The sequence below is a fragment of the Typopeltis vanoorti genome, chromosome 25 (assembly GCF_054136105.1).
Source record: "Typopeltis vanoorti isolate ZY-2024b chromosome 25, IOZ_Tvanoo_1.0, whole genome shotgun sequence".
Taxonomy (NCBI): Eukaryota; Metazoa; Arthropoda; class Arachnida; order Uropygi; family Thelyphonidae; genus Typopeltis; species Typopeltis vanoorti.
Window position 1 is genome coordinate 59,918,095 of NC_143573.1, and position 72,089 is coordinate 59,990,183.

The 72,089-nt window shown below is 36.8% G+C and overlaps 1 long non-coding RNA gene across 1 annotated transcript; it reads right to left on the reverse strand.

The window, feature by feature from the left end:
• Nucleotides 1–464: 464 nt before the first annotated feature.
• Nucleotides 465–33,926, reverse strand: LOC150092775 (uncharacterized). Its single transcript, XR_016550531.1, has 2 exons — nucleotides 33,681–33,926; nucleotides 465–636 (listed from the first exon to the last, which is right to left on the reverse strand). It is a non-coding gene; the product is annotated as an uncharacterized LOC150092775 (long non-coding RNA).
• Nucleotides 33,927–72,089: the final 38,163 nt, after the last annotated feature.

The window sequence follows — 72,089 nt, forward strand, 5'->3', positions numbered from 1 at the left end:
TGGATATACAGTGCATAAGACTAGAATGAATCCAGGTTTGTTTGCTATGATAATGGAGAACGCCACTGTATGAAAGAATTCTATTGCGAATTGTCTTTCTTATGATTATTTGTAATCCTTTCCATACTTTGGATGACTGTGTAAGGTTGTGTGCTTACAAAAACTCGATTTTTAACTTCGCATCTCAGAAAAGTCGGTCAAAGAACTCGCACCATTTTCGAACAATGTTAGTTAGGGTTTAGGATCATGAGATGGTGGCATTTATTTGTTTGTAACTGTCAGTAACAGATGTCATGTACATTTCATGGGTAAGAGTAAAATAATGGGTTTTCTCTGATCAGTGGAATTTTTTCCTACTGGGTTTGATAAAAACACTTCGCTTGAAAAGGATGTACAGGGTTCGTATTCAAAATAGGAATCAAAGTTTCTCACTACTTGACTACTTCCAAAATAAGAACATTGCATACAGGTTATTTCCTTGATAATTTAATATTCTTGTCTAATTTCATCTTTACATTTTTTCGACGTTTATGAATATATCCTATTTATTATGCGTCGCAGTTCGTATTTATCAATTCGCATTCCTATCTGATAACACCTGAAGAAAATATTCCCATCATTTGGCTCTTTTCAAAACTATCGGAAAGAAAATTACAAAAAAATTAAAAGTTATTGTAATTAACAATTTTTTAAAAATCAATAATAAATCAAAACCTTGATTTGACATTTTTAGTTTTAAATATAAATTGAAAAAAAAAATTCAGCTCCTTAAAAAATATTTGTATTGTTCTAAGAACAAAAATAAAAACATTAATTTACTCACCCAATCTCTCTCATTATCGATAAAGAAAGAATTACAGTAACATCTTTGTTCGTCATGCAAGGAGAATTGAGACAAGTTTAGAATACAACCTAAGTGGCGCAGTCGGTAGCCATGACGCCTTTTGGTGCAAAGACCTGGGTTCGAATCTCATACGGAAGTGGCAGGACTATCCCTCTAGTAGTCGTCTACAGATATAAAGAGGTTTTGTAGTGTCGTCATAAAATAAACAACTAACCTTGGGGGGGGGGGACTTTATCGGTAAAAAACTTTCATCGTTGCCTAGGCATCCCGATAATTTTGATTCAAGTCGTGTCGTTTCCTTTTCACATTTTCTTTAAATTTACTTCGAAGCTGTACTATTTGTTTATTACTCTAGTCTTTTAATTATTATGTTTTTTTCTTGCTTGCTCCTTATTTATCATTTCATTTTTTTGTTCATTCCTTTATGTCGACTTGTATCTTGTTTTCTCTTTAGTGGGCCATCTTCAGGTCATTAGGACGAGCAGTAGTCCAATATAAAAGAGCGTGTAATGAAAAACGAATCCCACAGTAACACCTCATCACGTGACCAAGAAAAAATAAATAAACCCGGTAACTTCAACAACCGAAAGCACTTCCTGACTCATTACACTTTCCCTGTTTGCAAAACTAGGACTTGTTAGATTCTAAATATAAACTTTGTTCGCATGCAACCCAAGGAGTATCCGAACTGTTTAAGAAGTTGCTGGAACACACAAAGAGGAAGGAGACAACAAAACGAATGGTAGAGGCTACAATATGAATAACTAAAAGAAAAAACCCACTATCGATGTTCTTATTGGAGCTTAGTTTTAATGGTCCCTTGGAGCAATTTCCTTTACATAAGGGATTTAAGGCTCTTGCATTGATAGTAGTTGGGAACGGTGAGGTTGATAACCGTTTGATCACACATAGTTCATCAACGAAACCTCATTAGACACAGTAATAGATCAAAAAAAGTCTCAATTATATTCCCCCCCCCCCTCTGAACACTTAACGATATTTTTATACTGTTCGTAACGCCGTCTGACTAACGTATTTGGACTAAAGACATTCGTGTTAACATATGTAGAAATTGGGCGGTATTGAGATTCATTTATCATTTACAATAGTCATAAAAGGAGTCACTTTGGCATTTCAACTCCATTAAAAAGATAGAAATTTGACAGGATTACTCATGACTTTCCCATGGAGCTCGTATGTAAGAAGTAGAAGCTAATTGTATCCTTAAGCTGGGGGGGAGGGACAAGGGAATGGAAGGTTACGTAGATAAGAATTCAGTCGACATCCTGGTGGTGAAATGGGGAACGTCATTACGAACAACTGACAAAAACATCTTAGTGGTGTTTATGAACTAGAACGAATTCTCCTGAAAAATGTGGGATGAGTTTGGAGTTTTCTTGAAGTACAAATAAAAGAAACGCTTAGGTAGGAAAATTTATGACTAAATCCATTAATTTAAAATTAATTTCTTTAATCTGAAACAAGTTATGAAGTCAACTTTGGTGTAATGTGTCTATTCTTTGTTGTATTAAATACAAAGGTGTCTACGTGACGGAGATTATCCCCTCCACCGACATTTATCCTTCAAGACACTTGAGATTTCATCGTTCTTTACACAGCAGAACTGAAATATGGCCAGACTAAGTTTCTAATTCCAATTGCCTAACTCAATCTTAATGTGCTCCAACTTGTTGTCCAAGTTGAACTCAAAATAGTGAGTAGAATCAAGTAGTGTTCCAACTGGTCTCGTTATGTGACTTCCACCCATCAAACGTTGCACTCCTAGAGTACTTTAATCCACCTGCGTTGGGCTAAGATTTTTTTTTATCTTTTATTTTATTTTTTATTCGTATTTGGGAAAATCTGATCTAGAGACAGAACATGGAACTTTTTTGCCACTTCAACTTCCAATAAGCGGGGAGATGGTTTCACACCTGGCGATGAAATGACAATCACAAACATCCATGCCCACGGTGGGATAAGACCCCGCAGCTTGTGGTTAGAGCCCTCTGTTACCCTAGAAACATTATGTCACATTCACTTTACTTAATGTATGGAGACAAAGGTAGATATATAACTCCAGTTTTCTTTGGATATCGAAGTGTTTCAGCTTAATAGTGAACAACAAAGCTTCACTTGAGTGATAGCTAATTGTGAACCCAATAAATGCGATTTTTTTATTCGAATAATCAACTTGAAACTTCAATTCATTTATAAAGTTACTCGTCAACATATGTGCTGATGACAAATAGGTACAACTAAAAACTAACCATCAATTTGTAAGACCGAATGATGCACGAACAAAATGAAGGTTATTTAAATAACTGCTCTTTTTTTCATTAAGTGTTGTTGGATGGGAACCAGTCGATGACGAGCAAGCAAAGTTGCTATTTATCATCTAGTCACATTAACTGTCTTGATTATGACAAATCCTCAACAAAGCCATTAGCTTTTATACAGAATGAGAAGGATGCAAATTGGAATTTATGATTTTCAAGAAATAATTCAGTGAAATAATACGCTGTAAACGCTAAAATAAGTAAATCATGTTCCTCAGTAGAGGAACATGATTTACTTATTGTAATAACTTATAATAATTTATAATAATTTACTTCGCGTTCCTCAACGCGAAGATATCGAAGTGTTTCAGCTTAATAGTGAACAACAAAGCTTCACTTGAGTGATAGCTAATTGTGAACCCAATAAATGCGATTTTTTTATTCGAATAATCAACTTGAAACTTCAATTCATTTATAAAGTTACTCGTCAACATATGTGCTGATGACAAATAGGTACAACTAAAAACTAACCATCAATTTGTAAGACCGAATGATGCACGAACAAAATGAAGGTTATTTAAATAACTGCTCTTTTTTTCATTAAGTGTTGTTGGATGGGAACCAGTCGATGACGAGCAAGCAAAGTTGCTATTTATCATCTAGTCACATTAACTGTCTTGATTATGACAAATCCTCAACAAAGCCATTAGCTTTTATACAGAATGAGAAGGATGCAAATTGGAATTTATGATTTTCAAGAAATAATTCAGTGAAATAATACGCTGTAAACGCTAAAATAAGTAAATCATGTTCCTCAGTAGTATAGATAGTTAGTATCCCTGCCTATCACGTTGGGGACCAAGGTTCGGTTATCCAACGCGAAGAGTATCTTCCGCTGGCATAGTATTATTATGGCGAAGTGGATAGCATGCCAGCGCTCTCCAACCAACAAGTTGTGGTGGAAGAGCTGGCATGTTGGAGAATTGTGGTTAATCTCAAGGACTATACAAGCTTGAACTGGTGTCGTCCTTGAGATTATAACGCTTTTCGTCCCCCCCCCCAAACAACATACGAAATTTATAGACATGCTTCGGATTAGCTTTGATTTAAAACAACCAGCAACCACCGTTACACTAACTATGTCTGTACGTATTTCATCTGAAGGTGGGATGCCTCAATATTTACAATTGGAACTGTAGGACTAACTTCAGGATGAAATTCACACGTGTTACTGTGGAAGGAGTGCTCAATCAGATAACGTCTGCAATGTCATTTATTTAAGACCTCGCATTACATAACCTCAAGATATAGAATATCCATACGCAAGTTAATTACTAGTCTTATTTTTCTTACCCTTGTTTGTGCTGATAAGGAATTTTTCATTTCAAGACCTTGGATCAAACTAGTTATCTGCGGTTTGGGATTGGTTGCTATGCTTTGTTATTGAATTAGAAATTATAATTTTTTTTTTAAATTTCATTTGTTTATTTTAACTAACTCCTTCCTAAAATTAAATTTTGGTCTAAAAATAAAATATATCAGAGTTTTAATCTCCGCGATCCAAGATAGCTGGCTCTGTTAAGATCACCAGAGCTGTTATGCAAATTATTTAAGGCTAAGTGAAAATTTCTTCAATCATATCACGAACTGTGTTCAAACAGTCTCATTTTTCAACGAATGGGTGATCATCTGTGAAGTGTGATACTTGATATCCGTTTACTCACACTTTAGGGTATTGAAATATCATTTCCGGTAGATGGCGGCCATGGTTCTGGTAATTAGTTACGAGAAGTTACACGTGTTTCAGATAATATGGAGATTATTTATTCATTCATTCTCTTTTATGTCCGATTTTACACATTCCTCATAATTTTCTCATTTTTTTATTCATTTTATATTTTCTCTTTCTTGAATTTTGCTTCTTTTTGTTCTGTCATTTCAAGCGATTTTTCTTTTTGCCTTTTTTTTTTTTTTAAGGACAGTTCCCCCAAATTGGTCAGCAGCTTTTCATTGGATGCCTACATAAATGGCAAAAACAAAATTGTAAAAAATAAAAATAAAAATAAAATAAAAAAGCTCGGAGAACGTCAGTAATTAACAGACGTACTACACCGGCTTCATAACTTTAGTTGCTTTGGACACAAATCTTTCTCGTCATCCTGCCATCTTACAAGTGAAAGCATAGATGCCACACCCCTGTACTGTGTGCACCATCTGGTGGCTGTAAGAAGAAATAAATGTATTTCATTTATTCATCTCCTCTGCCAAAATATTTTTTAAAACACATTCGCATTTTCTATGTTACACTCTTTGAAGTATGCGTAAATCTGGTAATAAAATATGGGATGTGCTGCATGTTTTGCACTGTACTCGATGTCAAGATGCCACGTTCAGCTGAACTAACAGACTTCCAACGTGGGATGGTTGTTGAGTATCACATTAGTAGTTTTTCTGTCCATGTTGCTACTGTCTCAGTATACCCAAACCCAGTTGTTTATATCGTTCATAGTTGATATTACTACCACAGCAAGAAAACTCCATGGAAGGCCATCGACACTCACTGACCGAGATCGACGAGCTCTGTCTCATAATGTTCGAGCGTCCCGTAAGCCATCAACGGCGGACCTCGCAGTCAACCTGGAAAATGATGCATAGACATCTGTCAGCAATAGAACTGTCCGCAGAGAGTTGCATGCCATAGGTTACCACGGCAGAGCTGCTACGAACAAGTATCCCCCGTCCGTCTCAACGTCAAACGATGTTTGGACTGGTATCTTTCATACTGTTCCTAGACCGTGGATGACTGGAGCGACAAATCACGCTTCCACATATTCCATTCTGGTGGTGGTGTTTCGATCTGGACTACTACCCCGTGCATGGTTCCAGCAGGACTGCATCATTCCAAATGTCAAGTTTGGTGGATGCTCGGCAATTGTATGGGAGTGTTTCCGTTGAATGGGACTTGTTCCATTGATGGACGTGTCCAAAACCATGACGTCTGATAGTTACCTGGACAACTTCATGCTTCCGACACTGTGGAAGTACTTGGGAGGTGACCCTTGCATGTTTCTGCACGATAATGCTCCATGCCATGCTGCACTGCGTATCCGAGACCGATTTCCACAAAACAACGTTGAAGTGTTGACCTGGCCTGCTCAGAGTCCAGACTTCAACCCCCATCGAACATCTTTGGGACGAATTAGAAACGAATTCGCTCCAGACCGCAGCGGCCGTCACCCACATCCGCTTTGCGCGAGGAATGGAAGAATATTCCTGCTGTAAATATTCTTGCTGTAAAAAGGATGCTTCTTTTAAGGTAAAATGATGAAAGTGAGTTATTATTCGCCATAGTAAACAAATCTTTTACGATTCTAATATAACAACATCCTTTTATCTGTCAGTATCTCATTGACGTCATTGAGATCTGATAACGATTGATGAATAATTTACTTTGCTTTTCAAGTGAATAAATCGTTCAATACTTCTTCCAATTAGGCATAGTTTAGGGAACTTAAACACCTTTTTACTCTCGTTAACCTCTGGATTTGTTTTGCAGTTTATCTGTGCTATTTTACGAGTGAATAAACTGGGAAGTGCATTAACAACACCCTTGTCTAATACGAAAAATGGGGTTTATATTGAATTAGCCGCCCCTTTGCATTGGGAAGCATTTATCAAGGGATCTGTCGAAACTAGAATAGCAAATATTAAGCAGGGAAAAGGGCAGGTCAGTTGCACGCTGAACTACAGGCAAAGGGTTCATTTAGTTCCACAACACGCGCTTTCTAATAGGGAGCTTGGTTGGCGCTGACATCTTTATGAAGTATGCGAAGGCGTCTAGAAGAGGTCGCGAAATAGTTTTCCACCCAATGGACCTTCTAGTAGCAGTCGAGTAACCCGGAACTTAAGGGTGATAATTTGTATCTTAAGTTATTCTACACTGTATCGTCTTTATTTCTTACTTTCCGTCAGTAATTAATTTTCCAGTCACCAATTCATATCGAAACTGCAGGATACTTCTTAGTCTATAGGAGCACCGTAAACCCAGTCAAAGAAATGGACACTGAAGTCGTTTTAACCTTGATGTTTCAGGAATTAATCCTTGGCGATATACACGGCTCTTTGTCGTGTATATCACGTATAAAAGAGAAATAATTATCCTTTGAAAATTACACGGCCGTTTTATACTTTAACTCACGTGACTGCCAGTGTTTCGAAATTCCCTATTTCTACGAATACATAGAAATAGGGCATTTCAAAAATAGATCAGAGAACTTATGAGAATACAATCTTTGGTATTCAGTACTCAAAAGACACGAGCTCTGCCTAAGAACTAGTATAATTGTGTTTTATTAGTGCGTTTTAGATTTTTTTGGTTTGATAGCTATTTCGAACTGTTAATTCAAAATTATAAATTTATTTCTATGAAATCGAAGATAATTTAAAATACTCCTTATAAATATTTATTTAATAACTAAATTAAAATCATTTATGGCTCTTATTCAATAATTAAAGTTACACACCAATTAATAATTTATTTAAGAAAAATATAAGTTTCTGATATATGATTGTTATGTTAAATCTAAATTTTTTTTAGATTTGCAGAATCAATTTAATGTTCATTGCAGAGGTGGTGTCTGATGCCTCCTTCTTCTAACTTTCTTTGTCCAGTGCAGTGTCACAGTTTCTGTACACCCATTCCACACCAGTCCTTTATATATATATATTTATATTTATTTATTTATATCGTCTATCCGTACTCTGTATAGTTTACCTCTTCGGTTTAAACCATCCAAAATACCAAACATAAATGTCTTTATCTTCCGGTCCTCACTCATTCTACAGATGTGTCCAAATAATTGCAGCTTCCATTTTATAATCTGCATTAGATTCTCTTTTGGTTGTATCTTCTGATAGTTAACCATTTGTCTAATATTAATCATCTAAACAGTGGTGTCCGATTTCTATAGAGCCAAATTTCTAAGAGTTAATGGCAGGCTGTATTTTTTTAAACTATGTAAGATTGATATAACGTTGTCCTATGCAATTTATTAAAGCTCTTTTATGTAATATCAACAGAAAGTTTAAAATTTGGAAAAAAAATACACTTAAACAGAGCGTCGTAGACGGTGTTAAATTCAAATAAAAGTTGTATATATCCTCTTCGATGCTTGTTCATGTCAGAACACGCATATATAAACACTTCCAAACATTGAAATTATTTTTAATCCCAAAAAAGCTCTTATATTTCGGTATTTCTCAGTGAAAAGCAGTGTAAACAATTCTAGAATTACCGAGGAAGAAAATACTATACACCATCCTTAACTCAGAGTGTTTACATAAATACGGAATTTAAAGAGGTCTTTATAGGAGCTGTTTGGATTCCATATACAAATTTCGTATCTCTGTGAAATCCTTATTATATTTTCTTACCATTGATACCAATTCTGAGTTTATATTTTTATAAGAACGACAATTTAAAATATTTTTAGAACTAAGAAGGGAATATTTTAGATATTTCTAACAATTTCCTAACTTCTCTGTGGTTGTTTGGAACCACAAGGTTTTATAATAGGATTTCTAGATCAATTTGATGACTTGTTAATATTCCTGGACTGCAACAGTTAAAATTTTATTCTCCTTCCTGTATCCACCGTATAAATAATAGATAAAAATATAAATGATGGTACATTACGAGTAAACTCCTCCAAAGGTGAAGCTTTTGGAGGAGTTTATTTAAATGCTTACATTGAATTTTTTTAGTCATTGCTCATTGGTGGAAACCTTGGGATAATTTAAATCTATTTAAGTTAAATCTATAAATATTGTGGCTGACTATTTCGATGTAGATTTCAGTTTTATTTTTCACCAAATATTTGGTTGAAAATACTTCAACAATTTTACAATTTACTTTCCTTGAGAATATTATAAGTTTCCATCGCATGTTTACACAATAGAAACTCTTTAACTATCGGTAACTTAACGATAAACCAACACAACTTAAAAAAAATCTGTATTAGCCAGAGTCCAAATTGCTTTTCCAATACCCACCCTTATTTATCATCTTATTCACAAACAATACTTATTAGTCATCGAACAAATGCTTTATACACACATACTTCACCGAGGCTTGTACAAGCCAACCCTCTCGTTTTCGCTTACATTCTCACGATGGTCTTTTTTGTCATGAATCACTCCGAGTGTTTCATTTGTTGTTCTGCTTTGATTTATTCGCATGCCAACACGCACACCAACAGCACGCGCACTGTTCTCCTTATCGAAGAACAGTGCGCGTTATCTCCTTATTTGAATTAGTATAGAATACTAATTCAAATAACTAGTAACCTTACTCATCTTGATTAATTTTTCTCTGAGTTGAAGAAGATTTAATTAAAAAAAGCATTAAACAAAAAATCACATCTGGTTTATCTAAAGTCCTTATAAAGACTTAAAGGGACGAAGCAAGAATGCTTTTCATCTTCCCCGTTATCTGTAGCGGACAGTGTAGGGATAAGGTGTTATTGAGCTATTAAAGCTCTGATCATGGCAGGAGGGTAACAGCAATAGCCGATCCTCAGAACTTCATTGGCTACAGCATTGCTATCCATTATCCATTACCCTCCCAGGGTTTCATTCCACACACCTATCCTCATTAAGTAATGTAAACACCATTCAGGTTTATCTAAAAATTTTGTTCAAAAGTTATTATAATTCTATGATATTAATTAATTAAAGGTGTACTTCGTATTTTTATAAATTAAAAAAAATAATGCAAAAAAAATTAAATTAATATTTAAATTTAAATATAGTTATTTGTTACTTTTTGTGAGTTGAAAGCGATTTCATCTTCTGCGGAAAGTTAAACATATCGTGGAAGTGGGAAAAAAGTGTCAGAAACGTAGTGAGCAAGTCCAGAATATCTCTGTCATAGGACTAGTTATTGACAATACAGTAATGTGAATGCTTGCCATCATCAATTCGATTTCAAACAAGGTGATCTCTGAATATTAGATACGTTTATGGAAAATTAAGGACATCAAGGAAATTTATGTAAAGGAGAGGTGTATGCAGATCTCTCTCTAAGCAATGTATTAACTATTTGGAAAAATTCTTTGAAATATTTTAAAGTCTGCTGAGAATCTTAACAACTGGAAAGGCATTGATTTGATTTTCTTTCTGCCTCTTATGTGAAGACAATATTCGGTAAAAAAAAAACTCGATAAAAGTCAACGGTGAATCTTTATTTGAAGAAGCTCATTGTAGGATTGAAGTCTAAGGATGTGTGTCCAAAAATCCCACTAAATCCCAGTGAGATCACTGGATTTAGTGGGATTTCTGGTGAGATTTTTTCAAAGTATTCCTGGTGAGATTTTTACAGGGTAGTTCATCGTTGCTTTCCCCATCTCCCCAATTTTACCCGGGCTCGGCATATGATCTGTATTCAAGGGGCCGTTTTGCCTCTTCTGGGGGACGAAAAACCCGAGTTTCCGAGTGGAAACCCCCCCACTTCCGTATGAGACCGGTTATTGACAGGAATCGAACCCAGGTCTTTCCGAACAAAGGGCTTCGTTTACGTCGACTGAGCTACGGAGGCTCTTGCATACATATAGTATGACTATTAATCAAAGGATTGCGTCTTTCGATTAAATCCAGTTACTTAATCTTTCCTATGAGTAACTAGTCAGAATTCCAAGATCTGGACTCAGATGTCCAAATTTAAATTTCGTTACAACTAAACGAGTACTCATACGAGTCTATTTTCGAACTTAAAAACGATACTCCGCAAGTTAAACAGATGTTAATAGCCAGAATATTGCAACCATTATCATGTTTACTTCGAGGGCTTGATATATGACTTATCGTTCTGTCTCTGCACCCAGCGACTATTCAAAATATTTATTGACCCTCCCATTACAATAAAGGTTGCATTAGTGGAATCGACAGAAAGAGATCATGCAGTCTCACATAAAAAATGATTTTCGAAAAAAAAAAAGTAAACATTAAGGTATGTGATAGATATAAATAAATCACGTATGATTTTGTTTGAATTAGAGGTGGATATTTTTTTTACTGATTTCTAAGGGACAGCTGTTACAAAGGTCTTTTAATGACGTCACTCAGTCAAATGCTTTCTCTCGAATCCCTTTAAATCGTTGGTTCCAATAACTAGGTCACATCACCAAACAAAACAACAACAAGAAAGTCCCTCCCCCCTCTTCTTTAGGCATTCTGACTTTCCCATCCTCTTCCTTGCTTCCCTTTTATCTATTGCGTGCCAAGATTATATTTCTCACGTCAGCCGGTCCTTCCTTTGGAAGCACGCTTTTTTATCGGGACCCAATCAACAAGGTTTTCCCATCGCGTCGCCTTGCACTGACACAAATCATAGCCCCAAGGTTCAATTTCAAGGTCCCTCGACCGAAATGCCGTAGTCGCAGCAGTGCGTATGAAACTCATGAGCAGAGCGCGAGGCATCCTCCTATACGTTCTTTTATACTAAGATAGAATGAGATATCTCTTGGCTGCAATATACGCAGCCAATTGGCACGAAGTCGATCGTTAGCAGTACGACCAGTGCCATTACTCCTTACCAAGGAAGCTGGCCTTGTACACATTAATAGGAGCGCTGCAGGGGCAGGTTATTGAATTACCTTTTGGGTGACAGCCAAATCCTTGCATAACTCAACGCTCAATTCAAGGAATTCGCTTCCACTGCTGTTTTTTTAAGAAGACTTTGTTTTTTGATTGTTTTAAGGTTTTTGATGATATTTGATTATTAATTCTGAGATATATTTGATTATTCGTCCATAGTTTTTCTTTGTTTGTAATCTTAAATATAAGAAAACAAACAGAATATTTGTTTGCACTTAGAAACACAAATTATTAGACACACTCGACTTTCCTTATAGTCCTTATAAGGACTAGCTTAAAGGGGCGAAGCAAGAATGCTTTTCATCTTCCCCGTTATCTGTAGAGGACAGTGTAGAGACTATGTGTTATTGACAATTAAAGCTCTGATCGTGGCAGAAGGGTAACAGCAATGGCCGAATCTCAATTAGAACTTCATTAGCTACAGCATTGCCATCCATTACCCTCCAAGGGCATTGGATTGAATGAATTTCAATCACTGCATCTCACGGTCGATTGATTCCTTCACTCGACTTTCCTTATAGTCCTTATAAGGACTGGCTTAAAGAGGCGAAGCAAGAATGCTTTTCATCTTCCCCGTTATCTCTAGAGGACAGTGTAGGGATAAGGTGTTATTCAGCTATTAAAGCTCTGATCATGGCAGGAGGGTAAAAGCAATAGCCGAGCCTCAGTTAGACCTTCATTAGCTACAGCATTGCCATCCATTACATTACCCTCCAAGGGTATTGGATTGAATGAATCAATCACCGACTATGTAAGTAAAGGTGAAATCTCAAAAATACGGACGATCTCTAGGCCACTCCATAGTGGGCGAAAGACCGTCCTAATCTCAGCGTTGGTTCCACTCAGTGACGGGCTCCCCGACCACTGAGCAGAACCGCTCATATTCCGAGGAAAATAATTCACCGACAAGTACCCCTCAGCGGGCCGTGCCGGAGAACACTTTCCCCGGAGACTCAAAGTGCTCCCTTAGGGCAAAACCTAAGAGAGCGAACTCATTAACCCAGGATAACAGCAACAGCCGAACCTCAGTTAAACTTCATTGGTTCAGCATTGCCATTCGTTACCCTATATATGGGCATCTCATATAAAATCAATCACCGACTATGTAAGTAAAGGTGAAATCTCAAAAATACGGACGATCTCTAGGCCACTCCATAGTGGGCGAAAGACCGTCCTAATCTCAGCGTTGGTTCCACTCAGTGACGGGCTCCCCAACCACTGAGCAGAACCGCTCAAATTCCGAGGAAAATAATTCACCGACAAAGCCCCTCAGCGGGCCGTGCCGGAGAACACCCTCCCCGGAGACTCAAAGTGCTCCCTTAAGACAAAAACCTTAAGAGAGCGAACTCAAAAACTCATCGCCCAAGGGGGTAACAGCAACAGCCGAACCTCAGTTATACTTCATTGGTACAGCATTGCATTGTTGCCATCCGTTACCCGCAAGGGCATTAATGAATCAATCACCGTATGTGTAAGTAAAGGTGATATCTCAAAAATATCGGACGATCTCTAGGCCACTCATTCGTGGGCGAAAGACCGTCCAAATCTCAGCGTTGGTTCTACTCAGTGAAACTCGAGTTCCGAGCAGAACCGCTCACATTCCGAGGAAAATAATTCATCGGCAAGTACCCCTCAGCGGGCCGTGCCGGAGAACACTTTCCCCGGAGACTCAAAGTGCTCCCTTAGGGCAAAACCTAAGAGAGCGAACTCATTAACCCAGGATAACAGCAACAGCCGAACCTCAGTTAAACTTCATTGGTTCAGCATTGCCATCCGTTACCCTATATGGGCATCTCATATAAAATCAATCACCGACTATGTAAGTAAAGGTGAAATCTCAAAAATACGGACGATCTCTAGGCCACTCCATAGTGGGCGAAAGACCGTCCTAATCTCAGCGTTGGTTCCACTCAGTGACGGGCTCCCCGACCACTGAGCAGAACTGCTCATATTCCGAGGAAAATAATTCACCGGCAAGTACCCCTCAGCGGGCCGTGCCGGAGAACACTTTCCCCGGAGACTCAAAGTGCTCCCTTAGGGCAAAACCTAAGAGAGCGAACTCATTAACCCAGGATAACAGCACCAGCCGAACCTCAGTTAAACTTCACTGGTTCAGCATTGCCATCCGTTACCCTATATGGGCATCTCATATAAAATCAATCACCGTATGTGTAAGTAAAGGTGATATCTCAAAAATATCGGACGATCTCTAGGCCACTCATTCGTGGGCGAAAGACCGTCCAAATCTCAGCGTTGGTTCTACTCAGTGAAACTCGAGTACCGAGCAGAACCGCTCATATTCCGAGGAAAATAATTCACCGGCAAGTACCCCTCAGCGGGCCGTGCCGGAGAACACTTTCCCCGGAGACTCAAAGTGCTCCCTTAGGTCAAAACCTAAGAGAGCGAACTCATTTACCCAGGATAACAGCAACAGCCGAACCTCAGTTAAACTTCATTGGTTCAGCATTGCCATCCGTTACCCTATATGGGCATCTCATATAAAATCAATCATCAATCACCGCATCTCACGGTCGATTGATTCCCACCTATCTTCACTCGACTTTGACAATTGACAATTGACATTTATGTCTTTAGGGGTGAAGCAAGATGCTTTTCATATTCCCCGCTATCTGTTGTGGTTGCAGTGAAGGTAAAATTTATGAGCAGAATGCTCGCCCTGATTGGGCATGGAGATTATGCATCACTAAAGGAGGCCAATATAGCTTTTGGTCTTCTGTATTTGAATATGTCCGTTGGATCGTATGCTGCAGCTTGCTGAACCAAATCGTTGGGATGTGTGGACGTCTTTAGGAAAAACTTGGATGCTAAGGATTGTAGAAAAGAGAAAATATAGGGAATATTTGTGTCTCTGTGGAGTTGAATGTTTCTAACATACCACGGAGCATTCAAAATCATTCTCAGGCACTTGTTCTGCACTCGCTGTATTTTAATGATGTTAGCATTAGAGGTGTGGCTCCAGGCCGGAGAGGCATAGGTGATTATAGGACGAATCGTCAACTGGTATAGCTGCAATTTGATTCTGTTGCTGAGCTTGCTATTTCTATTAATTAGCGGATAGATCTGTGCTATGACTTTAGATGCCTTTGTGCATGCAGACTTGGTGTGTTGATTGAAAGATAGCTTTTTGTCGAGAATTACACCCAGGTAATTTGTTTATGACTGCCAGGGAATTTTAATATTGAATAGTAACAAATCTCCTACAGGAGACATTGGCCTTTTTGAGAAAAGAACGGCTGAGCTTTTCTGGGGGTTGACTTCCAATCTCCATTTAGAGAACCAACCCTCCAGCTTTAGAATGTTTTCTTGAAGCTCTCTGGTAATGAAAAGGGGTCTGAGAGATCTGGTTAGTATTGCCGTATCGTCTGCATATAGGGCCAAAATGGAAGTCATCGGATTGTGTGGGATGTCTGACATGTATACAGAGAACAGCAATGGAGCCAGCAGAGATCCCTGCGGCACTCCAGCAAAGATGTGGCGCTGGGAGGATGTAGAACCGTTGATTTTTACTTGCATTGATCTATTTTGAAGATATGAGTGGATTAAATGAACCATTTTAGGTGAGATGCCGGCTGAGATAAGCTTGTGCAGGAGTCCAAAATGCCAGATTTTGTCAAATGCTTTGGATAAATCTAGGAAAACAGGACCTGTGCACTGGCGCCAGTTGTAGCTGGTTGTGATGTATTCAACAATTCTGTGGATTTGCTGGGTAGTACTATGGTGTTGCCTAAAACCAAACTGTTCTTTTGGAAGGATGTTTAGGTCATTTATTGAGGTTTGAAGTCGTGAGAGGATGACCTTCTCTGCAACCTTACCCAGATTTGAGATGAGACTGATTGGACGATAATTTTGGGGTAGGTGTGAGTCTTTGCCTGGCTTATGTATGGGAATTACGTCAGCCAGTTTCCAGGTGGAAGGAAAATAGTGAAATCTTAAAATTGCATTTATTATACTGGTCAGGTACACTACTGCCCTCCGGGGCAGAAGTTTAATCACACGATTAGTAATGCCGTCTGGTCCAGGAGCTTTTTTGTTCTTTAAATTTTTAATAATGTCATATATCTCAGCAGGTGATGTTGATGCAATATGGTCAGTGCTGGTGATAGGAAGTTTGAGTGAGTGTCTGACCTTGCTGTGAATCTTATGTATGTGGTCAAAGTCAAGGTTTCCATACGAAGGCCTGCATTGCTCTTCTAAGCTGTGCGCTATAACCTCTGCTTTGTCCACATCTGTGTGAGCAAGGCCCTGATCAGTTAATATTGGGGGAAGGGATCTGCCTTTGTTTTTGGTATTTTTCAGTAGTCCCCAGATGGAGTGATCACTAGGTGAAATGGAGGATAACTTTTCATCCCATACATAGTCTCTGTGAGCTTTCAGTGCATCTCTTACTGCCCCATTTAGTCTGTTTAGATTTGTTTTGTTTTGTGGTGCACACGTGTTACGGAATCTCTTTCGAGCTCTGTTTTTATCTCTGATTAAGTTCATGATGTCTTCAGGCAAACGATCTGGCTTGCGGGCAGTTTTGTAGGAGGAAGCTACCTTTATAGCAGAATTAATTTGTTGTGTGAGATTTGTAACTGCAGTTTCTACTTCTTCTTTTGTGCGTATGTGAGGAACAGGTCCAATATGATCCTTGAGTGCGGCTGACAGTCTTTCCCATACAATGTAGGAGTGAGAAGGAGGACACAGGAATTCCTGATTTCCCAGCTGCAGCAGTATTGGATTGTGATCGGATGATAGTTCATCCATAGAAATGATACTGTACTGAAGTTTAATATCCTGCAGGATAGCTATATCCAGGATATCAGCAGTGCCGAACGTATTGAGATGAGTTGGTTCGGTGGGGCCTGCCACAACAGCGTTGCTTGATCCTAAGTAATTGAAAAGGATGCAACCATTCTTGTTTGTGGTTGAACAATTCCAGGCAGGGTGCTTGGAATTCAGATCCCCGGCAATAATGGTGGGCCCTCTGATGCCTAAGATGGCATTTAGATCAGAGTGAAGAAGAGATTTTTGGGGAGGGTTGTAAGCTGAGTAGATTTTCAGTTTGCCAGTGGAGCTGGTGACTACTTCCACTCCTGTGATCTCAAGGTTAGTGGTTGAAGGAATGCTCACAGAGTGGTGCTTAATGTAGTTTTTAATGAAGATGGCAGTGCCACCACCTCTGTAGAGTAGTCTGTCATTTCTGTATAGGTGATAGCCACTTATTGTAGGGTTGTCTGAGGGTCTTAGATGAGTTTCGCTGATTAGAATAACATCTGGCTGATACCTAGATGTGAAGGCACGGAGTTCCAGGATTTTGTTTTTGAGGCCATTTGCGTTCCAAGCAACTATTTGAAGAGATGCTGGAATGAGTTTGTTACTATTCATTTATGAGAGCTGTGAGGATGACCTGTGTTTCACGAAGAAATCTTTTAGTGGAGGTTTCAGTAGGGTTTGATAGGCTAAAATTTTGTAGCATGTTTGCTAGTGAGGCCGTGATAATAGCTGTTAGGTTTTTAGGTGCTCTTGGTTGATTTTGGTCTGGAATTGGCCTAGTTGTACGGGTCACATCGGCATAACTTCTTGTTTGCTTTTGGTTGGAGGTCTCCGACTGTGGTCGATGAGTCTCCGGTTTTGGTGTCTGGGCCGCTGGTGTTCTTGTACTGTAGGAGGAGGGCTGATTGATTGCCTCCATCCGTCTGTTCTTTGGGTGTTGAGTACATCCTTTGTAGTTCGCCGGATGAGGGCCACTGCAGTTGGCACATTTGGCCGAGGTGGTCCTTGGCTTAGTGCAGGTATTGGTTGGGTGGCTGTCTCCACATTTTAAACATCTATATTCTGCTCGGCATAGATTCTGGGCATGGCCAAACTTTTGGCACCTGTGGCACTGCCCAGAAGATGATCTTTTACGGAGTGGTTCCGGTGTGACGATGAGACCACAGACTGTTTTTAAGTTGTAGATATCCTTATATATTTTGTGAATCTCAACAAGGACTAATGGCATGGGAGTTTTGTCTGCTTTGTACATTCTGCTCACTTTGACTGGTGGCAGATCCTGAGAATTTAGGTCAGCAGCGATTTCTGCTGTGTCAATGTCTTCACAGACACCACGAAGGACTACTTTTAAATTTTTTTCTGAACTGAGCGCAAAGGTATGATACTGGATGCCTCTGTTGTCCAGTTCCTTGGTCAACCTTCTGTAGTCTGTCACTGTTGCTGGCTGAATCTTTATGCCTTCATCCATGTTTTTGGCCTTAATGAAGCCAATATGCAGATTGGACATTGTGGATCGTAAAGCTGCCCACTTTTGTTTTTCTCTAAGGATGACCGGAGGCACCTTTTCTTTGGGAGAGGTAGCGGCGTCCGAACCCTGAGAATCCTGTTCCATTACAGTATTGTCATTGTGCGGTTCTTCTGTTGTTCTTCGCTTTTTGCGAGCACGCACTTCTACAAAGTCTGAAGGTGTAGAAGGCATCGACTCTAAATGATCTTCAGCGACGACTTTGTGAGCACGCACTTCTGCAAAGTCTGAAGGAGTAGAAGGCATCGACTCTAAATGATCTTCAGCGACAGCGTCTGAGACACATTCAGGGGGAAACGTGTCATACAGTTTAACCTTTCCCGGCCAGTTATCACTCAGTAGCTTTCCCAGTCTGAGGAATTCCCTGTAGACTTCTTCGAATTGGGTCTCATTTAGAAGTTTTGTCATTTCAAGAAATAAAAATGTGTTGATACACAGATGGAGAAAGAGTAGAGGTCCCTCAGGTGCCCCGAGCAGGCAAAGACAATCCTGTGAACTTTTGAGGGTCCACTAGCAGATCCCGTAGACACTCTTAGGTGTCTACCAGCAATAAAATGTTACTCTATTATATATATATCCCGTAGATCAAATCGATCTACCAGCAACGGTAGCAAATATTTCACCTTAAAAAACCTTAGAAAATGAAGAACACTTACCTCTGTATATATCATTTATCATTCAAAACTATCGCCACTAATTAACAACACAATGACTCAGCTGACTCTTTAATTTCATCATCAATAATACACTACACAAAACACTAACACACGGGCCGCCATTTTTTCCTCCAATCAATTTCACTCGACTTTCGATTTTTTTTCTTCTTCTTATATTAAAAACATTGATTATTATTATTACTGTATTCGATTATGCTTAAATATAATAATAGTATTTTTAATATATTAGAATACGCATTTTAAATTATTTATATCATAATAAAATATAAATGATTTTATACATAAATATAAAATAAAATTTGAAAAATGTCTAAAAATCAGCACGAGCAGGAGAATATGATTTTCTTTAAATGCACTTGCTATTTTCTTTCTTGCACTTTCTTTTCCTTAATTTTTTTTCTCAATTAACTGTAATATCATCAAAAGCTATTAAATTTAATAACTCAATATATTTTTAATTAAGGTTTTATTGACAAATAAGTTCACGTGGAAATGTTTAGGATTTTTATTGTAATATATGAATATTTAATTGAGTTTGTATTGATATGGCAACGCTTATAAAATTGCTTAATTTATTTTATTTTATTCTTATCCCGAAAAGAATACAATGCAGCTGTAGGTCAATGTCTAGTCCAGAAAGCCAATCCGAGGCTTTCTGGATTAGACAGTATTATCTGAAGCAAAAGTGTTGTCTGTAAATGGATAACATTGAGTATCGTGCGGTTATAAAATTCTTTGTAAAAGAAGGTTTAACACCAAAAGAAATTCATTCCAAGTTCATAAAAGTTTATGGGCACTCTTCTCCTTCGTTTTCGACAATTAAGAAATGGGCTGCCGAGTTGAAACGTGGCCATACCAGCCTTGATGATGATCCACGTGAAGGACGTCCAAAAAGTGTAACAACACCAGATTGATCAAGCGCACGATATGGTATTGGATGACCGGCGAGTCAAAGTGCGTGAAATTACTGAGATTACAGGCATTTCAAAAGCACGTGCAGGATATATTTTGCATGAAGAATTGCAAATGAAAAAGCTTTGCGCAAGATGGGTGCCACGCTTGCTCACAGCAGATCAAAATATTGAAAATCACTCACTTGAAAATCTCCAAACAGTGTTTGGAGCGTTTTAACAAGAATAAAACGGATTTTGTGCGTCGATTTATTACTATGGATGAGACTTGGATTCACCATGACCCACCAGAATCCAAACAGCAGTCAAAATAGTGGACAGAAGCCAGTTGTTCAGCGTCAAAGAAGACAAAGTCACTTCCATCAGCAGGAAAGGTCATGGCATCGGTGTTTTGAGATGCTAAAGGCATTTTGGTTATTAATTATCTTGAATGGAGTAAAACAATAACCTGGGAATATTATGCCGATCTTTTAACCAGACTAGACGAAAAAATTCCTGAGAAAAGACCCTGTTTGCAGAAGAAAAAAATTATCTTTCCTACAAAGGTGTTTTGCAATGGAAAAATTAAGGGATCTGCACTATGAATTGTTGGAACATCCACCCTATTCCCTAGATTTGGCTCCCTCTGACTTCTATCTCTTCCCAAAACTAAAACTCTTCCTCGCTGGTCAGCGTTTTTATTCGAATCAAGAGGTGATTGCAGCTGTAGAGGGGTATTTTGCAGATCTTACTGAGAACCACTACAAGGACGGGATAATGGCACTGCAGCATCGCTGGAATAAATCTATTAGGGTTAAGGGAGATTATGTTGAAAAATAAAAATAATTTAGAAATTATAAATTCGTTTTTTCAGTGTTAGGCTGAGAACCTTTCAGACCACCCTCGTATGTAGTAGATAGCGACATCTGCCCTGGTTATTTCTGATCCTGTGACAGATGACCAAATCTTCCTAGGAAGAGGCTGCGGAGCACAGGGATCTTCAACCACGACGCTATTTGTTGGGGATTGTTGGACCAGTGTTCTCTCCACATGTTAGGTGTCGATGGTAAGGCTGTTGAAGAGAGTTCATCCATGGATCAGAAACAGCTTGTTGATTTTAGGCGAAGACCAGGTATATTTTTGAGAGTCTGGTGCACGGGCAGGAACGGGTTGTTCATTACTTTATTAAATTCTTTAATCGAGGCTTGTCCTCTCCATATATTTCGTGCAGCAATGTTGGATAGGACAGATATCCAGGGAAGAGGGGTGTTTCTCAGTGTCCCACTAATTGTGCGCATGGTAGAGTTTAGCTGGGTATTTATGATGTTAGTGTGTGCGCTTCTTTCTCAGACGGAGGCACAGTGTTCTGCTGCAGAGTATGCGAAGACTAATGCAGCCGACCTTAGGACGTCTGCTCCACAACTCCAGGCTATTCCAGTAAGCCTTGAAATGATATTGTTTCTCGTTTTAATTTTATTGGAACAGGTTGGTGATGTGCCTTTTATAAGTCAGGCTTCTGTCCAGGCTCATTCCAAGGTGTTTCGGGTGAGGCTCATGTTCTACCATCTTGCCGCAGAAGGAGAGGTTCAGATGTTGATTTGCCTCGACATTGTTCAAGTGGAATGCTGTGGACACAGTTTTTGTTGGATTTGCCTTCAGATATCACTTCTTGAAGTACTCTTCAAGGATGTTTGGGTCGTGTTCAGGTTTGTTTCCAGGTTGGCAAAGAAGGTAGACTGATATAGGATCGCTAGGTCATCAGCGTACATGTATTTTCTTCAGCTGGTATGTCGGACATGTAGATGTTGAAGAGTAAAGGAGCTAACATAGAGCCCTGTAAGAGACCGTTGTGTAAGAATCTGGGCCTGCTCTTTTTTCCACAAATATGGACTCGGAACTTTCTGTTGGAGAACATGGATTCAAAAATATGGAAAGTTTTTTGCACCTTATAATATTGCCTAGTTTTTAGGAGATGGGGCCCCTGATCCAGACTGTGTCAAAAGCTGATGTTAGGTCAGTGAAAGAGACTCCGGATTCAAGTTTCTTCTGGCAGCCTGCTTCAATCTGTGTTGCCAGGACCTGGTTACAGCAACTTCTTCCTGGCCTGAAGTCACCAGCTTGTTCAATCAGGAGTGCTCTTTCGATGAGTGGTAAAATTATTTTAAGGATAATTCTTTCAAAGAGCTTAAAGGTGGAGCACAGCAAGGAGATAGGCCGTCGATTCTTAACATTATTTGAATCTTTCCCTGGTTGGGACACACCAATTATTTTGGTTCCCCTCCACAGTTTTGTTAGTCTTCCATTTGTAATAATTTTTGAGATCAGGGCAGCCAGTCATGTTTGACCTCGTTGGCCAAGATGTTTAAGAAACTTGGGAAGGAGACTACCCACTTGCCATTCATTTTAAGTTTTTAGGCTTCCTGTGCTTCTTCCAGAGATACTGGACGTACAAGTTCGGATGCTCAGGGTCCATCTTCAAGTTTTTTCTGATAGTAGATTGCACGGTTATTTTCTTGGTAAGCAGGGACGTATCTTGGAGAATTTCAGTTAATGGTTAGCCATTTGATCAGGAGTTATCTCTGCTGTTTTGCATGCTGTTGGTTCTGTCCCCACCTACTTTTCGCAGAAGTGACCAGCTTTTCTGACTAGTTTTGCTGAAGTCAATTTCATGGATGGTTGATATCATCTATCCTTTCTATTTTGTTGAGCTCCTTAGCAGCAGTTGTGTCTTCAGTTTCTTCATATTTAGCTTAAAATTCCTCAATTTTCTTACTTCGAGAATAGAGGCTTTGATTGCAGTTTTGATTGCAGTTTTGATTAGTTTAACAAATCTGGGGTAGCTATTAGTGATGGGTGGTCTAGTTCAATTTGTTTCTCAAACACATTCCAGGTAGATCTGTGAAAGTTCCATCTAGCAATTGCTGTGCCTCTAATGACTGGGATTGATGCACCTGTCTCTATTAGTGTAGGACAGTGCTGGCTGTTAAGGAATCATTTGAGGATGGTTCTGGTTGTTGACAGAGGGTGGTCTTTAGAGACTATGCACAGATCTGGGGTGTAGGTTCTGTTCAATCTGTCTGAGTGAAAAGTGCCTTCTTGCTTGGCGTCGTCAAATATAGGTTTTATATATATATATATATATATATATATATATATATACTCATCCAGTTAACCAGATTACCACATTCTTGGTTGTTAGAGGAATAGCCCCCACATGGTGTGAAGAGAGTTGAAGTCACCAGCATATATAGCAGAGTGAGGTGATGGCCGGTCCATCTGGTTAGGCCACGATTGTGATAGTGGTTTATAGACGTTGTAGATGGTATTTTGAATTTTAATGCCTGTGGAATAATCTGTTTCAGACACACGTTGGTTAAGTCCTTGAGTTCGGGCTGGATGTAGGCTGCCAGCCCATGCTTGGGAAGCCAGATCGTCGATCGCTTTGTCTTTGGCTATTTTGTCGATGACTTCAGCTTTGGATTTAGATAGTCCTATGTTTAAGGAACAGATCTTGAGAGAGAGAGAGAGAGAGAGAGAGAGAGAGAGAGTGTGTGCTGTTTATGGAACTGTAACTTATTTTTCGTAGCTCCCCCCCCCCACTCCCAAACGAGCGACATGATCCTTGTTATTTCGGGAGACAATCGAGCCGGCATGGGGTTTTTTTGGGTTGTATATTTTTCATGGTTGCTGCATGTGGTCCAGGAGTCTTGGTATATTTGGACGCCTAGTTAGAGACATTAGCTTTATGCTACCAGTGTGACATAGGGAATTCTTGTGTCTGAAGCACCAACAATGTACCATTACATGAGAGATAACAATGGTTTTATTTACTAATTTTATAGTATTAAGTACATCTGATTTAGATGTAATCATGATTGCTAGTAAGATTCAAGATTCACGATTGTTTCAAGAGCAAGCATTAAGAATATAATTGCTGGTGGTGGTGGTGGTAGTTAACCACATGAAATACCACTATAAATTACCTATCAGAGAAGACAAACTTTTCGCCATCCCGTTCGTTATCGATATATATATATAAGCTTTCACTGTGCTGATAGAAGCGCTTTTCTTGGTATCGCATATTGCGTTAGCGCAAAAGTACTGTAATTATGCTAATAATTGGGAAATTCGTACTGCATGCCATGACCTTCCCCTTAACGTACCCTTTGGTAGGAAATTGAAAATATATTGTGAAGTGAAATAGGACTGCACTGACGTAACCCAGCATTCTTATCTTTCAAGAATCTTTCCTGTTTTGCAAAGTTCTCCATCACCTTATAATTAAAGATGGTGAATGGTATACGCAACTATCGCGCGGGTCCAAGGTTAAATGTTTGGAAGCGATTTTGTTTCATTTCTCTCACCTCATCCTCTTTCTTCATAAATGACACCTTTGAAGCTCAATGCATGTCCAATAGAGATGAGGTGACGTCCTTCACCTTGATCATCAGACCTTTGATTGATTTTTCCTTGTTATCGTGCTGAATCCATATTTGAGTTTTTATCGTAACCTCGATAGAATCAAGGTTAGAATCAAAAACATTACAGGAAACTTTTATCAATTTGTGATCGTGATTGAACCGTTTTGTCGCAAAGGTCGCTAATTATTGAAAAAAAATGCTAAAAGAAATTTTCCTGCAATAATATTTAGCATTATTCCGTAGTTTTTCATTGTTTTCATTTATGGAAAGGTTTATAAAAAGATTAAAACCAACATGACACAATTATCTGCAATATCGCACATATTTAGCAAATCAATAGATTTTATGAAGATCTACAAAATAAGTTTGCATAAAAATATTCAAAAAAATTAAATTTTAATCTGTGAACATCTAATGTGATTGATGAGAATTTTTGGACGCAACTACAATAGTAATTGTCATAAAATTGTGTTTAAACAGAAGAAGCTTTTAATTGGGCATTGCTTCATCTCCCACAAACCACGAGCTTAGAAATATCTATTCAATCTGGCAGCTAAATGTTTGAGTGAATTTCGAAATGATTTGCCTCATATTATGAATTGTTTTAAACATCCTTCTGGAAAAGCAAGATACAGGATGGGGATTCCACGTGGAATGAAGATTCAATATGAATACTTTCTGTTATTCTTCGAGAGGCTATTGATTTCGGTTCAGTAATATTGATTCGCTTATAGGCATTTTTGTACTGCGGTGGAAAGTCTACCATTCTATCAAGCAATTTTTTTTTTCTTATAATAGGGTCAACGAAAATGTCACTGGATTGCTAATGATTGGGCAACTCGTACTGCATGTTATTACTGTCCCATCAACACACCCTTTCATAGGGAAATTGGAAATATATTGTGAGGTAAAAATAAGACTGCATTAACGTATCCAACAGGATTATCTTTCAAAAATCTTTCCTGTTTGTAAAAATTAGCCATCACTATATAATTAAAGATTGTGAACGGTTTACTTGCTTATCCGAGTGGATCTAAGGTTAAATGGTTGGAAGCGATTCTGTTTCCTCCTCTTCTCCATACATGACACCTTTCTAGCTTAATGGGTGTTCAATAGAGGTAAGGTGCATGTCCTTCACCTTGTTCATCATCCCGATCATCAGATATTTGGTTGATTTTTCCTCGTTACCATGCCAAATCTATTGACTTTTATCATAACGTCAGTGTAATCAAGGTTAGAAGCACAAAAATTAAGGAAACTCTTAGAGATTTCCAGTCTGTGATGGAGATTGAACTGCTTTGTCGCAATGGTATAAGAGCTTATCGAATTATTGAAAAACAAATGTTAAGGGCATGACCTTCAGATTTCTTCGAAATGTCGAAATGAACTTTCTAAAGTTCACTTTATAAAAATACCCCGTAAATATCTGTTTACAAGACCTGAAACACAGGAGCTATTAAAGTTCACTAGTAAAATGCGCTATTTTTAGAATGTAAGAATCTCCTACTGGTGCAAATAGTGGTCACGGTTTTGAGGCAGTATGGTGTGAGGTAGAAGTAAACAGGATGAAATATTTAGTTGGGTGTTGCTATAGACCTGGTAATATGGAGGGTAATGAGAAGGAAATGTATAGGCAAATTGGCCTAGCTAGCAAGAAACGAGTTATCATTATGGGCGACTTTAATTATGGTGATATAAACTGGAAGCAAGAGACTGCATCTGGGGGTAAAGAAAATGAATTTTTGGAGTTTTTGAAAGATTACCTTAGGCAGCACGTAACGGAGGCTACACGAGGATCAAGAGTATTGGATTTGATCATCTCATCAGATGATGTTTTATAAATGAGGTGTCAAATCTTCCACCAGTTGGTGAGAGTGACCACGAGGTGATCATGTGCAGGGTGACCAGTCATTCGATGACGTCAGGAAACAGGAAGCTCAGGAAACAGCTTGCGATAATAAATTGGAAAGAGAAACTTGATGGAAAGGATATCAATGCTGCTTGGGTCATACTCAAGAACTATTTGGTGGAGGCAATATCAGAATGTATTCCAAGGGTCAAGAGGGTAAATAGAGTGTGGGTGTAAAATGGATGAATCAAGAGATAAGGTATGCAATCTGGAAGAAGAAGGTATCATGGAAGAAACACAAAATGAGTATTTATAACAACCAGTTGCATGAGAAGTACAAAGAGCAGGCGAGGAAGGTGACTAGCTTGATAAGGGTAGCAAAAATGCAGTATGAGCAGCAGTTAGCTAAAGCGGCCAAAAAAAATCCTAAGGAGTTTTTTCGATATGTCGCCAGTAGAAGAAAGAATGATTATGGTAGGATGGGATTGATTGGTGGAAACGGAGGAATGATAACCGCTGCGGAGGATATAGTTGAGATATTTAGTGAGCAATTTCTAAAGGTTTCCACATTCTTGTGAATGTGGCATCATGCAGAACTTGAAAGCAGTGGAAAAGGAGGAGGAACTGTTAGTAAGTGAACAGGAGGTATATGAGGAATTGAATAGACTTGATGTAAATAAGGCTGTGGGACTTGATGCTATTTCACCACGTGTCTTGAGGGAATGTGCCAGAGAGTTAACAACAGCTTTTGGATACCTTTTCAACATGAGTCTCTCACTGGGTCAAGTTCCAAAAGAGTGGAAAGAGGGTAAAATTGTTCCAATTCATAAGGGAGGTGATAAGAGTAAGGCTTTGAATTATAGACCAGTCTGTGTGTCTGGAGTTGTAGTCAAGGTATTAGAGAAGTTAGGTAAGAATAAAGTTCAGAATTGGGTTGACAACAGAAAAATGCTCTTTGGCGGCCAGCATGGATTTACTAAAGGAAGATCGTGCTTTAACAACCTGCTTACTTTTTTTTATAATAAAGTGACAAATGCGTTGGATAAGGGTGTTGCATATACAGTGGTATATTTAGATTTTGCAAAGGCGTTTGATAAATTTCCACATGACAAGCTGGTAATTAAATTGTAACGGATGGGGCTGAACAGTAGATTGGTTCGCTGGATTGGAGATTGGCTGTCTGATAGGTATCAGCGAGTTGTCTATGGAGGAGCGATATCCCAGAAGAGGAAAGTTACTAGTGGTGTACCTCAAGGGTCTATTTTGGGTCCATTACTGTTTAATTTTATTTGTATGTAAATGATATCTGGAGAGGTCTGAATGGTGATGTGCAGTTGTTTGCAGATAATGCAAAGTTGGGGAGAGCTATCAGGAGTAGTGTGGATGCTGTAGCTTTGCAAGAGGACTTGAATACACTGGCTGAATGGGTAAATAAGTGGGGATGTCAATCCAATGTTTCAAAGTGTAAGGTTTTGAAATTTGGGAAGCAGAGATGGGATGTAAAGTACACAATCGGTGCAAATATCTTGGAAGAGGTAGAGGAAATGAGAGATCTGGGAGTGATTGTAGACAAGCACCTAAAATTTCGGGGACATGTTACTAAAATAGTGAAGACAACACAGCGGATAATGGGAATGATGCGGAGGACATTGACTTGTAGAAGTAAGGATGTTATGGTTCCTTTGTATAAGGCTTTGATCAGGCCACATATGGATTACTGTGCACAGATCTGGTCACCTGGTTTTCAAAAAGATGAAATTGCGTTGGAAAAAGTTCAGAGGCGATTGACTAAGGTGGTTTCTGGTCTCTGGAATGTAGAGTATGAAGACAGATTGACAAAATGCAATTTGCAGAAATTGGTGGATAGAAAGAGGAGGGGGGGATATGATCGAGACATATAAGCTGTTAAGAGGTTATTACCAGATTAATGTCGGGGAGGTTTTGCACAGAATGGGTGAGGATAGCAGGAGAACAAGAGGTCATTCCTGGAAGCTGTATAAGGAGGGTGCGAGCAAGGGAGTGAGGAGCAGGTTTTTTGCATGGAGAGTGGTGAGTGATTGGAATGCTTTGCCCTAGAGTGTGGTGTGTGCAGAGACAGCGAATATATTTAAGGCACAGTATGATAAACTGTGTGTCAGTGGACCTCCCACCATGAGTCTTTGACTCCATGGAGGTTTTTATAAAAAAAAATAATAATAATAATTTCATTTTAGACATCTTCCCTCTCCACAGTCAAAAATACTTAACCAATAGGACCCTCGGGTTTAAAACACGAGGTCATGAAATATTAATTTTTATAAAATTATTTAATATTTAAAAATTATTATATTTTATTACTCCCTTTTTATATAACGTTTAAATAATCATCCTATAAATATATTAAAATATCAAATTTATTCATAAAATCATGCCACTTTCTCACAGAAAGATTTCAAGTATTCGTGGAATGCATTAAAAACAACACATCCAACTACAAATCAAATTTTTATTTTCTTTTAAATTTTATAAATCATATAAATATTTCTATTAAATGACACTGTTATCCACCCAACCCCGTGTGATGGCCGGGATAAGAATAACCCCACTGTAACCCATGCATGTCGTAAGAGGCGACTAAAATGGACGCAGAATTTCGAGAGTTTCGCTCTCTCAGGTTTCTCCCGGAACTTTGCTCTTGGTGAGGGGGGGGGTTTGATTTCGGGGGGTTTGCCCTGAGAGAGCATTTTGAGTCTGGTGAGGGGCCTTGTCGGTTGATGTCTTTCCCTGGAATATGAGCGATTCTGCTCAGTGGTGGGGGGGAGGTTCGTCACTGAGTGGAACCAACGCTGAGTTGGACGGTTTTTCGGCTACTCGTAGGGGTCCGAGGGATCGTTTTAATTTTTAGAGGTGACTTTACTTAAAAATGTCCACTGTAGCCCATACATGTCGTGCGAGGCGACTAAAATGGGTACCCAGGGAGGGTAACAGGTGGCAATGCTGTAGCCAATGAAGTTTTAACTGAGGCTCAGCTATTGCCGTTACCCAGCCATGACTAGAGCTTTTTAGCTCAATAACACTCCATTCACACAGATTTACTTCAATCAGATGAAGGGATGAAGAGTCAAAGACTCAGTCCATCTACAAAAAAAAATAAAAAAAGTTATCCACTAATCATAAATTATAATGCTCTTCCATCCCAAGGGGCTTTGCGTAATTTACGAGAATCCATTTAAACCTAACACTTACAATGAACTCTCAAGTTAGGCGTGCAAATAAAAAGTCTTCCCTTACCTATCATTGCGGTCTCCGTTAGTGAAATTAATTCTACCGATGGTCGCTCCTTAGAAGTTTTCTAAGAGAATTTTATAAATCATCTAGCCAAACAGGCGCACACATGACAGAAAAAGAGACTGTTGCTCCTTCGTTATCCAAGTCTAATCCCAGTATGCCGTTTTTTACATCTATTTCCTTCCTCCGCCTATTCAAGTTGTAAATATGGTCCTTTTTTTTTTTTTTTTTTACCTTGTTCCAAATGTCCCTGTCTTCCCCATTACTGCTTTATTTTCTGTCCTTTTAATTTGCCATTCCGGTTTAGCTTCCTTCTTTTATTCATTTCCGTGTTTCGGCTTGAATTAATACAAACATTAACCTCCGAAACAGGTGCATTTCTGAAGATATGCGGATGCTTGTTACAACACCCTCTTGGAGAGAGAGAGACGCATATTCTCTTTTAAAATCATTAATGCAAAGTTAATAGAAATATGGCGCTTACAAGAATTAATAACGCTTAAAACGAGTTTTCTATTGTGCAGATTTTTTTTTTAATAAGTTAAGATAAAAGAAAAGTACTCAGTAGTGTGAATTTAAACTATGAAAAATATGAGGGTGTTCTCATTTGTATTAATTAATGTAGAGAATAATAGAGTTATGAAAAATATGTTTTCTGACTGGCAGTTTGTACTAGAACATGACGTAAGAAGAAGATATGTATTTTACAATTTATTACGCAAGTTAAATCAAACAGAGGATGTTTACGCAACAATGAATTGTTATTGCAATTCATTTTACAAATAAAAATTACCAACAATAAAATCATAATTTATTAGTTTGTTCATATGAAGATGCAGATTTCATTATTGGCTTCAGACATAACACTGAAGCTTCGTATCACGTGATTTTTTCCCGAGGTTATTCAATGAATGTGATCAGCATTAATATTAAAACCAAACTATTCGAATCACGGCAGCTTTCTTAAAATCTACCTTGATTATCTGCATGCTCTGCATGTTTCCATGACACTTGAGTACCCATTGCGTGCAAGTCTAAATGCCTGTCAATTCTACATGTCACCCTGAAATATCACGTGTTAATTAATTATGTTTCAGACATCTCGGACGTATTCGATGACATTGGTGGCAAGTCTCCGAGGTGTCAGGCAAGTTCATCGAACATTATTTTTCCGAAAAAAAAAAAGGATTAGGGATAATTGTCAGGACAAAAAAGATATCTAAGCCAAACCACTGAAAAAACAGTGCTTCAATACTACCCACCCTGGTGACTGAATTAGAAACTTATTTAATACCGTGTTGGGCTTCCTTTAGCCCGAATTATATACAAATTACAACACCCTCTTGAACTTCTGTTTTCTTCCTCCACCTATTCAAGTTGTAGATATGGTCCTGTTTTTAACTTGTTTCAAATGTCTCTCTCCCCCCTGTTCTTTACCATTACTGCTTTATTTTCTGTTCTTTTAATTCGCCATTATACCGCACATATGTGGTTCGGCATTCATTCCACAAGGTGTTGGATTGCATCTACTTCTACAACATACCAGGTGTTCAACAGACAGTTCTTTAGTTGGCTCCGATTTGACGGAAGAGGACTTTGCTCCAGGATCTGTTTCTCTAACATGTCCCATACATTCTCAACGGGTATAAGATCTGAGCTCTTCGGTAGGCAGGGAAGATGGCGGAAATCGCTGCCATGTTCGCTGCTAAACAATTCTTGCGCGATGGACAGTAGCATTGTTGTCTTTGAAACAACCGTCACCAACTGGATAAAAGGTCAACATTTCTGGATGAACTTGATCGGTAACAATGTTCAGATATTCCTTGGAGGACACCCAACTTTCCAGCCATATCAGGGGACACGTTTCCTACCAGTAGAACATGTCACGACACCACTTCCAGAACCATGAGTTTTGTTTACAAGGCAAGGTGGGTTCATGGCTTCATGGGCTCCTGCCAAAAACAAACTCCAAAAGATCGTTTGTTTTTAGCATTGCGATAAACACAGTGCGAAAGGATGAGTTGGGCAATTTCATACATTGGTGGTGGTGAGATATTTCTTTCAACGTAATATGATGATGCCAGCTGGATAAAAAACACACGATTTATATAAGATTGTCTTCATATCCTTATTTGCTTTGAAGTAATCGGAACATCGCTAGTTAAATAGGTATCGGCGATGCCCTTAGTTTAATTAAGTTGGAATCTTGGGTTGGATGCGAAGAATCTTTTCAACTGAAGGTGTGTTAATCGGTCTCATACGGAGAGGGAGGATCTTTCATCCCGCAAAACAGGCAAACTGATAAAATACGTAATAAACACCTAGGCATACTGACTTCACAACTTTAGTTGCTTCGATCGTTATTTAAAAAAAATAATAATTTTTTCTTCATTAAAGACGCGTGCATGAAATTGACATGGAAGAAACGTTTTTGTATTTTTTTAAATCACTGCTAATTATTTCAATCAAATTAGGATTGAATTTTTTTATATATTTACGATAGAAGGTCATCCGATAAAGAAGAATAGAATAATGACAAACTTTATGACTAGGGAGGAGCCCATAAAAAACTTTTTTTTTCTCCTTTTATTATTTTTTTTTTCCCGAACAAAAAACAATGCGATAACAGGAAACTGTTCAAGGACATTCAGGTTGACCTTCATAATTACACACAGTAAATGTTCTGGTAGTATTACGACAATGAAGTTGATACTATTGCTGATAAACAAGAGATGAGATTGTTTTTCATACAACTGGTTATATATATATATATATATATATATAACCAGTTGTATGAACGGGATTATGCGTCGAAGCGTCGAATGAATTTACCTAGAATATTGTATTAAATGTAATTGGATATTTTTATCGAATAATAAATACTGGCGAGATAAATACAGTGTAGGAATCAATCTTACAATCATTGATATGCTATACAAAGTGCGATAACCATCCTTTAGAGAATTTTAAATGCACAATTAAGGTTTAATTGCTTAATAAAACTTATAACTGATACGATCTGAAATTTTAATATAAAATATGTTGTTTATTCATTATTATTGAAATAAGATCTTTTGAAAGTAACAAATTGGTTCCAGTCAAACAAACTCAGTTTGAATGTCTCAAAAAATAAATACGTAAATTTTAACTTGCGAAATACAACTGGCAAAATGAACTTCACTGCACAATTAATTTTGCATGATTGGAATTGCAAGACAAATTCAAATTGCAACTGCGAGAAAATAGAAAAAGTCAGCGTAATAACTTACTTGGGATTAAAAATTGATAGTAATTTAAGCTGGAAACCGCATATCACCGATGTCGTAAATAAAGTAAGGATTATGTTAAACAGACTTTACTACCTAAACAGATTCTTAAATTTAAATATGCTAAAAATATTATATTCTGCCTGGATTCAAAGCACACTACAATATGGTATATCAAGTTGGGGAGGAATCTATCGCAGTACTCTGAAACCTTTAGTCTCGACTCAGAATAAAGTAATTAAAATCTTAACTAGAAACAAATATAAGGATACTGCAATGTGTAATAAATACACCATACTAAACATACTACCCCTTAGATATTTATACATCGATAGGGTACTATTATTCATAAAAAACGACAACGAATACGTAAATATCAAACATGATACTTTCCTTAGTAGACATGAGGGCCTAAAATATTTAGTTCCAAAAGCAAATAAAGAAGCAATACACAAACATTATACTTATTTAGAGCCAAAAGTATTCAACACACTACCTTTAACAATAAGAAATGAAACTAACCCAAACAAATACAAAACTCTAATCAAAGAGTATTTATTTTCCCACAGAAATGAGGAAGCTCTGTTCAAAATAATTGTATAAATTATTGGTTTTTAGCATATTTGTATTCAAAGATCCAGTCTTTTGTGTGAAACGTAAAATTTAAATGCTATTTAACTGCTTTGTTTTATTTTGTTCCTAATTAATTGTTATGCAACTTTCTCTGTATGATGAAATTTTATTTTATCTGCGATTTTATTATGTAATTATATTATAATAATATGTAATACGTATATTATATGAATGTACATATGTGTATATAATGAAAATGCATTACATAAATTTTTGTAACTTTATGCATATCGTAACCTGGATGAGCTGTTGCTCTTAGGTTACACATATGATTGTTCAACATATTGTACTATTATAGGAAGCTTACAAATAAACATGATTTTTTTATTTAAAAAAATTGAAAGAGGAAAAGAATCAAAACTCGTAAAACGTAACAATTCAGTAACAAATTACATACTTCGCATGCGCAAACAGTTACGTGACGTGTAGAAAAGCTACTGATACAAAATGATACACCGGTAAAAAGAAGTTATTGAAACTTCTAGTCTTATACTAAGGTACAGAGCCGACAGGCGTATGTAAGATACAGCAATAAAGAATATTATAGATCCATTCATATTTTATAGTCAAATATAGAAATCTTCAAAGTTTAGTAATTTACCAGAGAATCGATAGTAGACCTACAGTAAAACATCTCTTTCTTCAGTATCCCGGAGTTTACAAGATCATTTGTGAATGTGGCAAACCATACTATGGTCAGACTACTAACGTATTGAAGAACACAATACGTTCTATTCTCTATAAACACCTCATAGACTGGTCTCAAACGTCCAATATACATACTTTTTATGATGAACTCGAGAGAAGGATACTGGAATCTAAAGAAATATCCCTCACTTCAACCCATATGAATAACAGCCTCAGCTACAATTTATCTGATGCGCACATTTATACTGTCTGGTATTGGCGCTCTCGCGATAGCTCACGCACGTAGTTAACTTCAATTGGAACTTCAGCACGTATTCCTTTTTAAATTGTAGTACAGTTTTTTATATTAGATCTGTTGTTGTTATTTTATAATGTTTCTGTCATTTCTTATATAATTCTTTGTATTTGATACCTGAAGAAGTTGATTTTTTCAACGAAACTAGTAGTGTCTCACGATTAAACCTTATTATTTTTTATTCTCGGTGTTATAGTCATTTAAACTATATTAATTTTCACATATATATATATATATATATGTATATATATATATATATATATATATATATATATATATGCGCACACACACACACACACACACACACACACATACCAAACATAATAAAATACTAGGCTTTGCTGTACATCAGTGTTTCTCAAACTTCAGATATCCGCGCACCCCTTCTTAAATTTTCATTATTACCAAGTACCCCCTTATCAAATAATAAATAAAGAAAGTATATTTCATTGAAAATAAAAATGTCTATTTTATTTGAATTTATATGTTCATGTAAACAAAACATTTGATTTATTTTTAATAGAACAAAATTTGGAATAGGTTCCTCTTCATTTCCCGTCCATGAAAATCCACATTTCAAGTAATTCATATCATACTTACGAAGATTTTTCATCTTCATTCTACTTGGTTCTCTAGAGATGTCAGACAACACACCCTCATCAATTTCATTTGATCCAGATGCAATATCAACGTTTTCTTGTTGCTTACAGCTAATTGTATTTGCTATATTGCTCTCGCTTGTGCGTTTTATAAATCCAGTCTTTAACCAATGATCCATACTTAAGAATTTGAAAGCTAAAAAAAATTACCGTATTATCTCGAATATAACTCGCACTTTTTTTTCCCAAAATTAAAGCAAAAAATCGTGGTGCGAGATACGTGTGGGAATTTTCGGAAACTAAAGTTTTCAGAAAAAAAAACAAACAGGAAATGGTGTGACTTACCAAGAAGCTCCTACTCGCTATCACTACTTTTGGCATCCAGAACAGTTTCCTTGTGTGCATCGTCAAAGTCATCTACCCAAATGGCGTCATCTTCTTTCCCATTATTTCAAGCAAAAATTACCAGTCATTTACAAGACTTGAGATACGTAGAGCAGCGAAGAACTGCATATGATTGGTGCGGTATTAACAAAAGATCGCGCGAACCAAAGACAAATGAGCATTTCAACAGTTGAGTTGAAATGCTAATTCCCTTCAACCGAATTCCATAATATCTGAAATACACTCACTATATATTTCTTAGTTTTAACACGTTCACGACAGGGGGGATGTCAAGCAAAACCATATGGTGCACCGGCAACATATGGTTTTTGCTTGAGTCTATACAGCAGTTTCTGTTGGAGGGGAGAAATGATTCATTAGTTAGTGCTGTTTTTATACCAGTTGTCTCTGATTGCACTATTTGTTGAGAAATATAATGATTCCATGCGTTAATGATGCATAGCCGAAAATTGAAGACCTTTATGAGAAGACATGAAAAGCTAAGCACCCGCTTTACTGCCACTCTTCACCATTTGGCATGTCGATCAGAAACTTTTTGCGACAAATAACATTGATAAACTCGACACCAATGTTGCCAGCTCTGACAGTCCTATTTTGCAAGTGTATTTTTACTCATACCAGATCTTATTATCTTCCAGACATTATTAATTTCTATTTTAAGAATCAAATCGTCTCTGAGGTCTTCTCAAATCACAGAGTATTTGATCTTTGTTTTTAAGGGCTCTCTTATAATCTGTTAGCTGTGTGTATTCGTAGGGGAAATGAACGCCCTTAATTTCTTTCAGATGAGGACTAATTAAATTATTCTGCCAAAAAAAGGTCTAATGAATTTTTTTTTTCATTTGTTCGTTAGTTTTTATTACGTTTATTAAAATGTCGAATAATATGCGACACAGCGAGCTCTCAACATATGCTCGGTCTGCTGTATAAGTTTTGCAATACATTTAGGGCACAAGTGAGTTTTCCTTTGAATATCCCTTCTTCTCTCCCTCTCCATCGTTGAATTAATACTATAGATATCCAGAAGGGGGGGGGTGAAGGCTTGATGTTGGCTTGAAGGTCTATCCAACATCAAGCTATTACATCTGTTGACTCCATGAGAGAAATAGACCAATTGATATGTTTTTCTAGTGTGTGTGTGTGTGTGTGTGTGTATGTATATATATATATATATATATATATATATATATATACACACACACACACACATTTCATTGAAAGTTTCAGGCGCTAGGAAAACAAAACGAGAACATTTGTAGAATTCATGACAGCAGTGGGTGTTTATGTGACCTTCGCATGAACTCCGAACAAATTATAAAATAATAAATATATAAAAAGAAAGATTCTTAAAAAAGCAAACCAAAGATTTAGTTAAATTTAAATTTATTTATTTTTTATTTTTAAAGTATTTAATGAATCAAGTACACCATTTATTTTTATATATGTATATTTAATATTAAATGCTATTGAGGAAATTTGTTTCTATTATGTTAATTGACTTCTCTACAGTAATACAGGCGTTCTACATTTCCTCAAAGGGCATTTAGTTGTTCAGAGTGTTCTAAGGCTAGTTAAAACATACTTGTAATGCGCACTGAATTCAATTTATACTTGTCTTGTACAATTCAGTTCTGTGTACTTTTAACCGTAAAACTGAAATACAATACATGGGTTGTTCATTAGGGAAGTAAAAAGTAATTTAGTAAGAATAAGGAAATTATCATGTTTGGCTGAGTTTCATCAACTGACACTTTGACGAAGATAACCGATTCTTATTAACATGCGTCTCCACAACCAGGTCACGTTGACCTCCGTGCTTATTAAAATGACAAGGGAAAAAAAAAAGGAAAGTTTCAGGTGCTAGGAAAACAAACCAAGAACACTTGTCAGCGTGGCTGTCTTCGCGTTTATTCATTATCTTGCCGATTCTTTGAATTGACAGCAGTGGGTGTTTATGTGACCTTCGCATGAACTCCGAACAAAGAAAGGGAATTGAAAACAGCTATTGAGTGGTAAAAACAAATGATTAAATATTTACTCGGAGAAATGCTAAACCATGTTTTTAACCACTCGATACGCACGTGGATTTATTTTCTGGCAAGCAACCTTAACTTAATTATGAGTCTGTGTTTGAGAATGGTAGTTTATGTGGCAATAAATATGAGGCACCACTGCACAGTAAATGTAGAAAATGAAGTGTTCTTCCCAATTATTACTGTGTTCTTTTTAAATTTATAGTGTTTTGCGGAAGTACTATAATCACAATTTCTTCTCTTTTGTTTCAGATTTGAGATCTTTCTTTGTTCATAGCCCATACATTACATTATTTAGATGAATATCGATTTGAAATAGTCATTTCAAATTTAATAATCATAAAAAAATCTCCAAATTATAAAATAATAAATATATAAAAAGAAAGATTCTTAAAAAAGCAATTTGAAAATTTAACAAAATTTAAATTTTTTTATTTGTAAAATATTTAATGAATCAAGTACACCATTTATTTTTATATATACACTTAATATTAAATGCTTGAGGAAATTTACTTCCAATTGAAGGAGATTCGAAAAGTCCTTTTTAGGACTTCCAGGGTAACAAATGGCAATGCTGTAGCCAATGAAGTTTTAACTGAGGCTCGGCTATTGCCATTACCCAGCCATGACTAGAGCTCTTTAGCTCTATAACACTCCATCCACACAGATTTACTTCATTCAGATGACGGGATAAAGAGTCAAGGACTCAGTCCATCGCCCAGTTCTTTTAAGAACTTTAAGACTTCCAATCGAAGAGCGAGATAATTGGTCCTTCTTAGGACTTCCAAGGTAACAATTAGCAATGCTGAACCAAGGAAGTTAACTGAGGTTCGGCTGTTGCTGTTATCCTGGGTGATGAGTTTTTGAGTTCGCTCTCTTAAGGTTTTTGCCTTAAAGGAGCACTTTGAGTCTCCGGGGAAGGTGTTCTCCGTCACGGCCCGCTGAGGGGTTCTTGCCGGTGAATGAATTATTTTCCTCGGAATTTGAGCGGTTCTGCTCAGTGGTCGAGGAGCCCGTCACTGAGTGGAACCAACGCTGAGATATGGACGGTCTTTCGCCCACTATGAAGTGGCCTAGAGATCGTCCGATTTTTTGAGATTTTACCCTTTACTTACTAATCAGGGTAACAAATGGCAATGCTGAACCAAGGAAGTTAACTGAGGTTCGGCTGTTGCTGTTATCCTGGGTGATGAGTTTTTGAGTTCGCTCCCTTAAGGTTTTTGCCTTAAGGGAGCACTTTGAGTCTCCGGGGAAGGTGTTCTCCGGCACGGCCCGCTGAGGGGTTCTTGCCGGGGAATTATTTTCCTCGGAATTTGAGCGGTTCTGCTCAGTGGTCGGGGAGCCCGTCACTGAGTGGAACCAACGCTGAGATATGGACGGTCTTTCGCCCACTATGGAGTGGCCTAGAGATCGTCCGATTTTTTGAGATTTTACCCTTTACTTACTAATCAGGGTAACAAATGGCAATGCTGTAGTTAATGAAGTTTTAACTGAGGCTCGGCTATTGCCGTTACCCAGCCATGACTAGAGCTTTTTAGCTCAATAACACTCCATCCACACAGATTTACTTCATTCAGATGCCGGGATAAAGAGTCAAGGACTCAGTTCATCGCCCAGTTCTTATAAGAACTTCCAATTGAAGAAGGAAGGAAGCGAAAGATTGAATCAATCGACCGTGAAATGCGGTGATTGATTTTATATGAGATGCCCATATAGGGTAACGGATGGCAATGCTGAACCAATGAAGTTTAACTGAGGTCGGCTGTTGCTGTTATCCTGGGTTAATGAGTTCGCTCTCTTAGGTTTTGCCCTAAGGGAGCACTTTGAGTCTCCGGGGAAAGTGTTCTCTGGCACGGCCCGCTGAGGGGTTCTTGCCGGTGAATTATTTTCCTCGGAATATGAGCGGTTCTGCTCGGTACTCGAGTTTCACTGAGTAGAACCAACGCTGAGATTTGGACGGTCTTTCGCCCACGAATGAGTGGCCTAGAGATCGTCCGATATTTTTGAGATATCACCTTTACTTACACATACCGTGAAATGCGGTGATTGATGATTGATTCATTCAATCCAAAATACCCTTGGAGGGTAATGGATGGCAATGGCAATGTTGTAGCTAATGAAGTTCTAACTGAGGCTAGGGTATTGCTATTACCCTCCTGCCATGATCAGAGCTTTAATAGCTCAATAACACCTTATACCTAAACTGTCCTCTACAGATAACGGGGAAGATAAAAAGCATTATTGCTTCGCCCCTTTAAGTCAGTCCTTAGTATAAGGACTTCCAATTGAGGGTTTTGAGAAAAAAGTCCTTTTTAGGAATTCCAGAGTAACGAATGGCAATGCTGTAGCCAATGAAGTTTTAACTGAGGCTCGGCTATTGCCGTTACCCAGCCATGACTAGAGCTTTTTAGCTCAATAACACTCCATCCACACAGATTATCTTCATTCAGATGACGGGATAAAGAGTCAAGGACTCAGTCCATCGCCCAGTTCTTTTAAGAACTTTAAGAACTTCCAATTGAGAAGTGAGGATGAATCAATCGACCGTGAGGTGCGGTGATTGATTCATTCAATCCAATACCCTTGGAGGGTAATGGATGGCAATGCTATAGCCAATGAAGTTCTAACTGAGGCTCGGCTATAGCTGTTACCCTCCTGCCATGATCAGAGCTTTAATAGCTCAATAACACCTTATCCCTACACTGTCCTCTACAGATAACGGGGAAGATGAAAAGCATTCTTGCTTCGCCCCTTTAAGCCAGTCCTTATAAGGATAAGGACTTCTAATTGAGAAGTGAGAATGAATCAATCGACCGTGAGATGCGGTGATTGATTCATTAATGCCTTTGGAGGTAATGGATGGCAATGCTAATGCTGTACCAATGAAGTTTAACTGAGGTTCGGCTGTTGCTGTTACCCCCTTGGGCGATGAGTTTTTGAGTTCGCTCTCTTGGGTGTTTAGCCTTAAGGGAGCACTTTGAGTCTCCGGGGAAGGTGTTCTCCGGCATGGCCCGCTGAGGGGCTTTGTCGGTGAATTATTTTCTTCGGAATTTGAGCGGTTCTGCTCGGTGGTCAGGGAGCCCGTCACCGAGTGGAACCAACGCTGAGATTAGGACGGTCTTTCGCCCACTATGGAGTAGCCTAGAGATCGTCCGTATTTTTGAGATTTCACCTTTACTTACATAGTCGGTGATTGATTCATTAATGCCCTTGGAGGTAATGGATGGCAATGCTAATGCTGTACTAATGAAATTTAACTGAGGTTCGGCTGTTGCTGTTACCCCCCTTGGGCGATGAGGTTTTGAGTTCGCTCTCTTAGGTTTTGCCCTAAGGGAGCAAATGAGTTCACCGGGGTAAGTGTTCTCCGGCACGGCCCGCTGAGGGGTACTTGCCGGTGAATTATTTTCCTCGGAATATGAGCGGTTCTGCTCGGTGGTCGAGTTTCACTGAGTAGAACCAACGCGGAGATTTGGACGGTCTTTCGCCCACGAATGAGTGGCCTAGAGATCGTCCGATGTTTTTGAGATATCACCTTTACTTAAACATTCGGTGATTGATTCATTCAATCGAATACCCCTGGAGGGTAATGGATGGCAACGCTGTAGCCAATGAAGTTCTAACTGAGGCTCGGCTATTGCTGTTACCCTCCTGCCATGATCAGAGCTTTAATAGCTCAATAACACCTTATCCTTACACTGTCCTCTACAGATAACGGGGAAAATGAAAAGCATTCTTGCTTCGCCCCTTTAAGCCAATCCTTATAAGGACTTCTAATTGATTTCCTCTATTCAGTTCTTAAAGTCCAGTTGCTATTCGAAACATGGTCGCCAATGATAAACTAATTGATAAATGATAAACTGATTGATATAATTGATATATTTTATTTCTAATGTTCAACGTAGGAAATATTCAACTAAAATTTATAGACAACTGTCATGATTTGTCCTGCTATAGAGAAAAATGTTCCAACATCTAATAGTTTTTTATCGCATGCGGTTTTATTTAATTTTTAAAATTATAATCCAATGGCGAATGACAGGAGCACCTACTAACGGATCCCACCATTCAATATCTTTCATATACTGTTATTATATTATATTATATTATATAAATATCGCATTATTGAATTATTTGTTATAACCTTTATGAGAAAGACTAATCACACTGTCCTCATGCATCGAATGTAGTCAAGACTGGTGTCCATATTTTGTTCCTTTTAACTTGGCTAATACATCCCCATGGAGCAAATGATGAGGAGGTGGGAAGAAAGGTTAGACCCTGTACGTGTTTCTTAGCCACCTACAAGGGCCGAGCATTCCACTTTCTATATGCTCTCAGACAGGTAGAAGATTAATGAAAGACGCTATTAAAAGAGTTATTCGTCAGAGGTCGCTGCAGGTTACGAGGGCATAATACAAGTTATATTTAGCAAGGCGTTAGAAACAGGTAGGTGGGCGGTTTAAATCAAGAGAGAGGTCTTGGCGGTCTCGTCTTTTTGACGCGTGCGTCATCGTTGGAGAAGCATTATCTGAGGTATAGATAGCCTCCAGTTCCAAAAGGATTTGAGAACTAGATTTACTAGTGCGGTCAGTGAACACCTTAGGAGAATACAAAATCATTTTGCCATATGTATTAAAGTGACATTAAAATGACACTCAAAATTAAACAGGAGTGGTACATTTAGACCCTTTGTTTGTAATACTTAAAACACGTCTATAGGATACCTTTTATTAAACGTCAAAAGTTAGTTCTGACGAGGATAAGTTATTATAAAACAGTATTGTTGTCCTTAAAAGGACTGGTTAGATGGGCGAAGCAAGAATGCTTTTCATCTTCCCCGTTATCTGTAGAGAACAGTGTAGGGATAAGGTGTTATTGAGCTATAAAGCTCTGATCATGGCAGGAGGGTAACAGCAATAGCCGAGCCTCAGTTAGAACTTCATTGGCTACAGCATTGCCATCCATTACCCTCCCTGGATACCCATTTTAGTCGCCTCGTACGACATGCATGAGCTACATTGGTGGGTTTTTTTTTAGAGTAAAGCGGACTCTAAAAATTAGGACGAACCCTAGACCACTCCACAGTGGCCGAAAGACCGGTCAACTCAGCTTTGGCTCCCCCACCACCGAGCAGAACCGCTCATATTCCAGGGAAAGCCATCCACCGACAAAGCCCCTCATCGGAGACTCAAATTGCTTCCTCAAGCCAAAAAACCTTAAGAGAGCGAAACTCAAACTCTCGAATCTCTGCGTCTATTTTAGTTGCCTCTTACAACTCGCATAGATTGCGTCGGCGATGTTTAAGTAAAGCCGTCTCTAAAAATTCGGACGACCCCTATGCCACTCAATTGTGGGCGAAAGACCATCCATCTCAGCGTTGGCTCCATTCAGTGATGGCCTTCCACCACACGCCACCACCGAGCAGAACCCGCTCAAATTCCGAAGAAAAGCGTTCACCGACAAAGCCCCTCTCCGAAGAACACTTTCCCCGGAGACTCAAATTGCTCCCTTAAGGCAAAAACCTTAAGAGAGCGAACTCAAACTCTCGAATCTCTGCGTCCATTTTAGTCGCCTTTTACGACACATGGATTTACGTCGGCGTTATTGTTATCCCGGCTACCCCACGGGGAACACAGTATTGTTGTCCTTATAAGGACTGGCTTGAAGGGGCGAAGCAAAAATGCTTTTCATCTTCCCCGTTATCTGTAGATCTGTAGAGGACAGTGTAGGGATAAGGTGTTATTGAGCTATTAAAGCTCTGATCATGGCTGGAGGTTAACAGCAATAGCCGAGCCTCAGTTAGAACTTCATTGACTACAGCATTACCCTCCAGGGATACAGCATTGCCATCCATTATCCTCCAAGGGAAAATATCAGTATTGTGGCTATTATGATGTTCTAATTTCAATGAAAATTATTCTAGTTTTATTAAAGTGTACTGTATAAATTCCTATTTACTAATAGGTTATTAAAATTACTAAAATAAAAAGATAGAAATTTCTTTTATATTAGAGATCATTTTTAGGACTTTAACTAAATTTAAGCTAACTTTGATATAATTAAAAATACTAATATAAAATTGGAAACATCATCCACCTCTACAAAGTTATCCCAAGGCAACTAGCGGCAAAGGTTGAGCAAGCATCATATACCATTGCTTTCATTGCTAAGACGAAATCCGTTATAGAATTAAACTTCTCAAATTTTACAAATGATTTCAATCCACTAGCTAATGTTGACGATTATACATTTGATATGTTTATCAAATTGTGCACTTATTGTGCGCGTCAACAGGATAAGAATGAGGAAATATATCATTTAAACGCACGACATCACTCAAGTAAAATACTCCACCCATAGTTTCACAGATAGTAGGTGTGTTCCGGGTGACAATGATTTGTGCGTTTCTTGAGGTACCCCGAAGATAAACTTATCACACAAAGAGACAGATGGATGCAAACCGAGCAGTAGGAGAAGATCGTCCCATTGCCATTTTAAACCTAGATATCATGACAGCAGAACAGCGAAGTAACACATAGAAGCAGATGACAGGGGCGGTGGTCATTTGCTTAACAAAATAAGTGAGATTAGTTATAACTTTATTTGCAATTTACTTACGTTAATAGTTAAATAAAATGCCGGCTTCTTCTTATTAATTTATTATTATTTATTTAATAAAAATAAATAAATAAGATAAATTTTTTTATAAGATAAATAAGATAAATAAGATAATAAATAAGATAAATAAATTTTTATTAAATAAATAATAATAAATTAAAAAAAACATTAATAATTCTAGAAATGGATAAACCTTCGTGTGAAGATATTGGATTTATCTCCGGAAAACTCCGATCCCCCCCCCCCCAAAAAAAAAACTCGTTATAAGAAGGAATGATATTACTTGCTGTATTACTAATCCTAATTTACCCCAACTGGTCTTAAGTCCCTCTTGTTTATTTCTTGTCATTTTTGAGGGCTGTTTTTCTCACTGTTTCCTGCACTTGTTTGTTCCACCTCCAATGAGACTGTCTTATTATTTTTCCTTCTCTCTTTTTCACACATCTCATCCTGCTTCAACTATATTATTCTCTACAGGGGGTTTCTCTTTCTTCTTTTATTTTTTTTTCGCTTTAAAACACTATTACGTTTAATTTGACCTTCTAAATTTCACACGCGTCTTTTTGATTACGAGATAAAATATTCGCGGGAGCAACTGCTTGAATCAACAGAGCAGACACGTGTATCAAACCATCATCCATTTTTCACCATTGTGATGAGGGGAACAAAACTAGATAGGAGGCGAACTAGTTAGCGAGGGTCAAGGGTATTGGATGGTGAGGATTATGTTGTGGGAAGATGCATAATTTGTGTTCGCTAAGTATGTAATATATTTACTATATATTTGAAGATTTTAAATTATATACTTATACTAACTGCATGTTCAAATATCTTACATTATTAATACACATTTAAAAGGTTTACATTAGTAGCTTTACTCACAACTGGAATCTGATTAGTTTTTCTAAGGGTCGTAATTTTATAACATTATTTCCAATTCCATATTATCCTGTGTGATGTATTTATATTTGTATTAATTCCAATTCTTTTTTTTTTTTATTTTTGGTAATAAGATTTCGGGACTGAGGGGAACAGGGAGGACAGTCTTTATTCTATGAGAGCTCCCAACCAGTGGCGGCTCATGGCTTGAAATCGTGGGGGTGCTACAACTTTCCAAATATACATACACACTGTAAATACAGTGTATATACGTGTTTAGATAAAATGTCAAAATTATGATAAAAATTAAAAATAAAATAAACATAAAAAAATATTGTTTATTATCGATAAAATTATACAGTTTGGAATAATTCAAAATTACTTAAAATCAATCATCATAACCCCAATAATGTTCTTAAATAAAAACTATAACAAATGTTATGTCTTTAATTGTAATGTCCCAATATTTAAAGAGACGGAGTAAACACGATAAGCACTACGAACACTCTACTACTAGCGCAAACTGCATATAAACAACAGTGGAACTGCGCGACGGACAGTGCCACATTACTCCAATAGCTCGCATTTCAATATGACGTGCATGTGCTTGCCCGCGTAGCAATATGACACTGTGGTAAACATAGTGCTGCTAGCGTCCTTCGCCCTCCTAAGTGCTACAAGATGGATTTTTGTTATTTTTTTATACAAAATAAGACAATTATATAGACTTGTTGATGATAAAATTAAACATTACAAGCAAATATAAATAAATAAATAAATATGTTTATATATCGAGAAAAATTGGGGGTGCTGCAGTTCCGCAGTGCCTATGCACGAGCCACCCCTGCTTCCAACACATCTAAATAGGTGTGATATTATATCAAGAAATTTCAGAGGGACTGGTGAACTTTCGGAGGTCATAATACGATGAAAAGAATTTTTGTTTTCTGATACGAAAACAAAATTTAGAATACTCATCCATATCAGTACGAACTGGGAGATGCGTCCGTTATTATTCAGTAAACAAGGTAACAGACCCAACCACATCGGTGAGGAAGCAATTGACATTTCAGGTGTAGGTGAGTGAGTTCACTGACATCGAGTGGGTGAAAATTGAAAAGAACAGGGTGGACAGACTGTTGCTTTAACTCGGGAAATATGGGGTAGGCGAATGTGTCGAGAGAAGAGAATCACACTGACCTGACTACTAAATCTATTTCTTGCAACACCAGAACGGACAATGGACCTGAACGTCGGAACCACCCTTGGAAAGCCGAACAAACAGGAAGTAAATCTGCACAATAAAAATATATTTAAGATTTGAAATAAACAGGTTTATTACCTTTTATCCTCTCTGCTCCTTTATAAAGATTTTGAAGAATATATTTAGTTATAGATACCCATTTCTTTGAAGTGCATTATTCACGGAAGGGTGTCTCTCAGACAAAAAAATAATCCGTATTTAAATTTCTTTGTTAGTTGGTTGGTAAGCTCGCAGCCTGTTTTATTTACCCAGAAGTATAAATATTATTTGTTAATTTCCATGCAACCAACTTGAATTTAAAACTTTCGAAACGCAACCCATCTTGATATTGTACTTTGCAAAAGATCCGTTTTAACCAGACCCTCCCGTATTTGCCTGATATTAGTGATTTTGATGACGTCTTTATTGACCCAACATCTGTTTCGAAACGATGGCCCCCTGTCAGAGACAGATTGAAACCTTGGATGGGGGAGGAACCTGATTGTCGTGCTAGTGCCATTTGCAATTTAATTATGTACATTTCCTGGTTGCTATATAGCTGTAAATGATAAACAATACTTTTATATGTTTTCAATAAAATGATTCTTTGGAATAAGCTGTTGCAATATTAGTTCGTCTTTGCAATTTGCATATAATTATTTTTCAAGCGTTGCTTCATTGTGTAAGTCCCGGCGGCCAAGGTTAGGAATTTTGTCTTTTCGTAATACAAGGTTAAACGATGGCACATGTAAGTCATGTGATTAACTTATTTTAAAAATAAAGTAAAACATTTTCGTACTCGTTTAGTTTACATTTCGTGAACTGACTTACTAAGCCTACATTGAACCATACAAATGAGGTCCCCACTCTAAACATTTCTACTGTTGCGTGTGCAAATACAATTTACCGAAAACACCCCCTAGACTTATGACATACCTGCACGCGTCCGTTAAATGACGTGTATATAGCGTGATCCATCTATTTACTGTGTCCTCTTACCAAAACGACTTCTGATTGCCCCTTACAACATATCGGTTGCTCCATAGAATCAGGGGGAAGCACTCAACTCTTTTGCGGGGCATTATTTATTTCCAACACTCATGGACGACATGATGCCGCCCATGAGGGTTGTGTGAGCCAAAAAGGCGTCGACAGTAACACTCTTAAAAACAATTACAAAAAACCGATACACGGATTCTTCTGGGGTGGTAGAGTGGTAGATGCTACTGTGATTCAATAGCAATTTTTATTCATGTAAAAATTTATTTCAAATTAGCTTTATTAGTAACTATTTTCGTAAGTAATATTTCTGTACAAATCAATGCTAATTACACCAATGTCATTAAATGCTTTGTTTTTTAGGCGCATTTGACTGATCGCGTAAGATCTGTTTTTTTTTTTTTTTTGTCTGTACGTACTCAGTGTGTTGCTCTTACATCGGAATAAATTCTAAATGAAAACACATTCATTTTTTTTTTTTTTTTGGTAATTCATCATCTATTAATTCTCTATTTTGATATCATTAGCAACAGTTTAATAATAACCATGATGTTTATCACATATCTCGCACAAAAGAGGATATGTGAATGAAGCAGATAGCATTAAGATAAGTAGATAGCTGGAATAGCATTAAGGAAGATATTTGGCACGCTGATGATTGTATTCCATACGTTGTTTTGCTCTTTTTTTTTTGCCATGGTGAATCACAGTATCAAAACAAGTCTCACGAGAATTATAAACTGATAATTAAAAGGAAGTTTAACAAAAATGATAAACTGCATTAAGATAAGAATGACTCACTTTCATGACTCACGAAACCCTATTTTATTTATTCATTTTCATTTTGTAATCATTCAATATCTCGAGGATTAAAATTCGGTTAATCCCACCTAAAGATCATCCGTTTGGTAGGAAGAGTTTTATTTATCATTAAGATGTTGTCAGCGCAATCGGGAATCCTTGAACGAAACACATTTCTTAGTCGAATGTGAAAAAAAAAATTTTTTCTCCCTCCACTCCTTCCCCTCTTTCTTCATACTTTTTTGTCTTCAGTCGTGGAAGACTGACTAGAAGGAATGGCTGTTAAGTGTCCTGCTAATCCGTTTCTTTTTTTTAGGTATTTTATCGAAGTCATTTTACGACTATAAAGCATCTTTAACATGTATCACGATATGCCATATTTTTAAGAATCAAACTGGTGTTTGGACTATAAAATATTCATCGCAGTCTTCCTTGTATATTATTTAAGATGCAGAGAATCTTTGTAAGGGCGTTTCAGTTAGCCGATCTCAGAGGAAGGCAGCATTTCATTCCCATTCCCCGAATATGTTTTTTTCATGTAGAAGACAAACAAACCAGCGAAAATGCTCAGTGGAAATAGAATGTACTTTACAGAATTTCTAAATATATAAATGAAATATGAATATAAATAAATAAAAACCAAACAATTGAGCCTTCCAAAAGCATTTATCAGTAAACATACCATTAAACCTTAATCCTTATAAGGACTGGCTTAAAGGGGCGAAGCAAGAATGCTTTTCATCTTCCCCGTTATCTGTAGAGGACAGTGTAGGGATAAGGTGTTATTGAGCTATTAAAGCTCTGATCATGGCAAGAGGGTAACAGCAATAACCGAGCCTCAGTTAAAACTTCATTAGCTACAGCATTGCCATCCGTAAAGGTAAAGCCGTCTCTAAAAATTCGGATGATCCCTAGGCCACTCAATCGTGGGCGAAAGACCCTCCATCTCAGCGTTGGTTCCACTCAGTGATGGCCTTCCACCCACACGCCACCACCGAGCAGAACCGCTCATATACAGGGTGTTCGGGATAAATTTGACAGTTTCGTAAGGAAAAAGAAAATCTTCTTTGTATCTATTAAATTTAATGAATTGACAAAAAAACATTACAGGCAGAGTTAATTACAATACTATCAACAAGATTTACTCAAAATAACCACCATTAGCATCGATCACAGCTTCAATTCTGCTTCGGAACCTCGAACAAGCTGATGCTACAGTCTCCCTGGGAAGGGCCGCAAAAACTGTTTTAATTTTATCCATTAACTGGGCTTTTGTATTACTGGAAGTGCGATTGGTGTCTTTTTCAACTGCGCCCCATACAAAATAATCCATGGGGTTAAGGTCTGGGGAGTTTGGAGGCCAAACATTTGGACTGGTGAAGTCGTAGAAATTTTCAGACCACCATTTTTGACTTTTCCCAGAGGTGTGGCAAGGGGCCGAATCCTGCTGCCATACATACGGCCTACCATTGGCTACCCTTGTTATCCAGGGCTTGACTACAGTTAGCAACTCCACGAACAAAGCCCGAATTCCAATGCCAGGGTTCTTCAACACCTGTTCCTGCAGATTTGCGAGGAATTCTGCTGTACGAACGCAATCAGATCGTCTGCTAGGGATCTTTCTTCTTGCTACATCCTCGTAGTCACCATTGCAAGTCTCTAGTTCATGCCTGATTGTTTTTACTGTATTCAGGGAGCATTGGGCAGCAGTCGTAATATCCTTATTTTGATGGCGGGCACGAATCATCATGATACAAGTTATTCTCTTCCATGATTCAGGTGGGTTCCAGCTATCCATCCTTTCTGACATCTTGTATATGAATGAAGAAGGGTCCAAACTTTTAAATGAAGAGAAGTGTGTGTTAATACATGTAACTTACGGAAAAATATAATTAATTATAAATATGTCAAATTTATCCCGAACACCCTGTATATATATTCCGAAGAAAAGCATTCACCGACAAAACCCCTCAGCAGGCCATGCCGGAGAACACCTTTTCCGGAGACTCAAATTGCTCCCTTAAGGCAAAAACCTTAAGAAAGGGGTAACAGGAACAGCCGAGCCTCAGTTAAACTTCATTCGCTACAGCATTGCCATCCATTACTCTCCAAGGCTATTAATCCTTAATCACCACATCTCCGATTGACACCATTAAACTCTTCGACTATCATGATTATTATAATAAATCTAAATATTCTATTTTATGGTGTAGCTAATTATGCTATGTATTTTTTTTATTTGATAATTGTTTATTATTTATTTTAATGTTATTTATTCTTTGTATGGTCTTTTCTTTTTAATATTATATTTTTAATTGAAATGCACACAAAAATACTTAATTTGATGTTAATGTTATTGAAAAATCGCATTTTTTATTTTATTTAAAAAAATAAAGAGATTTTTTTATCATATAAGTAATTTTGAGTCATTTTTTATTCAGTCAATTACATTTCTTTCCATCTTCATTGCATTTATTATCCTAAGCATGACAGTTCAATGTTGATACGTTCATTGTTTATTTCCTCAACGCCTGTTTATTATTATTATTATTACTACTACTACACTCACACATCAAACCTTGTTAGAAAAGCTGAGGCATGTTGGAATAGACGGGCCTCTGCACAGGGGTTTACAAACTACCTACAAAGTAGAAAGCGTATCACACGTATTGGGTCAAACCGAAGCAGAGAGCTACCAGTAACCTGTGGAGTACCACAGGGAGCTGTACTCTCCCCAACTCTATTCAACATTTACACGCACGATATTAACCGCTGTTGGATTCTGATTATATAGAGATTGAAGTAATTATTATTTGCTTCAGAATCCAACATGATCTCCCATCACATAGCCTAGACTTGTAAATATTATTTAATGTAAACAACTTATTTTAAAATTTAATATTCATATAACTACCTTTAACTTTATTTAATATTTAATTATTTAATCAAGATATATGTGTTAATAATGAAAAGACTGTGTTAAAATATTATTAAGCTATTTTATTTATTACTATGTTAATATTATAAGAATTTGTATTTGATAAATTAACTGCGTATTATTTGAAATGTAAATATTCCTTATTTATTCCTATTTGTAGAAGTTTAGCGTTATGCAATACCTCAATTTTATTATATTTTGTTTTGTTGTCATGGAAACGTATGTAAGCGAGCGAGCACGTTTTGGAACACCACGTAAGGTTGATTGAAAAGAGTTTTTAGAAAGAAATGACGTGAGCAATTTAGGGGGAAAAACAGATATATAAGCGACGAACGCTGGATTTATTAATGAAGCATTAGGAGATTAGAGCATTAGAGATTTATTAGAGAGAGCGAGAAGGATTGGCATTAGGTTGGAATCGGGCATTCGGCAATCACAGTGCGATAATAGCGAGTCGGCAAGTCATTCAAGCAACTAAATAAAGTCTACAAGTTGAGAAGCAGTTAGCTAATAAGTTTCTGAATAACAAAATAAAACGGAAGATAGCTGAGTGACTGCTGAATGACTAGCGATATTTTAGTTGAGATTTATTTTCAGGGCCGACCTTTCAAGGACACACTGAAACGTGAAGCATAGTAAGAAGTAACTAGAGAATAAATAGAGGCAACAGAGTTGTGTTTAATGATAGCGGTGTTTAGAATTATAGTGCCTAAAGAATTATTTGAATGCCGGAGGAATGAACATCTGTACATATAAAACCCTAAGTTAAAGAATTATTGTGTATTGCCCTAATTCAAGAGTAATCAGTAGTACTTCATACAAGAACATCGGATTATATGTATTGTGCCGGTGAATTAATTCAGTTAATGCTAGAAGATTTATTTTAATGAGTGCTGTTTATTGTTAAAAGTGTTTACAGTTATAAAAAGTGTTTGTGTGTATGTTGATGAAGGAAGAAGATTAATGGTAAGATTATTCCAACTTTAATATTTCTGTTCAGAGAAGTGTGCGAGTTTCATCTTAGAATTCCATGATGTTAACAGTAACTATCGCGGAGAATTCAAAGAAGCGTAAAATTAAAAGTGTCTGTTTGTGAAGAGGTATTACTGCCATTATTGTTGTATTTGGAACTTAAAGAACTGTAAGAAGACTGTACTAGAGATAACAGTTTTAACATTGTATGAGTTGATTGATCGAATTTACCTGAGGAGTTAAAATGTTTGTGATATCTTAATTACTGATTTGAAGTTAAGTGTAAAATTTATGATTTTAAAATTATACGTTTGTTTTTGTTAATGAAAAGTTGTATTTTGCCTGAATCTCTTTTACTGCACCATTCATAAAATATTCGAACCAAAGCGGGTAAATTAAGTAAGTCAAATATACTCGGCCAGTATATATTTTAAGGAGAAATAGTTGAGGGTTGATTTATCTTCAATTCTTGAACTAATCCAGATATAGAGTGGCGCAGTCTATAAATATAAATTTTCTCTATATTTGAATTAGAAATCAACTCACAACTTATCAATTAGTTAAGAACATCGTAATTATAATCATGTCGGATCCAAAGTGTAGATTAAGACGAAGTAGGATCCAACACCGCTACCTCTCAAAGGTAAGATATTCCAATACGCAGACGATTCAGCTATAATATCCATCCATAATAACGCAAGCATAGCCCAAACAAATATGCAACATGATATAAATCTGATCATAGACTGGCTCACGAAAACTCCATACACCTGAACTCAGAAATTGCAAAATTAATGATATTCAGAAATCCACTGACTCGACCAGTTGATAACAAATATATAACCATCCAACATCCACTTTCCAACATAAAAAACACACAGAACAGCAAAACCACTACAATCACTCAGGTTGAAACAATACGATACTTTGGAATTTACTTCGATGCAGATATAAACTGGAATAGCCACATAAACCATCTACACAAGAAACTCCGAACAATAAGTGTCAAACTCTACAGGTTAAAAGACATAGTTCCCATACGCCTAAAAACACTAATATACAAAGCACTATGCCAGAATATACTAAGATACGCTATAACAACGTATGCTTTCTGTGCACCCTACAAATTAAATAGATTAATGTCGCTACAGTACAAAATGACAAAACTCATCTTTTGGGAACAAAGAGAAAATCACGACCTTATAAACATTGCAATGGCAGAACACAAAATACTGACAGCAAAACATTTATGTCACTATGCAGCCTTGTTAAAACATTATTTCGATGCCAACTACAGGACAGTCAGAAATACATAGCGTATAACAAAACCTCAGACTACTAATTATATCACATATAAATACAATAATCACTACGGAAAGGCCACGCGAAACTTCTACATCCCTGCCATGATAAACAAATTACCTTTTGAATACAGAAACCTTACAAACTACAATAGCCTGAAAAGAGCTCTAAGGACATATTATGAAACACGCACCCAAAATACCATACAAACTTAATGAAACACAATATATTCGCTCAGGCTTCCAGTTCAGCAGTGCATCAATACATTCCAAGTTATTGTGTGTGTGTGTGTGTGTGTGTGTGTGTGTGTGTGTGTGTGTGTGTGTGTGTGATGTGTGCGTGCGTGCGTGCGTGCGTGTGAATTTCTCAATCATAGATTTCGTAGCTTCCCAACACAGCAAAAAAAAAAAAAAACAATACATAATAACCAACTGGTGTCATCCTCAGATAAGCTTACATATAAGCTTCAAGGATGAAAGGAAAAAAAAAATTAGTTCTCATCCAAGATGTATCATATGTAACCAAATGCATGTAATGTACGTATCACATGAAAACCAAAGTATGTAATGTATGTATTATATGTAAATAAATGTACGTAATGTAAGTAACACATGTAAACAAATGTAAGTAATGTTGTATCATATGTAATCAAATGTATGTAATGTAATAAAAAACTATTATTATTATTTCAGATATCCAGTTTGTCAGTTATCTTCCTAAAATTAACCCAGCAGTTTTAAAGTAAGCTGCCGTTATATATTATACACTTTTTTCGCTATCGTTTTTATTATTTGATATTTCTGATGTAATTTTAAAAAATTTTACTTGGAATTTTTTAAATTTTTGCGTTTATTTCATTCGTCTAAAATTTAATGTGTTTTTAATGCTAATTATCTTAGCTTCATTTGACCACTAATGCAATAAAATCAATCTAGTCCACTGTACATTTTACAAAAACCATTGTTTAATTATGAAAATATTAGGAATTAAAACGCTATATTCTAGTATACACAAATGTTAAGCAATAACCTAGTTCAATCGCTAATACTGTAGAGGGCGCAGATCAACATAACATTGTCTTCCTCTAGATTATTAGCTAAACATAATACGATTTAACTTAACGTAAATATTTTATTCGCGAATTTTTGCCCCACTATTAAGGTCATATTCAATACGACTTTCACGATAAACAATTAGAAGAGAAACAGATAGATTCAACAATGGAAACGCACGAACTGCATGATGTAGAGTGGCATTGTTTAAATGTATTAAGGTTCTAGTATGATAAAAATAACTTTAAGAATTAATTTATAAAATAAAATAAAAACATTAAAATACATTTAATTAATTCTAGAATTTCTGAAGAAGAACGTGTTCTATAAGTCCCGATTGCTGTGGCTAATAGAACTTAACGTAGTTTTAATGTTCATCCCGACGCACGGCTACAGATCTACCTGTTTGGCCAAAATACGATGATCCACACCAGAAATATAGATACACTCTAGGGTTGGCTAAAGGTGGAAGTTTACTTTATCTGAGCCTAAATATTTTGTTAATAGGACGCTTGTAGGCCAATATATTTTCCTAGATACTTTTAACGTAATTTATATTGTTGATAATAGTACACAATTATCAACAATATAAAAACTTCCAAAACAACAATGAAGGCTTTTTTCCATGACATTTTATACACTCATTCATATTCTGTGATTTTTTTTTCCTTATGAAATCCATTTACGGACTCTGCAAAACATTTATCATTATTACTACAAGACGAACTTCAATTACTTAAGCATACTAATACCTGCCGTATTGCTGAAGGGTTATGTTGAGGTTAGGAGTTGGCCATGACCGGTTAGGCACAAGACATCACTTACTGCGAGCGCTATTATTCGGCAAATTAATTCTTTGAACTCTGTTTATGCTAGGTCTTGATATATACTAAGGTATTTACATAAAAATTAAAAACTTAATAAGCATCCCCCCCCCCTCTAAACGAAATCTCAATATATCTACACTGGAATCTGGTTTAGGAGCAAGTTTCAACCAGAGTCGAGATCAATGCAGGTTGCTTCTTTCTCTATAGACAGCATCCGACATGCAATTCATCATATTAGACAGCGTCATGCTCCAGGTTGAACTTCCTGCCATTTTCAAAGCGATTCCGAATAATTACTCTGGGGGGTCAATTGGTTTTTTTTTATGACGAACGTATAAGCCCATCAATCAAGGGTAGTAAAAATAATAATTACGAAACAGCTAACGAAATCCAGTAGAAATCAATACCCGTATGCTTAATGAGTATTCTTTAACGATATGATTTTATACAATCAGAATGTTGATGCATTGTTACATTTGAATGAAACGTCATCAACAAACTCATTGTTAAGTAACAATAGAAGGATTGTCTGTAAGCGTCTGCTACAGTATATGCAGATTTTACTGCAGTTATAAATGGAACTTGGAGTGTATTAAAAGTTTGGGATTAGCTACGCTTAAAATAATAACAGTAGACTGCGTATTGATAAAATGAAATATTTTCAGAAATTTTTATACATCGGCTTTCATTTTTGTACATTGTAGATGGCAAGTTATGGTTGGTCCTTATTTTTTATTTTATATATTTAATTAATTCATTTTTTTTTTTTTTTTGAAAATATGGAATGATCATAAAGAAACTTATTAAATCGAGTCTGAATACTTATCTGATCTGAAATTATTGTGAAATGTTTAGTACTTCTTTGCTGTCTCACTGATGCTTATCTTTGGATATAAGTTTCATCATTATCCTACGCAGTTAATACATATTGAGAGTATCTAAACTGAATATCTAAACGGGTTACACGGAGATCTTTATCGAGTTATTTATTATTGAAGAAGATATCCGTGTAGAAGAATAGAAGCAATACACAGTTATTTATTCAACAATAAATAACTCGATAAAAATCGCCGTATAACTAGTTTAGATATGTCCAATACGGAATCACTGCGTGGGACAATAATAAAATTTATATCCAAAAAATCAGCATCACAGACAGAAAAAGTTGCTACACATTTCACAATCATTTCAGATCAGATGAATATTCAGACCTGATTTAATTGTTCACGATTAATTAAATCTGGTTAGAATACTTATTGTTCTCTCTTCAATTAAGTTAGTTCTATACCTCAATTGCTTTCGCGGATGTCTATTGGTTGGAAAAATCTGGGTTCGAATGCTGTGGAGGAAGCAAAGATTTTTTTATGGGGACTTTTCATCTGAAGGTGAGTTAGCCAGTTTTTTCTCCCAGAAAATCGGATTTTTCAGACATATGCTGGAATAATAGTTAAGAAGTGCATGGGTCCTTGGATTGTTATGGACCCGTATGAGCTTACCAAAACCATAAGGGAATAAATTATTTTGTTTTCCTATATATTTCAGTACTTCATTATATCTGTTTCAGTTTATGATTCTGTCTATCGTTTCTAAGTCTGCAATATCGCAGTAATCTGTATGTTATCCCCCCCCCCATTAGCGTGTATAGGAGACAATTTGCCGTTGATTTAAAACCTGTGACGTCTAAGTGTGTTTAATAGTTGTCTCTTTCTAGCTCATTCCATGTAACATAAGGATGTCCTTCATATTTTTACAGCCGAATAAATCATTGAATAAAAATAATTTATAGATTATACTTTCTAAGGAATGTAAAATGAACTTCTGAAATGTTTCTCGACTTCTTACAATTTCCTCTTTTTAAGCTATATTTACGATTACATATTCAACAGGGTAATTAAATATGCAAGTATGCAAGATCCTTTTTTGCATCAGATTATGCCAGTGTGAAGGTCAGCCGACTTCGAATGTTATTTCGATTGGCGACGAGGTGATATTATCAAGGGATCAGTAGGTGTCATAATTCAAATTTTATTTTCTTTCACTCCTTACAAAAGATAGTAATCTAAATGTAAAGGTCAAAGAAAAATGCGTTCTTTCAAGTACATATATTTATTTCCAAGAATATGAGTATTGTTATTATTAAAAAAAAAAAAAATGTAGACCAAGCTGGTGGTTTGATCCGAAAGTAGTCGGCCCTTTTAATGTAACAGGAAACTTATCTTCCAAGAAAAAAAAAGCACATACACTGACACCAAGGTTCACACATAATTATAGTTTTATATGCAATCACCTGATCAGATAAATACTTATGTTACAAATACATCCTTGCATAACGCTAATTATAATCGACCATTGTTGATGCGATTGTTATAATATATTACAAATACAAACCATTTCTTGGAATCATTGTTTGAGTTCTACGTATTGAGAATCTTTTTTGAATTGATGATCGATCATTTTTGTGACGCACGTCATACACATTCGTTGGGCGTGCCTATCACGTGATTTTTAGAGTCCAGTATGACGCACTTGTTAACGTCACACGCTATTTTTATAACATAATTTATTATCGTAAAAGCCGCTACACTAATACATTACTTGCATGAATATTTTTACTTTTGTTGTGCTTGTCAGTAAAAGTTTTTAGATGTTTCCAGACAGAAGCATAAGGACAATATTTATTTTCCATTGTTTCACTCATCCTAAACAACACTTAAATGTGATCCATACCGATGAAGTCAGAATAGTGATATACATCCACAGGAAGTGACGTATTTAAACACGTGATTGAAGTCAAACGAAGACATTTTGTGTTAAAAAAAATAACCTCTCAATAAGTTAGTAATCGAAAATGAACACAAAACTAAATAGTCCTGTTCTTTATCTGCGGTAGATTTTTACGTTTTCTTCTGTAATATTATGAATAATAACACGAGTTATAAAATGACTGTGCAACACTTTTAAAAGAAAGCCAGTTTGGTAACAATCATGCAAACACAATACGAATAATACAGCGTAACAGTTTCAAAATTATCTGAATAACAAAGCGTATCATTCTCGAGACTATAAGGCTTTTTATTGTTAAGCTCGTGTTGCATGAGAGAATCCTACGGAAGCTGATCGGTGCTACAGATGTGTATATATGCAAATGTGCATTGCAATATATACAAATATTTATATATAAAAAGGAATAGAAAGCAGATAGAAGGAATGATGAATGGATATTAATTTTCTAATTACATGTAAGAACTAACAAACTACAAATAAATGATTTTAAAATATTAATTTGTCCTTTTTAACTTCCGAAACTAATAACTGCTGATTAGATTCGCTTAAATAATGTCCACTTTGAACCTTAAAGTGCTCGTATGGAGTTACATCATCGGAAATATTACTCAGAATTTTGTTTTGTAACCCTAATGACTTCATGATAAAGAAGTGCGGTAGTTTCTGCAACGCATAATTGCCGGTGTCAAGGATTAAGTAAGTTATCTGTCTTTTTTTTTTTTTTTTTTTTTTGAAACAATTAACTGGATTAGAACAATTTGTGGTGCTTTTGTTGATAAGTTTTTTTTTTAAATAAAAACTTGAGATAACTGAGATTACAACCAATAGGGCTTCGCAATCCTTGAAGATATTAATTAAATTTTTAAATTATTAATAAAACTTTTGCAGTTTGATTTTCAAAAAAAAAAAAAAAAAAAAATCCAAAACCGATTTTTTGGAATGAAATATTTGAATAATAACAACTTAAGCTTACAATTACAAAACATAGTAATTAAAAAAAAAAACAATAAATGAGAGGTAATCGATCAAGTTGACTTTTGAAAAGAAGGCACTTCTTTGCGAAATATACTCGAATGACGTATGGGCTAAGGGACAATCCTATGAAAGGTCATGATTACAATTGTGTAATGCTAATTAGAAGTTTTAGTAACCTTAAGAGTTTCAATGGATTACAAGCAACCTTTCCTCAACGCAAAAAGAAGAAATTTGTAATCAAGATAAAAAAAAAGGTCTGATAGACATTTGCGATGAATATTATTAATAAAAAGGATAATGAATGACCCTCATTTGCCCTTTAGAGAGTGTAAAAATTTCAAAATTGTTTGCTTATGAGGATGCACATATTCGATACATAGTCGATACAAATGACTTTGGTATGATACATCGTTTAATTATCGTAGTCTAGGTTTTTGCCTGGTCTGTCATGAGAGCCAAGTAAGAAACATCTGTCTGACCAATGAAATTCTTAATAAAAATAAAAGGGAAAAACAATAAAAGGAAAATAAATACAATTCTGGTCCTAGTTTTTGTCTTAAGTGGTGCAATACCTTCCCAATCTATTGCAGTCGCAATGACGCCCGATATTTGATCTTCCCTTTGAAAGGAGTGCGTTCAAATCCCTCACCCCATCTAGAAAACAGAGACCCTTTAGAAGGCATTTCAACCGAAGGTAAGATCAACGGTCTTGTACTTAGATGGATGGAGTTTTCCTGATGCAAACTGCTCAGCGAACACACTCAGTTAACACCAATAACACATCGGCCTCGTGGCGATCATGATAAATGACTGACACTAGACAAAATCCTCTTCAATTCTTTTGAGTAGTTTACTTTTTTTTTTAATCGGTTGATTCCGTTACAATTATCCAAGAAAACTAGATCTAGGGTCAACGTGTGTGTCTAGGGAAAAATGTCTCGTTAAAAAAAAAAAAAAAAAAAAAAAAAAAAAAAAAAAAAAACACGAGAATGGATTACTCAGGATTTCAGTGGACAAGTCCTTATATTGATGTTTCAAACTCAAGTTCTTCCACCCTCGTTAGAAGAACTCCCTTCTCAAGCGTAGCAAATAGAATTCTGTTAATAGCGTCATCGAATGAGATTAACCCTGATTATTTTTTAACTCTTACTTTAAAATTAATAATCTTTTATGGTCTAGTAATTGTACAAACATATCGTTTCCTTCATTTTTGAAGCTGCTCAATAACAAGACCCCCCCCCCTATAGAATCGTTTTGTTTTTACTTGGTAACTAGGTAACACGTTTATTAATGAGCGAATGCTGTCCACAGCGCTTCTTTTCCGTATGTACAAAGGAGGAGGTCTGTCAGCGAAAGAGAAATACTTCTTCTTGGTGTAATCTTCTCGGAATAGATCTCCATAAGAACCTCCCTCATACGAAGATAATCATGAGTTTCGAAACCTTTTTCCTCTCTATGGGGTCAGAACAACGCCTTTTTAAACTACAAGCCAACGTCGCCCTTTGACATTGAGATCCCTTTAAGTGCCAGTTTGTTGTTTTCATAGCAACTATTCAAAGTATTTCTTCATTTGTCTTGCGTGTGGTAGCTGTAAAACTAACAAGGAAATGGCTTGGTTTAGCGTATTTCTCTTTCAGGACCACTTTGCGTCGACTTAGGAAGACATTTTCCATTTTGTGTTTAATGGTGCTGTTGCTATGATCTTCAACAAATGCTTCTATTGTACGTTAAGGGACAAAAAAAAAATCATATATTCAAAAGTACTTTAATTATTTGAGTCATTGCAATATGTTTATCGTTCAGAACTCAAGAAAACAACGAACAGCAAAATTGACATAATAAATTTTTGAGTATGTAATATTTTCTCAAAAAAATGCAGTAATAGTGTCAAACTATGAAAGTAATCAACAATAAATTAAATCTCGTTGATACACCATTCGTAAATAACGAAAAAAAATAATATAAATGAAAAAAAAAGTTACTTAAAATAAAAAGAGAAAAAAAAAAGTCCTTTTTAGGACTTCCAGGGTAACAATTAGCAATGTTGAACCGAGGAAGTAAACTGAGGTTCGGCTGTTGCTGTTATCCTGGGTGTGAGTTTTTGAGTTTGCTCCCTTGGGGTTTTTGCCTTAAGGGAGCACCTTGAGTCTCCGGGGAAGGTGTTCTCCGGCAGGGCCCGCTGAGGGGTTCTTGTCGGTGAATTATTTTCCTCGGAATTTGAGCGGTTCTGCTCAGGAGTCGGGGAGCCCGTTGGGGTGCTTGAACGGGGCGGCCGACACTGAGTGGAACCAACGCTGAGCGGTTCTGCTTAAACGGGGAGCCCGTCGGGGTGCTTGGACGGGGCGGCCGTCAATGAGTGGAACCAACGCTGAGACATGGACGGTCTTTCGCCCACTATGGAGTGGCCTAGAGATCGTCCGATTTTTTTGAGATTTTACCCTTTACTTACTAATCAGGGTAACAAATGGCAATGCTAGCCAATGAAGTTTTAACTGAGGCTCGGCTATTGCCGTTACCCAGCCATGAATAGAGCTTTTTTAGCTCAATAACACTCCATCCACACAGATTATCTTCATTCAGATGACGGGATGAAGAGTCAAGGACTCAGTCCATCGCCCAGTTCTTATAAGAACTATAAGAACTTAAAATAAATAAGTAAATATAAAATAAAAATAGCGTCCATTGCGCATGCTCAAATGTATCCATGGTTCTGATGTTCAAACACAAAAGTAAGGAAGAGCAGACAGTCATTGCGGGCAGCTAAAGTCGATTTGTTAGTAGACATGTTTGACAGGAGGCAAATTATTTTCCAGTTGAGTGACAATAGTCCTTGAATTATCATGTACGTGAGACGTAATCTGTCTTGGGGCAGTCCTCAGTTAGAGCTAGCTGTCTTCCACGATCGGTTGCACTATAAGAAAATTTTAAAGATAAAATATAATTTTGAATTTTAGATAAATATCTAAAATTTTGTCTCATCTTAGTAAACATTAAGAATTATAATGAACTATACTAAATTTTTACAAAAAAATAAATATTAATTACTTAATGAATCAGAAGATTAATTATTATACTAACAGACACTTTACTGAGGCTTTTTCAATCCATAGGGAATACGTAATTATAACCACTCAAATTCTGTATATTTCCCATTTTTCTAACTTGTTCCTTTTCTCGAGATTTCACTAGTCAAGTCTCGAGCGTACATCTCGTTATGGTAGCACGAGACCTCCATTGAGTATTTCACACGTGGTTCAACTGGTAAAGGAATAAATTCATTGTTATAAAAATAAACAATTCTACACGATTTCTCCCCAATTGACATCAAAGATAACAATCATCTTAAATGAGTAATATTGTTGTTTTTAAAAATAGCCGTTTGGTTAGCTTTTGTAACAAGTCTATCCTGAAATATTGCTTTTGCCACAACACATTCACTGCACCTACTTAATTTATTATTTATTTAAAAGTAAATAATAATAAGTTATTATTATAAGAGATTTTAGCATATCGAGTGGGATGCTTCGAATGTTAGATCCGCTCCTTACAGGAGTAGGATCGTGTGTTGTTTAACAGTACTGTATTGTTCAACACACGCACGCACACACATTTTCCTAGTAAAGCGACGAGACTTTCATACTCTCCATATTCTTGTGCGATTTTTACATTTATTTATTATTATTTTTTTTAAACTTAAGAATTGTTTGAAAGATATTTTCAGAAACTCAAAAGCTGAGTGCGACGTTTTTGATTTTCACCATTTGTGTCGGGGTACGTTCTGATTAGATCTTGTATTAGATCCCACCCCTGTTTTTATGCTTTTACATTTTTGAAGCCTAAATTGGAAAAAAAAAAGTAGAATTAATCAGTTAGGATTTTCCCCCGAGTAAATAAGGCTTCATACGAACGACTTTGCTGTTATCTACTGGATCATAATTAGCTTGTTTAACAGCCTTGGCGATTAGAGACCACGTGGTAATCCATTCCACCAGTTCACAATTCCCTGATATTTAGTATTCATGGCGCTGTCTTGAGAACTCACTTTATTGGTTGTAAAATGTCAGTTACAACGCACGGGAGCAATTATCGACAAGTGTGCGTACGACAGAATATCAAGATACACACGTAGCAGACATTTCTCGAGGTGTACACTGAAGGCTATGCGATAGCGCGTGTAGTTGTTGGAGGGTTCGATTTCAAGCAAGTCAAAACTGCATGCAAGTTAATTAAAAAAAAAAAAAAAAAGGACCCTCTTCGTTGCACAAGCTAATATCGCTAACATTACGCCATACCTTACTTTGTTTTACCGCTATCCACGATTTGTCAAAGTCGTGAGTCAGCCGATAATAATTAGCCGTTAGATTAGGCTTAACTTTCGCCATGCATTCTTCCATATCGCTACCACATAAATCGAAGTGACCTTCGATACTCCGTTTATACATACGTTAATGTTGCCCCGGTAATCGTAAGGGGGTTCAAGGAACGGGAAAAGACCCCTCCATGAACTACCATCAACTTGCTAATTGCAACCGTTCCCTTCAAATCTTGTGAAAATAATTTAACACTCCAAGAAGTATAATTTATAGGGTTGGCACACTTCATAGGAACACGAGCTTGATAAATATCCAGGAAAAAACACCGCAAATGATACATCAGGTAACCGATTATTGATTACTTCTCCCGTTCACCGCTGCTGCAAGCGGTTAGCTTAAGTACTGCCTACGAAAGTAATACGTTTAAAGATTCCCCCCCCCCCCCCCAAGAATAGAGAACCACATAGTGTCAGGGTTTACGTTCAGCCAGAGGGTGACTGCTTGTTGACAGGGCGTAAAGTGGACTGTTCCGAGTCGCTGTTAACTACCCAGGAAGTATTTGAAAGAATTCCGGTTCTACGAAATGCAGAAAGTATTAGGTTTGTTCATTATCAAGGGGATGGGTGGCTCTATCCCCCCCCCCCTTCTTGGCTCATTATCTAGTGTAGTAATAAGTTCAGGGAGTGTTCGATTAGGCTCTTCTGTAGGATGAATTGAGAATCATTTGGGAACTTGAATCAATGACTATAAGTTTCCTAAAGTTTATCAAAGTTTTAACCGGACTTGGAACAGTCAGGCGTTCATTTTTACAAATAAATCCATAATCAAGTGAATTATTAAAGGATGGATAGTTTGTTGTCAGCAGGACCTTGAGATAAAAGAAAAGAAGAATGAGATCAACAATGAACGTTATTTCGATGGTGAGCCTCCGTAGCTCAGTCGGTATAGACGAAGCCCTTTGGTCGGAAAGACCTGGGCTCGATTCCTGTCAGTGATGTGAGGAACCTTTATCTGGTCTCTTTCGACTAAAGGTGAGTTAGCCGGTCTCCAGAACATGCAAACTGTCCCCTTGAACACACACATGGATTACAGTCATGAATACATCCCAGCCATATGCTGGTCCCAAGCCCGGATAAAATTGGGGGGGGGTTGGGGAAAGCAATGGTGAATTACCCTGTAAAAATCTCACCAGGAATTCTTTGTGGGTGATGCCTGCAAAGTCACCTACGGTCGGAAACGACTAAAAGGGAATATCAGATCAGATTTCGATGGTAGACGGGCCAACTGTTCGTATGCTATTCGTCTGCATCAACACAACGTGCCATAGAACTGTCTGCACATAAAAACAATCCCATCTCTGCTAACTTTCGGAAAATGATTCCTTAGTCTTCAGCTTTCATCTTGTCTCCGAGTTTGTTTGGCTATCTAATACTTCAATCTTATAACATGAATGTTTGTAGTGACATTTTGGCGTGGTTCACCAATCCTTTTGCTTATGGGTAAGCTGTAAGGAGTTGCTCAGTTATACATCAATCTCTAGTCAATAAGAATGCCGGTATATAAATAATAAAAGCAAGTTATTAAACGATTGATAGCTATCGTTTTTGTGAAACATTTATTGGATAGAAAATGTCCACGATGAAACAAGCAAACGAGGGAACATTTAAAAAAATTCATGATCCCAAATGAAAATTTAGTGAATGTGAAATGCAAAGGTGGGATAAAAAGTAATTTTATGGATGGATATAAAATAATTAGTAATTTTCAGAATATACACAGGTAATACGTCTATTTCTAAGAATAATAATAGTAATACGTCTATTTCTAAGAATAATAATAGTAATACGTCTATTTCTAAGAATAATAATAGTAATACGTCTATTTCTAAGAATAATAATAGTAATACGTCTATTTCTAAGAATGCAATAGAAGACGTGAATATCGATAGGTTTTCAAGCCATCAAATAATCCCACCCCCCCTCTAGAATCAATACGTTTTCTCTCTCAGCACTGAGTGCCGCGCGCACACACACACACACACACACACAGTGGCGCATCCAGAGGAGGGCAAAGGGACCCTGGTCCTCCCTCCGGGTGCCAGAGAAAGAAGAAAAAAAAACACTAAAGAAAAAAGGAAAAAACACTAGAACATTTTCCAAAAATCTTTTCTTAATTAAAATTCAATTTTTTTATTTATGTTGTGTCGTGTCTTCTATTTCTATACTACTTGTGTATTGGCGATCATTGCAGATGCTCAGTCATAGGTCGTATGCATTCTCAAATAGTCTACTCAACTCGGCTCCATCCCACCAAGATTAAATCCTGAGTGCGCTACTGCACGCACGCACACACACACACACAAACACACACAGGATTTCCAAACCAAATCATTTGCATAGGAGTCCAATGAAGAAGGGATAAGGATACGTTTGATAATCACACAGCAAATCAGATGCATTCGGCTTCTTCTTTTTTTTTTTTTTTTTTTTTTTTTTTTTTTTTTGTCATTCGGTATGACGTTTGGCGGTTAAGTTTGTGAGACTTCTGATAAATTCTTTGACAGTGTAATCTGTAATCGTGCCGACCCTGCAACTCCTAACACAGTAATTCCTCATGTCACAAAACACATGATTTCATCGAAAGAACATTGATATGGGTATGCTGTTTTAAATTTTTCATAAGAAAAAATTAATTTTTTAAAATATAATTAAAATTATATTTAATTTAAAATTTAAAAATATAAATTAAATTTATTCTAAATTTAATTTATATTTTCTATTTTTTAAATTTATATATTAATATATTTTTAAATTTATTTATTAATATAAATTTAATTTATATTAATGAAATATAATGAAAAATTCCTAGCAGCAAAATAATCAAAATGTATTTCCATTCCCTCTCTCTGTCTTTTTTTCCCAATCCATATATGTTACAGATTCGATCTTTATCGAATTCCCATCCATAAAATTTAACTTAATTTTTATATATACTAATTAATCATTTTGACGCTCAGTTTTAATTACTCTCAATTAGATAGTAATTATTTTGTCACTTAACTTTTATCTTTGACACTTTCTTTTGTTATCAGACACGCTTTTGGAAATTTTAAAAAACATGGGCCGCATTTTTATAGGGGAGAGTCATTTATTACCGATCTTGCCTGCAGTCATGCACATACTCAGCACAGAATAAATAAAGCAAAGGCAGGGGAAGCGTTATTAATTCAGTGGCGATAGATCTCGCTCTTTTCAGAATTTTGGTCACTTAGCAACCAGTGTTTAAGGATTGCATTTATTTATTCGTATGGAGCTTCCTCCCTTTTTCTCCCCCGTCTCTATTGGGGCGAATTGAGCTCCCTCATGGGGATTAAGTATTTATGGCTGTAGATCCGTGTGTGTTCAGGGGGCCGGTTTGCTTATTTGCGGGATGAAAAACGCCAGATAAACTGGCGGAAAAAAACCTACTGCCTGCGCCCAAGACCGGCTAACTTGGCTGAGGAAGATCCTCAAATTCCTCACGTCTTCGACGGGAATCGAACCTTGGACACTCCTTCCCCAGGCATATGATTGCGAAGCGCACAGCCACTAGGCTAACGGCGCAGACAGGATTGCATTGGGTTAACATTACACTGTTATTGCTGCATTTGATGGACATTATTTTTACCAAATTTCCCTTAAAGCTATCCATTGAACTCTTCCTTAAACTGCAATAAGATAATGGATGATATAATCTAATTCCAGTCAAGATTATAAGCTATACGTCACTTTCGATCAACCAGAGATTATACACTTATTCTTTACGATGAAGAATATGATCTTCCTTGAGATTATGATTCTCATTTGCTGTAAATGGCCTAAATTTTCGTAGAATATGCAGAATTTTCGTCCTTATAAAACCCTGAAGTCCTACCACTGTCCTTGTTTATAGTCAACAACTGATGTATGAAGCAACAAGCGGATTCAAATCTGAATACAGTTGGCGGTCGGTCCAACTTGTACTCGCTACACATAGAACATGGTTGAAAGCCATTTATTATCCCTGCTTAAGACAAGGCTGGACCTGTCAAGAAACAAGATTAATCACGTTGTACTGGGACACATCAACACTTCACTCCCCTACAACTGCCACCGTTGAGGCTGAAGATCACGTATTCGGCATGGCTCGTTTTCTGAGGCCATCTGTACTAACCACAGATTCCTTCTCGTCTTATTACTATTTTTTTTTTTATTTCGTAGTGTCATCGTTGTATGTCACGGCAATGTTAACCTCCGAGAAGCGATGCGAGTAAGGAGTAGACGGTTACACCAGTATTGATCATTTATTTCTACTTGCCATCTGATTATTCATTTGTCAGTTTTGACCTGGCAGAAAAAAGAAAGAAAGAAAAACGCGTTTCAGAAGCTGCAGGTGCACCGGGTTATTTTAAACGAGCAATGGAAGTGTTCTTCACCTTAGTTCGTACTTGCGATAGAAAGATGGGGATAATCGCCTGAACTAGAAAGCATGTCGTACTTTTTATTGTTATTGAATTATAATCCGTAATTTTAATTATATTCCATGACATAATCCCAAATATGGTACTATTGTTTTTAATGCCTAGAATTCAAATAATTCATGGATAATTTGAAAAAGTCAAAACTATATGCTTCCTACATTATCTCCCGATGGGATCCACATGTACACACAACGATGCGATTAGTACTCCTGATAAAATTTATTTGTACTTTATGTTTTTGCCTGGAATGTAGGCCTAATTAAGTGTTATATTCGTTGAATTAATTGTTATATCCAGCGGCTCGTGGTTTGAAATTGTGGGGGTATTGCAACTTTCGAAATATACATACACACTGTAAGTACGGTGTATACGCGTTTGGATAAAATATCAAAATTATGGTAAAAATTAAAAAAAAATTAAACATGGAAAAATATTGTTCATTATCGATAAAATTATACAGTTTGATATAATTCAAAATTATTTAAAAATAAAATCCATTCCTTTAATTGTAATTAAAGGAATGGATTTAAATTTTTGGACATTACAATTAAATCCTTTAATTGTGATGTCCAAATATTTAAAGAGACGGAGTAAACACGATAAGCACTACGAACACTCTACTACTGGCGCAAACTGCGTATAAACAACAGTGGAACTGCGAGACGGACAGTGCCGCATTGCACTAATAGCTCGCATCTCACTATGAAGTGCATATGCTTGCGCGCGTAGCAATATGACACTGTGGTAAACACAGTGCTGCTAGCGTCCTTCGCCCTCCTAAGTGCTACAAGATGGATTTTTATTATTTTTTATACAAAATAAGAGAATTGTATAGGATTGTTGATGATAAAATTAAATATTACAAGCAAATATAAATAAATTAATAAATATATTTATATATCGAGAAAAATTGGGGGTGCTGCAGTTCTGCAGTGCCTATGCATGAGCCTCCCTTGGTTATATCCTTAAATGCAAGCCAAATTGTTATGTTCTGAATGCGGCAATTGACCGAAGAATTTAATGAAGGCTTCTCAACGAACTATACGCAGGGTATTGAAGAGGATTGGTATTGGCATTTGCACGCCTATAAGTAACATAAAAGTTTCTTATTCAGTGGCCAACATGTGTAGTTCATTGAATTGATGTTTAGTAGAATAAGTGACCCCTTATGCGATGTTTTTTTCTCAATGATTCTTCATATGTTATTAGCATTTGAATTTTTCAGTTGAAAAATTTTAAAGCAAATTTTGAATGTTGGCAACGACAATGAATGATTTCAGAACATTGGCTCAGTGCTACTGAACTTGAATACAGCACGATGAAAGTTGCAACATAAGCCGACGAGTTGGTCCCTTTACGTGTAATAACAGAGCTTTAAAAAGAGATCGGACCAATATTATTTTTGTAAATGTCACACATCACGAATCCTGTAAAAATTTCCTGGAAAGAAATAAACAGCGCCATAATATTGTGATAAATAATTTTTGAAGGTGAAATTCTGTTTTTCCCAGTAAGTGGCCTTTCTACTTTAATCAGGAAACCTGCTCCATTATTTATTTATTTATTGCAGTTTTTTTTTTTTTTTGCAAATTAAGCTTAATTAATGATAATCCTCTCAAGTCATTTGCATGTCATTAACAATTATTAATACCAAAGAGACTAGAAAGACTGGTCATAAGGAAGGCCATGCCAAAGTAAGAGTGAGACGAGCTAAAATGACAATGTTTTTTTTTTCCCTGCCCCGACTGAAGATGTGGGAAGATCTTAATTTCTCATCGCCTCGGAATTACGTTCTATCTTGTAAATGCTGATTCTCTTTTGTAATAACTTCCCAAGGTTTATATTGGGGGTTCCGTTTTAAACTGGAATAGGTTTGCACAGGAAAAATTGATTTCCCCGTGCATCAAACAGGCATCAAAGCCTTAATTGATTGTGTCGTAAATCCGAGGATTCTCCTCCCACCAACAAGCTTTGAGTTCAAAGTACTTTTTAGAAAAATTTAGACCGATCTCCTTTACAGCTGCGTTTTTTGAAAGGAATAAAAGTGATTAATGATAATAAAAGTGATAATCCGGAGTGGTTACTTCATTGGTAACGGACATCTGAGACAAGATCGGTGCTCTCATTTGGACTGTAGCAATGCCAAGATCAACAGTCTGAGTCCAATTCATAAAACTTTGGACATAACTAACACAGCTTTTATCCTTCATAGCAGACAAACCAGCTGTTAAACACTCATCAGTTGATAGACACAAGTGACTTGTTTCCATGACCTTAGCTGCCTCAGCAATAATTTTAAATAACCGAAACCAAATCCGAGCTAAAAGAAGTAAAAGACATGCACTCCTCCGAACCTAATTGCAGAGAAGGTTCACTACTGTACGTGACACTCTCTCCCGCATTTTGCAAATGCAGACCTGAGCATTCATCAACATGTCGCTTTGCTCCATGGAACCAGTTTCTATTACTCCAAACAACCTTTGACGTTCGCTAATATTATATGAGATGCGAATGGTCCATGAAAACGATTTGCGGACTACTTGCTGAGAGTGGATGCATTGATACAATCTGAAGTTTTCAGTTGCGTTTGATAGTCATTTACGAGATGCTACTATCATTCTCTTTAGGGTTCTTCAACTTCCCTGTTCAGTAGCCTTCATTGTTTACCGGATAAGTTTTTTACTTGTTCCATCACATCTATGAATTTCTTCAATTTTTTTTCCGGTTTTTCCCGACACATTTTTTACTTCCTCTTGTTTACATTTATTCGCGAAGTTAAGAGGGATTTTCAAACCCTTATAATGAATTTCGAATTGATAATGTGTTATCGGTCACATGGTTATTCCTTTTCTGTTTCTCTAAGAGGCGACTTAAGACGACTGAAATGAAGTACAAAAGACCCTGCTCTTGAGAAATATGCGACTTGAAAAAGGTCTCAATTGTGAACAAACGTTTTCTCATTACAGTTAGCACCAAGACATTTAATCAGATATTTTTCCTGTATTAGTTTAAATAGCTAAAAATTCTCGTAGACGATAAGTCATATAAGTCTAAACAGCTACACACTGACTTGCAACCACATTAAAACAAGGGTAATAAATAGCTATTGTTATTATATACAGTAGCAAACAAATTACTCCGAACACTTACATTTTAAAGAAAAATTTAATTTTGCAAGAAAATAGTCAAACTCCAACTTCACTTAATAATTTATATGTACTCTGTTCCTAACAAGATCATTAATTCGCTTAGGTATGGACTCTACCAAGATAGAACACATTTTTCTTATTTCTGCATCTGGAAACCATACTTTTATAATGGATTGTATTAAGTTATTCTTTGTATCATAATTTAATTTAAATTCTATGGCCCGCAAATTTCCTGTTGGGTTAATGTCAGGAGAGTTACTTGGCCACTGAAGCAATTGGATTTTTGAGGAACTCTTTCACTTTTTTTGAAGTGTGGCATGGAGCGAGATTCTTTGCAAGACGAGTCTTTGTCTTTCTAAATCTGTGGAACCACTCTTTTCTCCAATATTTTTATGTATTGGTCACTTTTCATCGTACCGTCAACAGGCACAAGTGATCTTAGGCCGTCATGTGTAAAACGACCCCAGAACATCTTTTTAGCTGGGTGTTTAGGAGCTTGTTGAAGGTGGTGAACATAGGGTACTCGTACTCCTTGGACAAAGAAATAGCTCTCATCTGAGAAGTGAACCTTCTTTCACTTCTCAACAGTACAACCTTTGTACACTTTTGCCACTGGAGCTTCTTTTTCTGCATAGCTTCGTCAACCGTTGTTTTTTTCTTTTTTGGTCTGTGGGCAGTCCTTCGTCTTTCAACAATCTTCGACGGACTGTCATGTCAGAAACATTAATCCCACTAGCTGCCAAGTCTCTATTTAAGTCTACAGCAGACAATCTTGGATTCATTTTGCTTTCCTTTCTTGCATCTCTCTCTCTCTCTCTCTAAACCTCTTTAAAATCGCATTAACAGTACCCAAACCAACACCACACTCATGGGCAATTTGTCTTTGAGCCATGGATGTGTGCTGAGAAAGGGTACATATTTTTGAACGCTTTCTTGGAGATGCATCCATTTTATAGCTACACAAAATGAATACCACACTATTAACAATGCACAACACTATTCATGAACATCGTAGAGACGATTAAAATACGCAACACTCAACCAAAATAATAATGAACTAAAACAAAAACCAAAAACTTGACGAAAATTCGCTTGTTCGGATTTGCCATTGATATCATATTTTTCGAAATGTAATACACACCGTTGGCATGAGTAGCTTCACTATAAAAGGAATAAAAACTTTTAAGAAGTTCCGTTGTTCTTTCCATATATTTAAATGCTCATTTTTGATTCACAGGTTTGAAGTTTTTTCGAGGTGTTGGTTCTCATTACGAGGCAAAAACCTTTGAATATAGTAGCAACAGTCCATGTTTGTAAGTCATATACTGTTTGTGGGTTTAACATCTGTTGGTATAGAAATCGTAATTGATTAGTGAATGTATCTTCCATCAAAAGACTTAATAAAATCAAAAGAAATTAATTAAAAAAATTAAAAATTCCGCAACGTGTTGCTTGGAGCGGAATCAATATCTACTTGGACAACTAAATACGGAAAATACTAATGGTAAATGGTAATATTAAAGAAACCGTTAACTAAATGATTAACTTCCTTAACAAACAAAGCTTTAAACTTTCTTTTATTCATGCAATGAGCTAACTCTCAGGAGAGGAGATTGCTTATCATTTATATTTATGCAACAGATTACCGCATGTTGCATAAACATGGCCGAGGAAATGAAG